Source organism: Schistocerca gregaria, chromosome 5 (assembly GCF_023897955.1).
Source record: "Schistocerca gregaria isolate iqSchGreg1 chromosome 5, iqSchGreg1.2, whole genome shotgun sequence".
In the NCBI taxonomy this organism is placed as follows: domain Eukaryota; kingdom Metazoa; phylum Arthropoda; class Insecta; order Orthoptera; family Acrididae; genus Schistocerca; species Schistocerca gregaria.
In genome coordinates this window covers 56,935,576-57,007,664 of record NC_064924.1, presented here as the reverse complement: position 1 = coordinate 57,007,664, position 72,089 = coordinate 56,935,576, and positions in this window count along the sequence as shown.

Genomic DNA, 72,089 nt, shown 5'->3' with positions numbered 1-72,089 from the left:
ACGGAAATAGGATCCATATCAAATAGAAGGTCTTTATTGAAGATTAGTATATTTGACCTGGATGACTAGAATGAACTATAAAGCTAATGCACGTGCTTGATTGAGCTTCTTGGCGAAGTTCTGGTTATGAGTTGCAGAAAACACTGTAGTATGGGATAACGTGACGGCAATGGGGTACTCAATTTGCCTTCATGGACGTGATCCACATACAAACTGTAAAAACTGTGTGTGCACCACTGCCATCATAATTTGAGCCTGCTGACCACTGCCATTGAACTTAGGGAATGACAGCGGAATTATGTTTAAAGCTAGTTGTAGTTGTAGTTCTAGTTTGACGATGTCCACTATGGGCAAACAGTAGTTACTGTTATTCTGTACAAGGTTGGGTTATCCCGAATGAAACCTATATAAATTCTAGATAAACGGTGCATCTGAGGCTGTTGATTATTAAAATTAATATTGATACAGTTGCCGACAGGGCAGCGAAATGTTGAAGATATTGCATAATTAATAAAAAACGGAAGAACGTCTATTTATTTTAGTTTCTCAGACTTATTTCATATATGTCAGTAGGCTTACAGCCACAGCTAAATATTTGCTTATTGCAGAATATATGTGTTATAGAAAAAAACGTATTTATTTTACAAGTTACTAAAAAACAACAAGAGTCGAACTCAGTTTTTGTAGATTTTGAGAAACACTTCGAAGACATTTTAAGACAAAAATTGAGAAATACAATGAAGTATAGGAGATATCCTTCACATTGCATGTACCATGCAAATCAGAACATGAATGAAAACACACACTCTGTGTCGGATCTGCACTGTTACGCCAAAGAAACTGATATAGGCATAAGTATTCAAATACAGATATATGTAAACAAGCGGAATACGGCACTGCGGTCGGCAATGCCTATATAAAACAACAAGTGTCTGGCGCAGTTGTTAGGTCAGTTACTGTTGCTACAACGGCAGATTATCGAGATCTGAGTCAGTTTGAACATGGTGTTATAGTCGGCGCACGGGCGACGGAACACAGCATTTCCGAGGTAGAGATGAAGTGGGGATTTTCTCGCACGACTATTTCAGGAATATACCGTGAATATCAGTAATCAGAATAACATCAAATCTCCGACATCGCTGCGACCGGAGAAAGATCCTGCAAGAGCGGGACCAACGACGACTGAAGAGAATCGTTCAACGTGACACAAGTGAAACCCTTCCGTCGATTGCTGCAGAGTTCAATGCTGGGTCATCAAGAAGCGTCAGCATGGGAACCATTCAACGAAACATCATCGATATGGGCTTTCCGAGCCGAAGGCCAGCTCGGTACCCTTGATGACTGCACGAGACTAAGCTTTACGCCTCTCCTGTGCCCGCCAACACCGACACTGGACTGTTGATGACTGGGAACGTGGTTGCTTGGTCGGACGAGTCTCGTTTAAAATTGTATCAAACTGATGGACGTATACTTGCAGGAGACCGTTGGAGCTGGTGGAGGCTCTGTAATGGTGTGGTGCGTGTGCAGTTGTTCTTGTTGAAGTGTCTAGTCGCCTCTAAATTAAATACTAATTCAGCATATTGTTTTTCAAACAAAAGGCTTAGCACTGCGACAGCTTAACGAATAGCCTCTAGTCCCCTAATGTTACATCAATGCGCGTTCGCAACTGCCCATGGTTGATTGGCTAATGGAGATGGGTTCCTTCAATTACTGCCTACACAACATTAATTTATTACCAATAATTTACTGAAAGCCAGTATTAAAACACTTCATAGAAAGGCTGCTTAAATCACTGTTAAATTTGATTAATCGGGTAATAAATTCTCAACCAATAAGAGTAGCAAACAACAACACTTACAAATAAAAATTTACAGAATAGTAATGGTAGAAATGTACCTTACAAACTTCAAAATTCACTTGCATTTAACACACTGATATAAAAACATACCCCAAACTCACAGCATATGTCTCAAATTCCAGTGTTTATAACCCGCTGAACTACAGCACAGAACTGACAATTTCAAATCTGTCCAATGCGTATTTCTGATAACAGAAAATTATATTCGCAAATTAGGAATATAATAACTTTATAACAACGCCCATCCAGTATTGGCCACACTTTTACAAAATAGTAAATTTCGTTGAAAAGTGACAGTTGGGTCCACGCTCTTGTTTATCTGCCGTGGCAAAACACCCACAAACTTCATCGGCCACAGCTCGTCGTAAATTGTGTCCATACAATTGCAGAGTCCAAGGCTTCCAGAGCAGCGTTGAATTCCCAAGCATCTCCGTTTCACCGTCAGTTCATTACCACAGACTGCCAAAATTATTAATTCACAATTCGGACCATACGGACCCCAACACTCTGTCGTTCTGTCCTCCTCGCTCGGTACTCTCCAGCCCTCCTCTCCTCGTCGCCAGAGGGCCACCTGCCGCCAACTCGGGGCCCCAGAATCTCCGGCGAGGCCAATATCGACCTTAACACTAGCGGCCGGAACAGAATCGTGCCGAAAATCGGCAGTCTCCAGTTTTCATATTCATTGTTTTGGGACCCTACAAAAATAAGGTTCCGTATTACATTAAATATAATCAGTGTTTGAATTATTTAAAAGAAATGTATTTTGGACTCTGGTCGTAAAGTCTATCATTATGTCTGCATGTATCTCATTGCCGTGCAAAGGAAAATTGTATCGGAACGAGGGAACGACAAGTTAAAGCTCTGTGGTGTCGCTTTTAGAATGGGAAGGGGCAAGTGGGAGGGAAATGCAATAGCCATTCTTACCTTAGAACAGCAACGAATCAAGTCAGACTTTGTGGTTATTGTACAGAAGTAAAAGGAAAGGAGTAAATATATTTTAATGTGGAATCATGAATATAAATATTAACCTAGAAGGTTAGCATTACACCTAGAAATCTTTCCAACGAGACTTGTTTTCGGCTAAGGCGTCAGTTATCACAAATAATCCTCCTCACAGCTTTACTCTCAATTTACAATACAGGTAATGCGATAAACCATGTTTTCAAAGCAGTAGCCCAGATTGAATTTTTAATTCTTGTTACAATGGAAAACGACCTTCACACTGAAGAATTAGGCACTGCCATTGGCAGGAGCGTATGATTCGTATAGTTCATTTTCCTGCAGGAATTACAAAATGTTCACTGGAGTTACTAGAATAAAAGTCACCATGCACAATAATAACTGAGAACCAAAACATTGTTAACCTGCAACTTGTACACGAATCGATGAGAAACAATATTATAAGCAATTACTACCAACAACATTGGGGACTGATGATTGAAAGCTTTTCCACCCTTGAAGTTTTAAAAATGGGGGCTAGACTTATTTCTGGTTTACAAGACTGCTGTTTTTTAAACTATTAAAACTAATGTTTATATTCTCTGTTTTTACTTCTTTATTCGTTTGTTTTGCAGGTGTCTATGTTTTTTCTTCAAAAAGTAAACACTTATTAATGGTTCTTTGAGATTGGAGTATATTGGTCTTTCCTTATTTATACTAATTATTATTTTTCTTATTGAATTTGATTATGACTATTTTTTCCTGTTACTTTTTCAGTTTTTTCTGTTTGTGAGGGGGCCTTAGGTCTTTCAATTTTGGTTTCAGTAATTCAATCTCTTGTCAATGACTTTTAAATTCTTTTGGATTGTCTTTATCTTAAAATATTTGTTAATGACTGTTTTTTGATCCTTATTTGTTTATTAAATACTAGCCTATGGTTGGTTCATTCTTTAGTGTTACTGTCAAGTTTTTTATGATATGTGTATATTTACATGCTGATTTAAGTATAATTAGATATAATTTTGATATTCTTTATTTTCCTTTTAGTTTGATTCTGTTGAGTTTTTGGATTTGTACATTAATAATTACTGCTGGGGGTTCAGTTTATTCAACTTCATGTCATTTTAATTTTTTTGTTTTTAAAGTTTTTATTTTAATAATCCTGCTTCATTGTTGATTTGCTAGATTAAGTCTTCTTTCTTTTTGTATGTTTTTGAGGCTAGATTTGTTCCTACTTTACTTTTAATTTTAGGCTGAGGGTGCCAACCTGAGCATTTACAGGCTGGTGCTTACTTAATTTTTTATACTTTAGTTGCTAGATTACCCTTATTGTTAGTTTTATTTAAGGTTTATGATATTGCTAACACTTTATATTTTCCTTTGTTGTTTGTTTTAGTTCTTATTATTTTACGTTTTATGTTTTTTAGTTAAGATGTCTCAGTTTTCGGTTCATTTGTGGCTTCCTAAGGCCCATTAAGAAGCTGGTGTTTTGTTGAAGTTACGAGGTTATGGGATTGAACTCAGCAATGAAAAAAGTATGCACTAACCTTCTCACTTCCCTTACATAACTTGAAAGTAAATCTAGATTAAAATCTGGCCATAATTAGAAGTACAATTTGTTTGATTTAGTTCTGAATGAAAGAGAATAGGCTCATAATAACTGTAGTTTATAATTTACTAGCATAACGCCTGCTGATACGGTCACATGGACTATATGGTCTGCATAATTTTTTTGTACTTCTGTAATCGAATTTTTATGTTGTTCACAAATATTTTGTACATTTTATAACCTTTTCACGATAATTGATGCGTACAAGCATGGTCTTTTCCGAATGTAGTTCTGATGATAAAGCGATTCTGGTGGCTGGAATTCAAGATTTTTGTTAATCATGCATTTGCGTTCTTGAGGTCAATTTTCCATAGCAGATCTCATCTCCTAACCCATACTCGTATTTTTTTACAAGTAACTGAGAAGTGAAACATCGATTTTCATTGATTTAATTTTAAATTTAATGAAACTAAATATTTCTTGAAAATTTTTATCCCCTATTTCATCACCTAGGGGCTGATTTTCCAAAAAGATTGAAATATGTTTTTTTTTATTTCGAAAAGAAAAATCAAATACAAATTTTCATAGATTTAACTTTGAAAATTCTTTCACAATGAAATAATTTTATAAAACTTTTAATCCCCTATTTCACTCCCTTAGGGGACTGAGCTTCAAAACGACAGAAATATGTATTTTTTTTTAATTTCCAACTTACGAGTCAAATACAATTTTTATAGATGTAGCTTTAAAAATGGTTTAGTAGTTCTTAAATAATAATTGATTTTCAAACACTTTCATACACTATTTTATCCCCTGAGAAGTTGAATTTCCAGGAAAGCTAAAACACATTTTTTTAAAATTGCCAACTGAGTAACCAAATACCAATTTTAGTATTTTTAGGTTCAAAAGTGCCTTAAAAGCGATATTTTAAAAAAAAAATTTTATCCTCTGTTGCGCCCTCCTACAAGTGGAATTAGAACAATTCTTAAACGATGCATACAGCATAAATTGCACACCATCCCCAAATAGTTTCTATCTAGCGGTTTATTCTGAGTGATGATGAGTCAGTGAATCAGTCTGCCCCTAACGCACCCTCTTAGGAGTTGAATTTCCAAAAACAGTGAAATGGCTGTTTTTTCATTTCTAGCCTAGAAGCCAAATACCAGTTTTCATAGATTTAGCTTTAAGAATTCTTTCACAATGAAGTAGCTTATGTAACAGTCATCCCCTGTTTCACCCCCTTAGGGAGCGAATTTCCAAAATCAGTGAAATGCATATTTTTTTATTTCTAACAGTGAAGTAGAATACAAATTTTGGTAGCCTTAGCTTCAAAAATATTTGCATAATGAAATATTTCCATTAAAACCTTTGTCCATTGTTTACCCCATAGGGGTTGAATTTACAGAAACAGTGAAACACATGTTTTTTATTCGTAACTGAGAAAGCAAATTCAAATTTTCAAAGATTTAGCTTTAAAAAGGCTTTTATTATGAAATGTTTCATAAAAATTTCATTCCATACTTCACCGCCTTAAGGGTTGAATTTCCAGGAATATTGAAAAACATATTTTTTATCTGTAGAACCCGTGGTCTAGGGGTAGCGTTTTTGATTCATAATCAAAACGTCTTCGATCCCGCGTTCGACCCCCGCCACTGCCTAAATTTTGATAAATAATCGGCATTGGCTGCCGAAGACTTCCGGCGTAAGAAGTCAGCCATTCTGCCAACGACCTTGTCAAAGAGGGCGGAGGTTCAGGGCACTCTCTTGTCCTGGGGGTGGGAAATTGCCCCTAATGGTGGAAGAATCAGCAAAGATCAACGACATGAGGAAGCAGAAGGCAATGGAAACCACTGGATTAAAGACACGTAACGTGTATCCATAGGACATGTGGCCTGTAGTTGAAGAAGTGTCATGATGATCTCTCCATTGGCAAAAGATTCCGGAATAGTCCCCCATTCGGATCTCTGGGAGGTGACTGCCAACGGGGAGGTTACCATGAGAAAAAGATTGAATTATCAACGAAAGGATAATGTTCTACGAGTTGGGGCGTGGAATGTCAGAAGCTTGAACGTGGTAGGGACACTAGAAAATCTGAAAAGGGAAATGCAAAGGCTCAATCTAGATATAGTAGGGGTCAGTGAAGTGCAGTGGAAGGAAGACAAGGATTTCTGGTCAGATGAGTATCGGGTAATATCAACAGTAGCAGAAAATTGTATAACAAGTGTAGGATTCGTTACGAATAGGAAGGTAGGGCAGAGGGTGTGTTACTGTGAACACTTCAGTGACCGGGTTGTTCTAATCAGAATCGACAGCAGACCAACACCGACAACGACAGTTCAGGTATACATGCCGACGTCGTAAGCTGAAGATGAACAGATAGAGAAAGTGTATGAGGATATTGAAAGGGTAATGCAACATGTAAAGGGGGACGAAAATCTAATAGTCATGGGTGACTGGAATGCAGTTGTATGGGAAGGAGTAGAAGAAAAGGTTACAGGAGAATATGGGCTTGGGACAAGGAATGAAAGAGGAGAAAGACTAATTGAGTTCTGTAACAAGTTTCAGCTAGTAATAGCGAATACCCTGTTCAAGAATCACAATAGGAGGAGGTATACCTGGAAAAGGCCGGGAGATACGGGAAGATTTCAATTAGATTACATCATGGTCAGAAAGAGATTCCGAAATCAGATACTGGATTGTAAGGCGTACCCAGGTGCAGATGTAGACTCACATCACAATATAGTAGTGATGAAGAGTAAGCTGAAGTTCAAGACATTAGTCAGGAAGAATCAATACGCTAAGAAGTGGAATACGGAAGTTCTAAGGAATGACGAGATACATTTGAAGTTCTCTAACGCTACAGATACAGCAATAAGGAATAACGCAGTAGGCAACACAGTTGAAGAGGAATGGACGTCACAGAAGTTAGGAAGGAAAACATAGGTACAAAGAAGGTAGCTGAGAAGAAACTATGGGTAACAGAAGAAATACTTCAGTTGATTGATGAAAGGAGGAAGTACAAACATGTTCCGGGAAAATCAAGAATACAGAAATACAAGTCGCTGAGGAATGAAATAAATAGGAAGTGCAGGGAAGCTAAGACGAAATGGCTGCAGCAAAAATGTGGTGCCATCGAATACGATATGATTGTCGGAAGGACAGACTCAGCATACAGGAAAGTCAAAACAACCTTTGGTACATTAAAAGCAACGGTGGTAACATTAAGAGTGCAACGGGAATTCCACTGTTAAATGCAGAGGAGAGAGCAGATAGGTGGAAAGAATACATTGAAAGCCTCTATGAGGGTGAAGATTTGTCTGATGTGATAGAAGAAGAAACAGGAGTCGATTTAGAAGAGATAGGGGATCCAGTATTAGAATTTAAACGAGCTTTGGAGGACTTACGGTCAAATAAGGCAGAAGGGAAAGATAACATTCCATCAGAATTTCTAAAATCATTAGGGGAAGTGACAACAAAACGACTATTCACGTTGGTGTGTAGAATATATGAGTCTGGCGACATACCATCTGACTTTCGGAAAATCATCATCCGCACAATTCCGAAGACGGCAAGAGCTGACAAATGCGAGAATTATCGCGCAATCAGCTTAACAGCTCATGCATCGAAGCTGCTTACAAGAATAATATACAGAAGAATGGAAAAGAAAATTGAGAATACGCTAGGTGACATTCAGTTTGGCTTTAGGAAAAGTAAAGACACGAGAGAGGCAATTCTGACGTTACGGCTAATAATGGAAGCAAGGCTAAAGAAAAATCAAGATACGTTCATAGGATTTGTCGACCTGGAAAAAGCGTTCGAAAATATAAAATGGTGCAAGCTGTTCAAGATTCTAAAAAAAGTAGGGGTAAGCTATAGGGAGAGACGGGTCATATAAAATATGTACAACAACCAAGAGGGAATAATAAGAGTGGACGATCAAGAACGAAGTGCTCGTATTAAGAAGGGAGTAAGACAAGACTGTAGCCTTTCGCCCCTACTCTTCAATCTGTACATCGAGGAAGCAATGATGGAAATAAAAGAAAGGTTCAGGAGCGGAATTAAAATACAAGGTGAAAGGATATCAATGATACGATTCGCTGATGACATTGCTATTCTGAGTGAAAGTGAAGAAGAATTAAATGATCTTCTGAATGGAATGAACAGTCTAATGAGTACACAGTATGGTTTGAGAGTAAATCGGCGAAAGACGAATGTGATGAGAAGTAGTAGAAATGAGAACAGCGTGAAACTTAACATCAGGATTGATGGTCACAAAGTCAATGAAGTTAAGGAATTCTGCTACCTAGGCAGTAAAATAACCAATGACGGACGGAGCAAGGAGGACATCAAAAGCAGACTCGCTATGGCAAAAAAGACATTTCTGGCCAAGAGAAGTCTACTACTATCAAATACCGGCCTTAATTTGAGGAAGAAATTTCTGAGGATGTACGTCTGGAGTACAGCAGTGTATGGTAGTGAAACATGGGCTGTGGGAAAACCGGAACAGAAGAGAATCGAAGCATTTGAGATGTGGTGCTATAGTCGAATGTTGAAAATTATGTGGACTGATAAGGTAAGGAATGAGGAGGTTCTACGCAGAATCGGAGAGGAAAGGAATATGTGGAAAACACTGATAAGGAGAAGGGACAGGATGATAGGACATCTGCTAAGACATGAGGTAATGACTTCCATGGCACTAGAGGGAGCTGTAGAGGGCAAAAACTGTAAAGGAAGACAGAGATTGGAATACGTCAAGCAAATAATTGAAGACGTAGGTTGCAAGTGCTACTTTGAGATGAAGAGGTTAGCACAGGAAAGGAATTCGTGGCGAGCCGCATCAAACCAGTCAGTAGACTGACGAAAAAAAAAGTGAAAAGTCAGATATCAATTTTGTTGATGTAGCTTTAAAAATATCTCAGTAGTTCTCTAATAATGATTTATTTTTGTGAAGAAACTTCCACCCACTATGTCATACTCATAGAGGTTATATTTCCAGAAATACTGAGACACTAGATTTTTTAATAGTGAAATATTTTCAAAATACCTTTCGTCCCCTATTTGAAACCATTAGGTGAGAAATTTCGAAAAATCCGCTCTGAAATGACGCCTATAGTATAAGATCAACAACCTCTCCAAATGCCAAGTTTCTGTTCTTAGGTGTTTGGGCTGGGCGATGATGAACTGAGTCACTCAGTGACGACATTGTTTTGTGTCAAATGAATTTTCGAGAAAGCTCTTACAGTCTGTTTGAATTTTACTCAGAGTCCTTCTTTAGCTCAGCTTGTAATAACATGAATGCGAAAGGGGAAACTTGGAAAGTTTCTTCGAAGACGCCTGTCGACAGCGCCGCCGCTGCTACTTGGATCATTAGGGAACTCACAACAGGCTTAACGTACCTATGGTCGCCCGCTCAAGGGGCACCGCTCTCTCTGGTTCTCAAGTGCTCAAATTTCAAATATCGCTAATTAGTTGTAGTAAAAGAGAATGAGATTTATGGGGATGAGTTGTGTCAATACGAGAGTGTGGTTAGCAGGCAGAAATGGCTGGGTGCAGTGACATCCTCCTGTAATCCAGTTTCCTGGAGGTCGGTTGTACAGGTTTTCAGTTTATAATGTAGGGATGGCGATTATCAATGAAACAACCAATTTTCGGTTATAGCAGCTCTTTCCATCTCCAGTTGAACCACTTAAAAATTACCGGTTTCGGAAATAACCGTTCTTTGTTTCTTTATTGTTATTATTTCCAGTAATAAACGTAGGCATTGAACAAAGATTGAAATGTTCTAAGACTCCCTCAGCTATCAGCATTATACGCTCCAAGGCACGTAAAACCAAAATATCAAATACAATAGGTAAATAAAAGAAGACTTCTCCAAAAGGTAATGGGAATTGAATACTTCAAAAAATCAACAGTATTCTTCTACTGACTCTAATTTTTTTTTGAAATTCTGCTCAAAAATGATTTTGCAGTAGAGCATCATTCCACTGTAAGGGCGCTACGAATAGTCAATACTAAAGAGAGAAAACTGAGGTTTGAGAGCTCTGTTTTGGATGTTAAGTCGTCCATTTCCAAATTTTTAAGTTTGTAACTTTTTGCTGTTGCCATAATTTTCTTTCTCTTTCATTGTTTCACTGAAGTGGCAAACAAATAATAAGCTTATATGTAAAATATGTAGAGTTCTTTTTCTTTAACAGTCCCAAATGGACAACCATGTAGTGAGCTACATTCATTTACTTTTCAACACGAATTTGAATATAACTGACAAAATTAAAAATGCTCTTTTAAAAAGTTCAAATGTACAATTTAGACAGTACACAAAATGTATCGATTATCATGAAAAATTAAATGACCAGTTAAAATTTCAATATTGAATTAATCCATATGCCAATATTTATTGTCCAGTCTGCTCATAAATCATCGTTCTATAATTTTGTAATCTGTAAGTCGACTCCCTTCATCAGAAACAATATGATTCAAAGACGAAAGCAATCTTTCAGAAGACACGGAGCTTCCTACCAATGAATCATATTTTTGGGTTTCAAATGAAAAGCTAAACACACACCTTATACTCTGCTCCCAAAAAACGAAATGGTTGCTGCTTCTGGGTAACATAGGATGCTGAAACTAAAGCTCTGTCTCGTTCGGAAACAAATTTTCAGACTCCACTACGCGACTCTTGGCCACCGCCTGATCATGCGATGACCAAAGAAGGCTGCAATTGTTCTGACCTCGTCTCTTTTAAGTGAAAATGAAAGGTTACTGATTTCGTCCAGGTAGTTATTTTTCTTTCGTCTCAAATTTGTAATGCTGGCGATAAGGATGTTCATGTTCATTTGTTTTAAATCAGTGAATCTGATACTGTAGAACTGCACACCAAAGAGTTCTATAATACGGCTGCTCTTCTGTCTTCAAGATTGCTCAGACGCTTTTGAGATACGACATTGGCTGCATTATAGACTACTGGCCATTAAAATAGCTACACCACGAAGATGATGTGCTATAGACGCGAAATTTACCTGACAGGAAATAGATGCTGTGATATGTAGCTTTTCAGAGCATTCACACAAGGTTGGTGCCGGTGGCGACACATACAACGTGCTGACATGAGGAAAGTTTCCAACAGATTTCTTATACAAAAACAGCAGTTGACCGACGTTGGCTGGTGAAACGTTGTTGTGATGCCTCGTGTACGGAGGAGAAATGCGTACCATCACGTTTGCGACTTTGATTAAGATCGGATTGTAGCCTATCGCGATTGCGGTGTATGGTATCGCGACATTGCTGCTCGCGTTGGTCGAGATCCAATGACTGATAGCAGAATATGGAATCAGTGGATCCAGGAGGGTAATACGGAACGCCGTGCTGAATCCCAACAGCCTCGTATCACTAGCAGTCGAGATGGCAGACATCTTAACCGCATGGCTGTAACGGATCGTGCAGTCACGTCTCGAGTCAACAGATAGGGACGCTTGCAAGACAACAACCATCTGCACGAACAGTTTGGCGACGTTTGCAGCAGCATGGACTGTCAGCTCGGAGACCATGGCTGCGGTTACCCTTGACGCTGCATCATAGATAGGAACGCCTGCGATGGTGTACTCAACGACGAACCTGGTGCACGAATGGCAAAACGTCATTCTTTTGGACGAATCCAGGTTCTGTTTACAGCATCATGATGGTCGCATCCGTGTTTGGCGACATCGCGGTGAACGCACATTGGAAGCGTGTATTCGTCATCGCCATACTGGCGTATCACCTGGCGTGATGGTATGGGGTGCTATTGGTTACACGTTTCGGTCACCTCTTGTTCTCATTGACGGCACTTCGAACAGTGGACGTTACATTTCAGATGTGTTACGATCCGTGGCTCTACCCTTCATTCGATCCCTGCAAAACCCCATTTCAGCAGGACAATGCACGACCGCATGTTGCAGATCCTGTACGGGCCTTTCTGGTTACAGAAAATGTTCGACTGCTTCCCGTGGCCAGCACATTCTCCAGATCTCTCACCAATTGAAAACGTCTGGTCGATGGTGGCCGAGCAACTGGCTCCTCAAAATACGCTAGTCACCACTCTTGATGAACTGTGTTGTCGTGTTGAAGCTGCATTGGCAGCTGTACCTGTACACGCGATCCAAGCTCTGTTTGACTCAATGCCCAGGCGAATCAAGGCCGTTATTACGGACAGAGGTGGTTGTTGTGGGCACTGATTTGTTAGGATCTATGCATCCAAATTGCGTGAAAATGTAATCACATGTCAGTTCTAGTATAATATATTTGTCCAATGAATACCCGTTTATCATCTGCATTTCTTCTTGTTGTAGCAATTTTAATGGCCAGTAGTGTATTTAGGATAGAGATTTCTTAATGCATTTTCGACAATGGTGACTGGGGAAATAACAAGATTCCCGGTAATGTACTCGGTTCCAGAAATCTCCTTTGTAGCCTCATCGAGAGGCATTAATATGTCTAATACATCTTGCAACAATTAAATACCTGCAGCAGAAATCATCGTTCGTGCACTTATACAATTAATGATGACAGTTTTATAAATCTTTTTAATATAAGGCAGGTGATATTCCATCTTGTTTGTGCTGAATGAACCAGTAGCACTACGTTTGCCCTCTGCTGTTCTTTTCCATTCTTGTTCCACACTTAGCTATCGATAAATACACTTCTAGTTCCCTGTAAATGTGACGATTGCTTTTATTTTACTTATTAGGCTTTATAAAATTTCGTTATTAACGCTTTCTAGCTCATCTGCTACTATTAAGCATAAAAGATGGGCAAAACTATAAAGTAATGCCTTACCGATCCTTCTGTCATGTGTTTGTTGCTTGTTGCGTACTATCGATGTTTTTATTTTAATTTCACTGATCGTCTTTTTTTCATTTTCTGTAATATCCGCGTTTCAAAGCAATGGAAGTTTCACAAAAAAAAAACATTTCTAGATGAAGAGAATTATCGCACTGGGCATCGAGAATAATAAGGAAGACATTTGAACTTCTCAATCTCTCTTAAGTGAAAAGCAGTGTGGTCAAGAATCTTTTCCAGCGGGCATCTAGACCATCTACTGCTTGTGCTTCACCGAAGATCCACAAGGATGCGAGGCCATTCCGCCTCATCGTATCCACTATTGATTCGCCGCCAAACAAGCTGGTGAAGTAGAGGGTGTCTCATCATAGACCCCCGGGTGGGGTCCGCGGTTCGCGCGTCGCCTTTGTGGGCTGAAGCCGCTGCGACTGCCGGTTGTCGCTATGAGTCCCTACACTCTGAGACTGAGGCTACTGGTGTTTTCTTTTGAGTTTTTTTGTCGAGTTCCATCGTTTCTACATCTACATCTAGATGAATAGTCTGAAAATCACATTTAAGTGCCTGGCAGGGGGTTCATAGAACCACCTTCACAATTCTCTACTATTCCAATCTCGTATAGCGCGCGGAAACAACGAACACCTGTATCTTTCCGTACGAGCTTTGATTTCCCTTATTTTATCGTGGTGATAGTCTCTCCATATGTAGGTCGGTGTGAACAAAATGTTTTCGCATTCGGAGGAGAAAGTTGCTGACCGGAATTTCGTGAGAAGATTCTGTTGCAACAAAAAACACTTTTCTTTTAATGATGTCCAGCCCACATCCTGTATCATTTCAGTGACACTCTCTCGCATATTTCGCAATAATACAAAACGCACTGCCCTTCTTTGAACTTTTTCGATGTACTCAGTCTGTTCTATCTGGTAAGGATCCCACACCACGCAGCAGTATTCTACAAGAGGACGGACAAGCGTAGTGTAGGCAGTCTCCTTAGTAGATCTGTTACATATTCTACGTGTCCTGCCAATAAAACGCAGTCTTTGATTTGCCTTCCCCACAACATTTTCTATGTGTTACTTCAAGTTTAAGTTGTTCGTAATTGTAATAATACCTAGGTATTTAGTTGTATTTACGGCTTTTAGATTAGACTGATTTATCGTGTAACCGAAGTTTAACGGACTCCTTATAGCACTCATGTGGATGACCTCACACTTTTCATTATTTAGGGTGAGCTGCCAATTTTCGCACCATTCAGATATTTTTTATAAATCGTTTTGCAATTTGTTTTGATCTCCTGATGACTTTATTAGTCGATAAACGACAGCGTCATATGCAAACAACCAAAGACGGCTGCAAATCGTTTATATAGATAAGGAACAGCAAAGGGCCTATGACACTACCTTGGGGAACTCCAGAAATCACTTCTGTTTTACTCGATGACTTTCCGTCAGTTACTACGTACTGTGTTGTCTCTGACAGGAAATCAGAATTCGAGTCACATAACTGAGACGATATTCCATAAGCACGCAATTTCACTACAAGCCACTTGTGTGGTACAGTATCAAAAGCCTTCTGGAAATCCAGAAATACGGAATCGATCTGAAATTCATTGTCAATAGACCTCAACACTTCATGTGAATAAAGAGCTAGTAGTGTTTCACAGGAACGATGTTTTGTAAACCCATGTTGACTGCGTGTCAATAGGCCGTTTTCTTCGAGGTAATTCATAATTTTTGAACACAGTATATGTTCCAGAATCCTGATGCATATCTATGTTAACGATATGGGCCTGTAATTAAGTGGATTACTTGTACTTCACAGATTGTTGCTAGACGTCATTATTGCGCCGACTTCGGGTGCTTCGTTTCGAGTCAGCCGTCGAGTTTAAAGTCGGCATGCTATCCACGAAATATCAAATAATGTTTTATGTGTTGAACTGCGCAAAAAAATCGTATGTGGAAAGTCGGCTTGAATTCATACGAAAATTTCCTGGTGTGTGTGTTCCCAATGATTCGACGATACACAGATTAGTGAAGAAATTTCAAGAGACTCGATCTGTGTTCGACAAACGAAGGCCTAGACAATCTAGCGTTTTAGCCGAAAATAAATTTGACGAGGTAGAGCAGGCCTTGGAAAGAAGTACGAGAAAATCTCTGTGCCGTTTGGCACTTCAGATTGGTGTGTCAAGAGCATCTGCTCACATACCTATGCACAAACTGAAATTGAAACCATGCAAAATGATGGTAGTGCATCAGCTGAGGACCTGAGATAATATTGTTTGACATTGCCTTTGCAACTGGCTTTTACAGTCTGTGCACGAAGGGTAAGTTGATCCTGAGACGATTTTTTTATGACGACGCATGGTTGCATTTGTCAGGATACCTAAAGTCTAAGAACAATCGACGCTGGAGCTCCGAAAATCTTCATGACTATGCGTGATGTTAAAAAAGGAGTATGATGTGAAATTAGTGCAAGACGAATTATTAGGAATCTTTTCCCACGAAACTATACATTTCTGACAGGTATGTGAACAATTGCATCCTTTTTCTCGAGAACTGACACCTAATGAAAGGATGTACTGTTATTTGATGCAGGGTAAAGCAAGACCGTACATCACCAATGCTTCAATACGAAGTATTTTTGATGATAGGATAGATCTAAATCCGCATGATTTTTATCTTTGGGGCACATTAAAAGACAAGGTGTATGCGACGAATCCCCACACGCTGGAAGAGTTGGAAGATAGGGTTCGGCTAGTCATTTCTCAGATTTCGGCAGCCTGAATTCGTCGAGTGTTTGCTGACGTATTCAGGAGATGTCTGGCTGCTCTTACCACAGAGGAGCACCCACGGTAACTGGATGTAAGCTTAAGTCAATCAGATGGCAACGTTGTTTATGCTTTACTCAGTGGAAGCCGACTACCCGCAGATTATAGAATTTTTTTGTTTATTTATAGACACAATCACATGTTTATGACACAGTCATAACCGGTTTGGGCCATACAATGATGACAACACATGAAGCTGTGTTCAGTGTATTCCGCCTTTAGCATCTGAAGATGGTCATTGTATGGCCGAAACCGGTTATGACTGTGCCGTAAACATGAGATTGTATCTATAAATAACCAAAAAAATCACGCACTCCACGTATGGGACACTGCGTACACCGTATGAAAAACTCAGCAGATTTTATCAGCCGAATTAAATGTCTTCGATTTAGTGAGGGTGACATTATGGTCAGTTACGACGTAGAGGCGCTGTTTACGAATGTGCGTACCAGAGACTCTTTGGACCTTGTATAGCAGTTTGTAAGTAGGCTGTTTAGGTTTCCTTATTGGTAACGCCACATAGCGCTCGGTATGAAAAAATCACTGGCTGTGCCGTGTGCAGTCTGTGTTTAGTCTGCATTGTTGTCTGCCATTGTAGTGTTGGGCAGCGGCAGCTGGATGCTAACAGCGCGTAGCGTTGCGCAGTTGGAGGTGAGCCGCCAGCAGTGGTGGACGTGGGGAGAGAGATGGCGGAGTTTTGAAATTTGTAAGAATTGGTGTCATGAACTGCTATATATATTATGACTAGTGAGGTAAAGACATTGTTTGTTCTCTTTTAAAGTCTTTCATTTGCTAACTATGCCTATCAGTAGTTAGTGCCTTCAGTAGTTTGAATCTTTTATTTAGCTGGCAGTAGTGGCGCTCGCTGTATTGCAGTAGCTTGAGTAACGAAGATTTTTGTGAGGTAAGTGATTTGTGAAACGTATAGGTTATTGTTAGTCAGGGCCATTCTTTCGTAGGAATTTTTGAAAGTCAGATTGCGTTGCGCTAAAAATATTGTGTGTCAGTTTAAGCACAGTCTTGTATAAATTGTTCAAAGGGGACGTTTCAAGTTCTTTGTAAGTGAGGTAGTCGATCTATTTATACACACTCTTACATAGTCTTATTTTCCGTACAACGGCCAGTATTACGATCAATGGAGAGAAGTCTTCCGAAGTAAGAGTGATTTCACGTGTGCCGCAGGGGAGTGTCGTAGGACCGTTGCTGTTCGCAATATACATAAATTACCTTGTGGATAACATCGGAAGTTCACTGAGGCTTTTGGCGGATGATGCTGTGGTGTATCGAGAGATTGTAACAATGGAAAATTGTACTGAAATGCACGAGGATCTGCAACGAATTGACGCATGCTGCAGGGAATGGCAATTGAATCTCAATGTAGACAAGTGTAATATGCTGCGAATACATAGAAAGAAAGATTCTTTATCATTTAGCTACAATATAGCACGTCAGCAACTGGAAGCAGTTAATTCCATAAATTATCTGGGAATACGCATTAGGAGTGATTTAAAATGGAATGATCATATAAAGTTGATCGTCGGTAAAGCAGATGCCAGACTGAGATTCATTGGAAGAATCCTTAAGAAATGCAATCCGAAAACAAAGGAAGTAGGTTACAGTACACTTGTCCGCCCACTGCTTGAATATTGCTCACTAGTGTGGGATCCGTACTAGATAGGTTTGATAGAAGAGATAGAGAAGATCCAACAGAGAGTAGCGCGCTTCGTTACAGGATAATTTAGTAATCGCGAAAGCGTTACGGAGATGATAGATAAACACCAGTGGAAGACTCTGAAGGAGAGACACTTAGTAGCTCGGTACGGGCTTTTGTTGAAGTTTCGGGAACATACCTTCACCGAGGAGTCAAGCAGTATATTGCTCCCTCCTACGTATATCTCGCGAAGAGATCGTGAGGATAAAATCAGAGAATTAGAACCCACACAGAGGCATACATCTTTCTTTCCACGAACAACACAAGACTGGAACAGAAGGGAGAACCGATAGAGGTACTCAAAGTACCTTCCGCGGAGTATGGACGTAGATGTAGAAACGGGTGGTGTTCCAATGGGTAGTCCGTTAGCTCCATCCAGCTGTTGCAAATTTCTTTGTATAGAATTTTCAATATATTGCCTTAGACACGACACCATTAAAGCATAGTCACTTATTTCGATTACGTTGACGACACGTTCTTCATTTGGCCACATGTATGCGAGAAAAGTAACGATTTCTTGGAACACTTCGACAGCACAGACAGTAACATCCCGTTGAGCATGAATGTCGAAATACATTGCCCTTCCCCGAGGTCCTCGTTCGCCGCAAACGAGATAGAAGGCCCTCCTACTCCGATCTGTACTTCCTCGCCCTCAGCCATCATCAACCGTCACAGAAGCACGCTGGGTTTACAAACATTGATGCATGGTGCAAGAATGACATCAGACGTAGACAACCTGCCCCTATAGCCGACCCACATACGAAGAGTCTTCAGGAACAACGACTATAATATCTATGAAATAAATGAAGGGAGTTCAAGAAAGAATGTCAGTAAGACCACCGCTGAGGAGCAGGATAAGGAGGTTGCTTTTAGCCGTTCTGCGGCTGCGTGTCGGGAAAGATAAGCTCACTGCGAATAAAAGTTCAAATCGATCTTCAATTACTGGACCAGTTAAAGACGCAGGAGTCTCAGACCACTTGGGGTCTACCAGATACCTTGCGATTGTGGGCATTCTTGTCGGATAAACAGTACGCTCTGTGGAACAACGCAAGAAGGAGCATGAGAGGTTTTATCGCCTACGCAGCCCTGACAAATCTGCTTTAACTAAGCATGCTTTCGAAAACGGACACCGCATAAAATCTGATGGAATACCCGTCGTGCCTCCTACTAACAGCTTATGGGATTATGTACAAAAAGAAGCCATAGGGACTGCCGCGGTGGCCGAACGGTTCTAGGCGCTTCAGTCCTGAACCGCGCGACTGCTACGGTCGCAGGTTCAAATCCTTCCTCGGGCATGGTTGTGTGTGATGTCCTTAGGTTAGTTAGGTTTAAATAGTTCTAAGTTCTACGGGACCGATGACCTCAGACGTTAAAGTCCCATAGTGCTCAGAGCCATTTAAACCATTTGAACTGGCCATTAAAATTCCTACACCAAGAAGATATGCAGATGATAAACGGGTATTCACTGGACAAATACATTATACTAGAACTGACATGTGATTACATTTTCACGCAATTTAGGTGCATAGATCCTGAGAAATCAGTACCCAGAACAACCACCTCTGGCCCTAATAACGGCCTTGATACGCCTGGGCATTGACTCAGAGCTTGGATGGGGTGTACAGGTACAGCTGCCCATGCAGCTTCAACACGATACCACAGTTCATCAAGAGTAGTGACGGGCGTATTGTGACGAGCCAGTTGCCCGGCCACCATTGACCAGACGTTTTCAGTTGGTGAGAGATCTGGAGAATGTGCTGACCAGCGCAGCAGTCGAACATTTTCTGTATCCAGAAAGGCTCGTACAGGACCTGCAACATGCGGTCGTGCATTATCCTGCTGAAATGTAGGCTTTCGCAGGAATCGAATGAAGGGTAGAACCACGGGTCGTAACACATCTGAAATGTAATGTCCACTGTTCAAAGTGCAGTCAGTGGGAACAAGAGGCGACCGAGACGGGTAACCAGTGGCACCCCATACCATCACGCCGGGTGATACGCCAGTATGGCGATCACGAATACACACTACCAATGTGCGTTCACCGCGATATCCCCAAACACCGATGCCACCATCATGATGTTGTAAACGGAACCTGGATTCATCCGAAAAAACTGCGTTTTGCTATTCGTGCACCCAGGTTCGTCGTTGAGTACACCATAGCAGGCGCACCTGTCTGTGATGCAGCGTCGAGGGTAACCGGAGCCATGGTCTCCGAGCTGATAGTCCAAGCTGCTGCATACGTCGTCGAATTGTTCGTGCAGATGGTTGTTGTCTTGTAAATGTCCCCATCTGTTGCTTCAGGGTTCGAGACGTGGCTGCACGATCCGTTACAGCCATGCGGATAAGATGCATGTCATCTAGACTGCTAGTGATACACGGCCGTTGGGATCCAGCTCGGTGTTCCGAATTACGCTCCTGAACCTACCGATTCCACATTCTGGTAACAGTCATTCGATCTCGACCAACGCGAGCAGCAATGTCGCGATACGGTAAACTGCAATCGCGGTAGGCTATAATCCGACCTTTATCAAAGTCGGAAACGTGATGGTACGTATTTCTCCTCCTTACACGATGCATCACAACAACGTTTCACTAGGCAACGCCGGTCAACTGCTGTTTGTGTATGAGAAATAGGTTGGAAACTTTCCTCATGTCAGCACGTAGTATGTGTCGCTACCGGCGCCAATCTTGTGTGAATGCTCTGAAAAGCTAATAATTTGCATATCACAGCATCTTTTTCCTGTTGGTTAAATTTCGCGTCTGTAGCACGTTGTCTTCATGGTGTAGCAGTTTTAATGGCCAGCAGTGTAGTTCTAAGTTGTAGGGGACTGATGACCTCAGATGTTAAGTCCCTAGTATTCAGAGCCATTTGGACCATTTGAAGCCATTGGAATAAAAGTCACCGATAATGTAATAAATAGAGACGTTGGCCTACATCTCAACACGGCGTGGGATCCAGCGGTCGCCTGGTTGAAGCGAGCACATTGAAATCCGAGTCAACGTATGCCCTTATATGGCGATGCCGCGAAGAGCAATGACGTCACAGCCGGCAGCTATTGTATATAACGGCCGTACCAGCATCCCAGTGGCTGTCTTACCTCTTGACAACGGGCAATGTGTGCTTGGCTGAAAGCATGCGTAATTTTAATCACTTGACGCGGCTGGTAACCCGAGAAATTTTTATTCACTGTTACCGCCGCAACACTTTGCATTCTTACACAGACTTTATTCGTGTCTAAAAAATAGAAAAATCATAAATTTTAACACATGAAAAATATTGGTTTCACTTTTAACTAGTCAGTTTTTGCCATCCCTATAACCCTACGTCGGCTGGGCGTTTGCGTCGAGACTGCGGTCAACACGACAGCCCTGGATGGGTCCGGTGACGTCCAAGGCAGCTGTGGAGCGGCGCAGCTGACCAGTGCGAAACTCAGCAGCCAGGAGTGCCCAAGGCGAGCAGCGGCGAGGCAGCACCTGGCCGATGCGACCGCACTTGCTACTCTTTTGTTTTGCATCCACGAGTATCGTCATCCTCACTCTGAAGGATTAAGCGTCACATTTGTTCCTTCTTCATGGCTCAGCCTTCTTCATGCCATCTCTTCTACTTCTTCCTAAGATGTATTTTTGCATGTGATACATATTTCATGGTTTCTCGTCATAACCCCAGCACGTTCCTTTCATATGATCCTTCCATTTACCAATATGTTGATCTACAACATCTCTAACATTCTGTCTGGTGTCTGTTTGTTCTAAGTCGTGTCTCCCTACCACTTTCGCGCAACGACGCTCGGAGCGTGTTTTTTTAGGGAACTGAGTAGTTTGAACCTGGGACCTGTTGCTGGTAAGGAGACGCCACACCAAACATGACATGTAGAGTTCAGAAGAGTTCAGTGAGACTAGGATGATATAATCAAATACTTAATTATTTCAGCTTCCTCTCCACTGCACTCCCTGTTAAAGAATCTTAATACTAACTATGGTGGGAGGGGTTCAAGGCTTTCCTGTTTTTAGTTAGCTGGTAAAATAACGTCGAAAAATCAGTTAAGTTTACCTTTGGAATTTTTATTCTATTCACAAAACATTGTTTATAAATTGCGCTATTGATAAAAGGAAATATTTTAATACAGGATGATAAAAAGCAACTGCGTTCAACAAAAATGTTAACGAATATTCCCTGAATGGGTTTTCAAGTTCTATAATGGATTGAAGGATGACCTATGCCACATCAGATCTATAATCTAGGTTTCAATTAAGTTTCATAAAAGAGAAAACTATGGTGTACAGTGACCCTCAATTATTTTTAATTACTTATCTAACTTCTCGTAAATTACAGTTGCTGATGTGGCTTCTCAATAACTGTATAACAGAAAAATCATCGCGTTTCAGATTTTTACTTCAAGTAGCAAATGTGAATACCACGAAGTTTAATTGACGATCGGGACTAGTATTACGTAAAACAGATCAGACTTCTGCAGTACTGAGTGAAGCCTTATGCGCTATTATTCGGCATCGTGTGCGTTCATTACCTTGTCGTTGTTTAGGCAGCGTCATGGGCGGCGGGCGGCGCAGCTTCACACACCTCGCCGTCTCGGTAGCAACTCTCTCGAACTTCTCCTTACTACAATTTGCCGAAGTTGGTTTAAGAAAAATGTATCTGGCTGTGTTTTCAACTGACCAATCAGCGTCGCAATGTAAACCTTAAGCTCCGCCTACAAAAATTCTGTCTATCCAATGAGAAACGTTATACTTTTTGTGGTGAGGCAGTGTTTTTTAATGGTTGCTACTTAACAGAGACGCTTATAGTCTCACGCTAAAACTTGCAGCTGGTGTGGCCCTTTTAGTGTTATCGTAAAATCTAAACTGTTCTTCTGGAGGCCTCTATCTTTTACCATGGGCTCGGAGGTGGACCTCCCTGCGATCGACTGGGGATGTGGGTGTCCTCCCGTATCGTAGGGCCTTCTAGCCTACACGCCTCTGCTCTCGTCTTCTGTTCTCGTTTCTCCCCTCGGAACTGCGTCTGTTTCACAGTGGGAAGGTATGACATGCATTTAGGCGTTCTTTTGTTAGTCTGTGGTATTCCATTTGCTCACTCGTTGATCGTATTACTTTGGTTAATTTAATGTCAGGATTTATTTGGAGCTATGTGACATACTGCCGGATTTGCTATCATGTCAGGGTTTTCATGGAAGGTGTTGGATTGCCTGAACCTTACACATCATTTATTGGTTCAATTTTTAACTCCTATCTAATATCATCTTTTTTATTGTACCTCTTTTTGTACATCATTTAACAGCTGCTAGGAGTCTCGTTTCAGTTAGATGCTTCCATATTATTTCAATATCACTTGGCAAGTCAAGATTTCACTGCTGCACAGTGGAGTATTTGTACATAAATCCTGGCCAAAATGGCAAAAATTCAAGTTTGCCCAAAGATTGTAGCAAGTATATTTTATAGTACTCACCAAATGTTGGGTTCATAACTCAATTTTCAGGCGCCTGAAACATGTCTGCTAGCCTATAGCAACATTTGAAGAAGAGTTTTTTCGGCTTGGAGATGTTTTTCTTGATCGAGATATTAACTTGATCCTAACTTTTTGTAGCTTGTTGTGCTGTTTGAGGGTTTCCCGGCGCTGCATCCGCTTGATAGCTTCACGGGAATTACGCCGGACAATATTGTAGAAACCGCACAATATTTCAGCGAGACAACTGCCCGCCATCTTCAGGTGCTACTGTCGCGTCGCTGAGAAGCTCGCCAATTTATATGCTGCACCTGAAGATGGCGGGCAGTTGTCTCGCTGAAATATTGTGCGGTTTCTACAATATTATCCGGCGTAATTCCCGTGAAGCTATCAACCTTTTTGTAGCTTCACTAAATGACTGTTTTGAATTGAAGCAGATCTAAATGTTAAAGGGCTGTAACAGCGTGTATTTAAAATATGGGTTAATCTAATTACTTAAAATTGTAACACAGTCATGACATAGAAAATTTTACTGAGCATTGTTTTAAATCGTTTGTAATTTTCTTTAGTAGGTTTGAACCTGTGTCGGGGTTTGTCGGACCTATTCTAAAATACAGTCGTGACTGGTACAGTACTGAGAGCCAGTTGCAAAGATAAAATATTCCCCATATTTTCCGTATCTAAACACCAAATTTTTAAAACAATATACTATTTTTATTCATGTTACTAAAAAATTCAAGTATGTTTCGATTATATACGATCTTAGAACTAAATATGTAATCTGCATGATCCCTTTGATCCTGTAGAACTCGACTTATTCACGCTTAGTGACCTTTTCAATCAATAATCAGTACATCAGTGATATCCAGTACGTAATCAGTATATATCTCCTTCCCCATTAGAACAGTATGCCGTTAAAGTAACTTTGTAGATTATATTTTTTCAAAGAAATAAACTCATACTTCCATATTCATACCAGGAGTCTCACGCATAATTCGTCCACTGAAAATTTATAGCAACTACTCTAAGCATGATGATAGAACACTGTTACTTAAATACTTACAGGTATTCTTCACACCTTCTCTTCCACAATATCACGATCTTATGAATAATTAAAATCATCACCGGGATCACTAGACGAATGAACTCAAAAGGCAAGCCAACCTGAAGTACACTTACTAATATATATACCTCAACATATGTACGTATAATAAAGTACATGAAATACGATTGAACATGTAACTAGAATTTCTGAATTAGTTTAAGACAAGATTTGAAAAATATCTCTGTGAGATATTGTGGCAAACCAACTACTTATTAGAGCAATCAGCTACCTGGCGAGGCGTTTGGCTACCGTAATAGAAGCAGTCCTCTCATCATAGCGCCATCAAAATCTGTATTGCGAACTATGCTTATCAAATGAATCTACGTTGAAATTCTCAAACCAAAAGACACAAAAATGTGGATGTCACGTGGTACAAGCTGACTGACAGGCAGACAAACTAACAAATGGATACCGAGTCAACCCAAGTGCCTCTCTAAGGTTGGTAATGAAGCAGTTTAAGGGTATTCACACTTACAATTAAGTTAAAAGTGAACACGACTGCTTTAGACATTTAAAATAATGGAAAATGATTTTGGCTAGAATTTCGGAACAAATACTCTGCCGTGTGTCGTAGACGTATTTTGATAGAATTTTATTTTACTTTCCTTCCTCAAATTATGTTTTTAAAGTTTTGTCTACAGTGTCACATACGTATTGGAACTTTCTATCTACGCCTCGATCTTCTAGATAACTTATTCGTTACCAAGATACTTCAAACGTTTTGCTTGATCTGTAAGTCAATTTTTGATCATTTATGTTCGACTCCTGTGAATGACACCTCTTTTGTCTTAGTGGTAGAGATCTTCATATTATATTATATTCTTGGCACAAGACACTCAGCTTGCGGACAGCCATATGCAGTTTAACTTCACCATCTCATAGAATTAGCTGATGAACAGCAAATAAACAAGTTTTTGTGTATGATATATTTAATCCAGGGTAAATTGAATATGTCCACTTTATACAAAAGGTATAGTTCACACTTTTCTCTTGGCTAACTCCATGATTTACTTGGACGCCGAACGTGGTGGTCTAGCGGTTCTAGGCGCTTTGGTCCGGAACCGCGCGACTGCTACGATCGTAGGTTCGAATCCTGCCTCGGGCATGGATGTGTATGATGTCTTTAGATTAGTTAGGTTTACGTAGTTCTACTGATGACCTCAGATGTTAAGTCCCATAGTGCTCACAGAGATTTGAACAATTTTTTTATTTACTTGTGTTTTATTAGATATTTTTAAACCAGTTATCCTTTTTATTGTTGCTTCTCTATGTAAGACTTCCATCGTGAGAAAGATGTGGCTAGGATATCCTCATTCTTCCATTTCGCTTCAGAGAAATTGTCCATCTGTTGAGTCCATCATCTCCATATGATACACTAGCTTAGTTGCCGCTACTTCACTCATATTGACTATATGGTCTGCACAGATTTTCTTTTGCTTTCCTTTAATCGAATTTTTTACTGCCGACCAAAAAGCAATTCTGGCAACTAGAGTCAGAGACCTTTTTCTAATCGCGCCTTTTGAGTTTATAACATCCCAGCTTCCTCAACCAAATTATAACATCCCAGCTTCCTCAACCAAATTATAACATTTCAGCTCCTCAACACCAAATTAATAAGTTGCATTAGGAGGTGTCTGCTTCGTGCAAAAGGTCTTGAGTTCATATTGGCGACAACAAGTAATTCTTCATTACAGACGTTTATTTACAAACAGAACTGACAGACTTCACAGACTCAACAACTGACTCTCCGAGCTAACCGCACTGCATATCCCAACTTCCGAACTGGCAACTGACAACTCCTAGGTGTATTAATATCTTTCCAAACAATGAGATTCTTTGACAATGTTTTGTTTACAATACGATAGCAATTCACGACTTAAAACTAAATTAGACATTACAGAATTTTAGTACAGATTAAAGTAAGTAAAATGATCAGTACATATAAATTCTTACAAGCATAATTTCCAAATAGATTTTATAACATTTTTCTACCAGCTTCTGGATAACCTTCACCAGATTTGTACCGATGTTTCCAGAAATATCTTGACATTTGATTCTGGATATTTCTTGAGTGATTTAGAACAACTATCTATATGTAAAATGATTTAAATCGTGTTTCAAAACGCAAACAAATCTTTTTAGCAATATTTCTTGATACAAATCGTCTTTCGAAATTAGATTATGAAACAGTTTTCACAAGTTTTCGTATTTTTGCGATCATAATATAGAATTTCTCCATAGAAAGTTCCAGAAGTGTGCATTAAACGATCATTCACAGACTTTCTCTTTAGCTGACGAGTTTTTAAAAGTATCTTGTCCATATTATACGAAATAATCTTGCTCAAAAATGATAATTTATACAATTAATCAGAACTACAGCAAACAGTGAGTCTTTCTTTTACAAAATAAAATATAATTACAAAATTGAATGAAAATAGGTTACTAACACTAATATATATTTACATTAATTCTCTTTTTGTTCTTTCTGTGCAAAATGTCCTAATATTGACACAGTACAATATTTAAACATCACCAAAGTCTCCCTTTACATTTTGCATATCTGTATCGACATCCCCTAAAAGTCTACAGTATCGAATACTTCAATATGTCCCAATATGTCCTGTAAAGTTACACAACCCCCCCATCAGCACTTCCACGTGAAACACGGAAGGGTTGATGTCCTTACATTACAAAACAGAAAAGTTTTACACATATCTTTGGTGTCTTCTTTCTTGAAGACCGGTGATCTTCTTTCTTGAAGGTCGGTATACCTCAATGCCACACACTGTATTTCAGTCTCATCTTCACAGTCTGTATGGTTTCCATATACACAGGCTGCAATAGCACAGTCCGCTATGAATATACAGCATACAGTGGTCAAACCCAGTTAAACATTAGCAAAAGCACTTAATAGTCGGTGGACCGGTTTTTAAGGACACAGAAATTTGAATTCTCTAAAGTCTAATTACTCAAAAATTTATTCTAAATAATTTCTTAAAGCTAAGAGAGGATAGACTGACAGATGGAGAAAATTGATTATAAAGGATCACAGAATAAGTGTAAGATGCAATGCCAGAATACGAAAATGAAATATGACAATTGCATAGCTATGGGACCTAGTGCTCGCCAAACACTTAGCACACAAAGAATGTATGCTCCCCTGAGGAATCAGATAAATACAACATAACAAAGTATACAAAAATATCCTGGTAAGATTACATATAAAAGTCTATAAACATCTATTATCTAAAATACTTTTTTACATCTTTTTATACAATTTCAGTTCGGTCACGTTTCGTAGGCCAAACAGTCTGCCAGAATTTGGGTAGACTAGGCAGTAAGCATTCGCATGAGGATTGTCCTGAATCTTGAAAGGTCCAATGTATATGTCAAAAAACTTTTTTAATTCACCACTGATGGCTTTAGACTTCTCTTGTGTTTTAACAAGGACCAAGTCTTAAATTTTAAATTGAGTAGGCTTCAATCTTTTGTCATGTCTACATTTCCTCTTATCACCTTGAGATTTCATGGTCTTTCTCACTATTTCCTCTCTCTCTTGAGTACTTAATGGTTTGCAGACTGGAAAATCAATGAAATCACTAATTGGATGTGGTGGTTTGCTATTATACTGTATTTCATAAGGCGAAAACCCTGTTGAGGAATGCTGTAGGCTGTTCACAACATCTTCGAATTTCTCAACATAGTCAATCCAACTAGCATGATCAGTATTGCAGTAGGTTCTAAAGAATCGCCCAATTTCCCTCATGTATATCTCTCCAAAGGGTTTCCTGACGGATGATAAGCTGAAATAAGAATGTGACTTATATTTTCATCTTCAACAAAAGCTTTCCATACTCCAGAAGTAAATTGAGTCCCATTGTCTGATAAGATTTTCTGAGGTTTTCCAACCCTGTCAAAATAGTCTCCTCTGATTTTTGAAATAATGCTCTTACTGTTTGCCTTGCGAAGAGGGTATAACTTAATGAATTTGGAAAAAACATCAACCATAACAAAAATGTAGCAATAGCCTCCTCTGGTCTTCGGTAATGGTCCATATAAGTCGACAGCGACTAACTCGTGTTGTTCTTTTTTTTGTAAGATGTTTTGCATCAATCCTCGACAAGTTTGGTTGGATACTTTTACTCTTTGGCACCTGTCACAACCCGTCAAAATTTTTCTAACCCTCCTGGCTATGTTGTTAAAGTACACATTTTCTTGGATTTTCTGGATACACTTTTGAATCCCACAATGACCAAAACTTTCATGAATGTACTTGATGAGTACATTGATGTACTGTTCAGGCCAACATAATTTCCATACATCGCTATCTACACTGTTTCTCTTGAATAGAATCCCCTTGTAGATTTTGTAATAATCTCCCACTTTTTCATGTCCCTTTTTCCCTAAATAACTTTTGACCAGTTTACAGTTCCCATCGTGGTTCTGATTCCGTCGGATGTCATTACAAATGTCTCTGATTTCTTGTTCATTATCCACCCCTCTTAAATACATAATTTTGAATTCTTTTTCACATTCCCCACTGTCATCTTCAAAGTCACCCCCCCACAGTAATCTAGATAAAGCATCAGCAACTACATTATCGGGTCCTCTAAGATATTTTATTGAGTAATTAAATTGTTGTAACAAGAGTGCCCACCTGGTAATCCTTCCATGATGCAACCTACATTCTTGAATATAAATTAATGACTTATGGTCTGTGTAGACAACTACCTGGTTTCCCAATAAATAATTTCTGAATTTAGAAAATGCCCAGTAAATGGCCAAAAGCTCTTTCTCGGTAACAGTGTATTGCCTCTCATGTTTTTTCAAGGTTCGACTAGCAAAAGCAATAGACCTGTGTTCTATTTTCCCATTTATATTTACTTCTTGGAAAAGGTGAGCACGTAAGCCATAATCACTACTATCTGCCATAATGTAAAAAGGTAAACTTAAATCAGGACGGTACAAAATTTGACTGTTACATAACTGTATTTTTATTTCTTCAAAAGCTGCTTCACATTCCTGATCCCAAACCCACATTGCGTTTTTCTTCAGCAATCTGTTAAGACTTGGAGCATTTAGAGCTTGGGTACTAATGAACTTTCTGTAGTAACCGCACATCCCGAAAAATGACTTTAGTTGTTTCTTGGTTTTTGGAATTGGGAATTTTGCAATTGCCTCGAGTTTTTCAGGATCTGGCAAAATACCTTCCTCAGAAATACTGTGCCCCAGAAACTTCAATTTTTTCATACATAACTTACATTTAGATAATTTAAGTGACATTCCCCCTTTCCTTAATCTATTGCAAACCTCCCTGAAAGTATTAACATGTTCTTCCCAAGTTTCTCCAGTGATCAAAATGTCATCTACATACACAGTTAATTTTGATAAAAGATCTTTTCCCAAAACAAAGTCAAGTGCTCTAATGAATTCGCCTACTGAGACATTCAGCCCAAATGGTACCACACAATACTGGTAACATCTTCCCCCATACAAAAAGGCAGTATACTTTCTGGAATCATTTTCTAATTCTACTTGGTGAAATCCTGATGTGAGATCTAAACTGGTCATGTATTTCATTCTTTCAAATTTATGAAGTAATTCGTCTATATTCTCGGGATGATCGGTCTCTCTTTCCAGATAATTATTTAGGTGTCTTGAATCTAGGACAAGCCTGACACTGCCATCACGTTTTGCAACCACTACCAAAGGATTATTGTATTGGCTCTTACTTCTCTCAATGATGCCCCACTCTTCCATCTTTTGAAGTTCCTTTTCTACATCTTTTCTCTTTGCAATGGGTACACTATAAGGTTTTATAAAGAATGGCTCATGTGGTTTTAATCTGAGTTTACATTGATAATTCTTTACTCTGCCAGGTCTATCATCAAAAACATCACAGTAATTCCACAATAATCTTTCTAACTCTACCTTCTGTTCTTGGTTCAAATTATCTGATTCCCGTAATTTTTCTTGAGCTATATCCCCATATTCTCCATCATCATAATCCTCAGTAATTTCCTCTACACAATAACCACTGTCTTTAGAAAATGTAACGTCCCTAATTTCAGTTCCCTTGTCAGCACAGTTTTGAACCGACATGTCAGTACTGGAACATACTCTCGTCTTAGGATCAATAAAGGTAAACAAACTCTTTTCCCAATCAAATGCTGCATTAGCTTTTAATATCCAGTCCATACCCAACAGTACATTCTCATTTAGGTCACTTATTACAAGACATCCTTGAGTGAACTGTACATCATTTATACTGAAGGACAACAGCACCTGTCTATTAACAATTTTGCTCAGTTTGCCGGTAATGCCTCTAATTTTTATTCCAACAACTGGAAATTCAACAAAGTCAGGATCATGCTTAATTATATCTCATAATTTGCTTGAAACGGCACTAATTGGACTCCCTGTGTCAATCAAACAATACCCTTCCCAACCTGCAGCTTTAATTTTTATGTATGGACTACCAATAGTGGTGTTTTCCCTTTCTTCCTGTTCTTCATACAAAAGATCTTCTGCTTTCTCATCATACCTCTGTTCCATATTTAGGTTTTCTTTATTAGGCAATACTTTCTTCAAACTTCTAGGTCTACTGGAATTTACTGGAATGTCTGGATTACTATTTACCTCACACACATCCTGACTAGTACCCCGTTTGATGATTTCATTAGGCTTAAAAGCAGAAACTGGTTCACAAATTTCCCTTAATTTGATCTTAACATCATTGTCATCACTGTAATCTTAAATTTGTCCCAAACAGATTTCAAAATAATCTCAGATGCATCAGCACAATCAACCCCCCTGTCTCCTGATGTATTACTAAGCTGAACTGGCACAATCTGATTCTCATGTGGAATGTAGTTAGAGTTCCTGGCACAACTATTCTCAACACTATTGCTTATAACATCCTCCTTAACTTCAACATAAACTATTCCATCCAATTCACCATCAAAATCTTCTAGTACATATTCACCATTAGCCTTAACATCAACATTATCATCATCATTGCCTGAACTTACACTACAAACACTACTAGTATCACCAACATTACTCACAACACCATCTTCACCAACCACATCCACATGAATATCACACTTTCCAGAAACTTCAGTACGAACATCATTATGACAACTTACATCTAAAACATCACCACACATAAGTTTGTACAATCCAAAATTATCAAAGTTATCCTTACCTTTCATTTCAGCATTAGGTGCTGCTTCTTGATTATATAAATTTGCAATTATATCATCTTCTAAGCCTGCTTCATCAAAGGTAGCCTGGTTCCTATTACAGTTGTTTCTAGTATTTTCTCTGATGACATTCCAAAATTTCCTGTCAAATTTAATTTTTTCATTACCTCTATCTACAGATCGATCATAAGCATACTGTCTATACTGGTTAGGTCTCTGATTATAGTGCTGTCTGTTCCGGGTGAAATTAGCCTGATTTTGAAAATTCCTTGCCCCAAACTGACAGACTCCCAGTGGAGCATTTAGTCGTTTAAAGGCCTATGTCTGTCGTTTCCCTGCCTCGGGTTACCTTCTCTCATGTCATTACCCCAGGACCTGTTTCGATTTTCTCATTCTCTGTTTGAATTAAAGTGCTGATCATTCCTACCAAAATTTCTCCTGTCATTGCTATTATAATTGTACCTGTTGTTGTTAAAGTTTCTTCGTTCACTATTATTGTTATTATTTCCACGGTTCGGTTCCCACCCTCTGTGTGATGAACCTACAAAGTCGTTAAATCTGTTGTTTTGTTCAAAGGCTCTATCAAGTTTGTCCACATATTTCAAGAATTGTTCTATGGACTCATCTGGACCATATACTAAACCCCACTGTACTCTTTTCGGAAGTCTCCGTTTTAGTGCATCAATTTGAGTTAGCTCATCAAATGGCTTATCCAGATGCACTAATTTTTCCAACTGTTTCTCACAATAGGCTTTCATTGACCCATCAGATTCTCTGTAACTAGGACCATTCAAGAATTCACTTTTGACTCGAGCTTGCTCAGTTTCAGACCAAAATTTGGTTAGAAAACATTTTTCGAAATCTTCAAAGGACATTTCCGCGGAACAATTCTGATTGGCCCACGAAAGCGCCTAACCATCAAGTAATTTCTTTACAAATTTTATCTTAACACTATCTGTCATTATGGACGTGAACTGCTCCTTGCAGAATTGCATGAAGTTTTTTGGGTGTATATTCTTGTCACCGGGATAAGTTTTAATGGGAAAATTTCCCCATACCCCATTACAACTATTACTAAAACCTTTTTGCAACATAGTTTCTTGTATTTCTACAAATTTTCTGTCTACAGTTTTTTCGACATTACCTACTCTACTACAAATTTCTGTGACCTTTTTGTCAGAATCAGATTTGAAAGATTCAATTCCGCTTTCAAAAAATCGTTTTGTCTGGTCAAATTCATTTCTCAATTGAGAATTTTCCTCATTTACAAAATCAACAACGTTTTTAAGTTTTGACTGGTTATTTGAAATTTCGTTACTTAAATCAGTTTCAAGGACAGAAATTTTGCTATCAACCGTGTCCACACGACAACTAAGTTCTTTTTGGTTTGACTCAAAAGTAATTCGCCATTCTTCGAGAACCTGATTAGTGTGAGCAATCTGTTCTGTATTTGAATTTATTTCTAATTTTAAATCACACACAGCCTTCGAAATCGACCTGTCCATCTGTTGTTGTGTCTGTTCAATTTGTTGACGTAATTTGGCACGAGAATCGTCCATCTTCGAGTTTAACTCTGAAAACATTTGTTTTAACATTTCCAACATTCCTACACTGTCAGAAGCACTTTCCATAATAGGTGTACTTGCTACACCGCTGTCAGTACTGAAATCTGCATCTTTTTCCATTATTTTAGAAAGCAGGTACTTATCTTAGTGTCCGTCGGCGGTCGTTGGTGTCCGTGTTTTGCGAAATTTCTTCAATTCTAGGATGGTTTCGCTCGGTTGATTCACTCCTCTTCTTGTGACCCCAGAATCGACGTATTTACTTCTGAAGAATGACTGGTCCGTCGTATATCCTCTTCTTGTGGTCCCAAAACAGACCTATTTTCTTCTTGTGATCCCAGAAGAGACGTATTTTATTTCGAAGAATCACTGGGTGGTCGTCATATCCTCTGCTTCCTCCACCAAATTATAACATCCCAGATTCCTCAACCAAATTATAACATCCCAGCTTCCTCAACCAAATTATAACATTTCAACTCCTCAACACCAAATTAAAACGTTGCATTAGGAGGTGTCTGCTTCGTGCAAAAGGTCTTGAGTTCATATTGACGACAACAAGTAATTCTTCATTACAGACGTTTATTTACAAACAGAACTGACAGACTTCACAGACTCAACAACTGACTCTCCGAGCTAACCGCACTGCATATCCCAACTTCCGAACTGGCAACTGACAACTCCTAGGTGTATTAATATCTTTCCAAACAATGAGAGTCTTTGACAATGTTTTGTTTACAATACGATAGCAATTCACGACTTAAAACTGAATTAGACATTACAGAATTTTAGTACAGATTAAAGTAAGTAAAATGATCAGTACATATAAATTCTTACAAGCATAATTTCCAAATAGATTTTATAACATTTTTCTACCAGCTTCTAGATAACCTTCACCAGATTTGTACCGATGTTTCCAGAAATATCTTGACATTTGATTCTGGATATTTCTTGAGTGATTTAGAACAACTATCTATATGTAAAATGATTTAAATCGTGTTTCAAAACGCAAACAAATCTTTTTAGCAATATTTCTTGATACAAATCGTCTTTCGAAATTAGATTATGAAACAGTTTTCACAAGTTTTCGTATTTTTGCGATCATAATATAGAATTTCTCCATAGAAAGTTCCAGAAGTGTGCATTAAACGATCATTCACAGACTTTCTCTTTAGCTGGCGAGTTTTTAAAAGTATCTTGTCCATATTATACGAAATAATCTAGCTCAAAAATGATAATTTATACAATTAATCAGAACTACAGCAAACAGTGAGTCTTTCTTTTACAAAATGAAATATAATTACAAAATTGAATGAAAATAGGTTACTAACACTAATATATATTTACATTAATTCTCTTTTTGTTCTTTCTGTGCAAAATGTCCTAATATTGACACAGTACAATATTTAAACATCACCAAAGTCTCCCTTTACATTTTGCATATCTGTATCGACATCCCCTAAAAGTCTACAGTATCGAATACTTCAATATGTCGCAATAGGTCCTGTAATGTTACAAGTTCTTGTGGTGACAAGTACACAGAAACTCTCATTCTGTAACGCATATACTTATTTAGAAGTCAAACACAAATTTTCATAGATTTAGCTTTAAAAAAGTTTTAATATTACGAGTCCTGTTATTAAAATTATTGTCCCCTTTTTCACCCCCTTAAAGATTTCATTTCCAAAAACACTCATGAAACAAGAAGTTTTCTTCCTAACCAAGAAGCCAAATATTTATTTTCTTGGAGATAGCTTAAAAAATTCTTTCATAATGAAATATTTTCATAAAAATTTTCATCCCCTGTTCATCCCCTGTTTCAACTTCCAAAAACAGTGAAACATGTATTTTTTAAATTTCTAACCGAGAAGTCAAATATCAATTTTCGTAGATGTAGTTTTAAAAACACTTTATGAGGACTATGGTAACGACTTATTTTCCAAAAAAGCTGTCACTTAGTATTTTTCGCTTTAGTGGTTGAATTTTTAAAAATGCTAAAGCATGTACTTTAATTCCTGACAGAGAATTCAAACACTAGTTTTTGTGGTTCTAGCTTCAAAATTGCGAAAAATCCCCCCTTAAACGACACCAATTGCAAATTTCAAGTTTCTGTCCTTAGTGGTTTGTCGGAGCGCTGATGAGTCAGTGAGTGAGTGAGTCAGTCGGAACACTGCCTTTTATATTGTACAGATAGATGCTAAGTGAATTACATTATTTACTTTCTTCTTTTTACTCTATCACTTGTTTTATAATGAAAGTGTCGTCCGTCCAAGAGCTACCGTTTCTAAAATCATCCTGTTCCTCGAAGAGAATTATTTAATTTATTATGTGTACTTTCTTACAAATCATTATATTGCATATTTTATATGGCGTACCATCAGACTTAGATCTCTGTAATTTTCACGTTCATTTACATTTCATTTTTGAAGAGAGATTTAATAACGCAATTCCTCGATTCTTCTGAGATTACCCTCTGTCACCAGAACATGTTATGCACTACCTGACCAAAGGTATCCTAGCACCTAGTGGACGTTAATGCGAGGTGTGCCTAACCTTCTCCACCATGACGGTTTGAATTCTACTGGGGACTCTTGTAATGAGGTGTTTGAATGTCGTTAGAGGAACGGCAGTCCGTTCTTCGTCAAGAGCCGAAACCAGAGAACGTAGCGATGTTGGACGCTTGGGGTCTGAAGGAAAGTCAACGCTCTGACTCATCCCACAAGTGTTCCACTGGGTTCAGACTAGGAGTCTGGCAGGTCAGTCCATTTCAGCAGTGTTTCTGTCCACAAACCACTGCCTTGCAGATACTGCCTTATGACAGGTTGCGTTGGCATGCTGATATAAACAACGTCGTCTTCGAGCTGTTCCTTGCCGCACGCACTACACAATGCCTTAAACCGTGATGATGTCAGAGCCGCGTCACACTATCGATTACGCTAAGTTATGGTCGTGCCGTGATTCGGCGGCAGGGTGGGAGAGAAATGTTGTATGAAAATTCGTCAGTGTTGTAACTAAAATCATTTCGGATTATTGGGAGAATTTTAGGAAAGAATGGTTCACCTGTAAAGGAGACGGCATATAGGACACTGGTGCGACCTATTCTTGAGTGCTGCTCGAGTGTTTGGGATCCGTAACAGGTGGGATTGAAGGAAGATACCGAAGCAATCCAAAGGCTGGCTGATAGATATGTAACCGGTAGGTTAAAACAACACTTAACTGTTACGGAGATGCTTCGAGAGCTCAGATGCGAATCCCTGGAGGGGAAGGCGACGTCCTTTTCGAGAAATACTATTGAGAAACTTTAGAAAACCGGCATTTGAAGCTGACTGCCGAACGATTCTACTGCCGCCAACATGCATTGGACATAAGGTTCACCAAGATAAGATATGAGAGATTAGGGCTCATACGGAGGCATTTAGACAGCTGTTTTTCCCTCTCTCTGTTTGCGAGTGGAACAGGAAACGAAATGACAAATACTGGTACAGGGTACCCTCCGCCACGCACCATGCGGTGGCACGCGGATTATCTATGTAGATTAAGAAGTAAGACTATCATAGAATGAGGACACTGTGGAGTGAGTATTTAGATGCGCAGGAGATGATCTATGTCGCTAACACGCATTGCCTCTAAAACTGATGTGGCTATAGAACTGTATAAGATTTGCCCGTAAGAGCATTGTACATTCTGAATGTCATTGCATCGCTCGCGAAGGGAGTGAGACAATGTTGTAGCCAGCCGTTATGACCGAGCGGTTCTAGGCGCTTCAGTCCGGAACCGCGCTGCTGCTACGGTTGCAGGTTCGAATCCTGCCTCGGGCATGGATGTATGTGATGTCCTTAAATTAGTCAGATTTAAGTACTTCTAAGTTTAGGGGTCTGATGACCTCAGATGTTAAGTCCCATAGTGCTCAGAGCCATTTGAACCATTTTGAACAATGTTATATCCTATCCCCTCTGACATTCAATCTGTGCATTGGGCAGTCAGAAAAGAATACGAAGGACATATTTGAAAAGGTAATAATTCAGGGAGAAAAAACAAAAACGGATGTTTGCCAATGACCCTGTGATTCTGTCACGGACACGAAAGGACTTGGAAGATCAGGTGAACAGAACTGTAATGTCTTGAAAAGAGCTTGTGTGATGAATATCAACCAAAGTGAAACGTGATTAATGAAACGCAGTCGAATTAAATCAAGCGACTCAGATCGAATTATAAGGGGCAGTCGAATGAAAAAGAGACAATGGAAAAAAGTATGTACACTGTTTATTATTTCAAAAGTAATCGACGTAATTGTTAATAACACATTCATCCCATTGTGAGACAAGGCAGTCACTGTCTTCATGGAAAAGCGTTTGCGGTTGCCTACGGAACAATGACTGTACCAAACTGTGATCCTTGCCTTCCGAAGCATATCTTCGCCCACTTGTCAACAAGTTTCGACTACGCTGCAGAATTTTAAGTGGGAAGCCTTTCAACATCATCCATTACGTCCACAGCTCTCCCCAAGCGATTTCCGTATTTCTGGAGCCCTGAAGAAAGACACTCGTGGCTCTTCGAACGAAGAGATGCAAGCCTGGATACAATCGTGATTCCGTAGGCAACCGAAAATACTTTTCTAGGAAGGCATTGACCGTCTTGTCCAACAAATGGTTTAGCAGTTATGGCGACTGCTTTTGTAATAATGAACAGTTTAATTACTTTTCTCTATCTGTCTCATTTTCATTTGACTACTACTTAGACCGGGGGATTCAGCTCCTCTACCGCTGTCGTTTTATGGAACGCACGATGTAATACCTCTGGCCGTCACAAACCATGAGCGAGATTTTCATATTATCTCCCTCGCTACGCGCAGACTATTAGTGCTACAGGAAAGAGTGAGCAAGGCTTTATTGTAGGAAATTTAATGTAGTTAAATTCGCCGAACGCCAGGGTTTTCGAGTTATTCAAGAAGAACGTGCGAAATTGACCCTTAAACGCACCTCTGCCTACACTCATCCCTCGCCAGTCAGTATTTCTAGTTCGTTGTTCGTGGCACTCCCTCCTACCACTGTACAGAAGCTGTCAGCTACATGAACTGTTCCCGATATTCGAACTTTTTTGTTCACTATTGATAGGGCTATTACGCCACCGGCATAGTTGGTTACTTTGTTAACATTATTAAGTTATACGTGCTGTGAGAGTTTTTAAATTCTGCCTAGTCGGCGAATATGGGGTGTCTAGGAAATCTGCTTTCTCGGATCGGCAGACAACAATTAAACAAATCGTATTAATGAGTTTTATTATAAGAGGAACAGTTACATTACTTAAGTTCGTCGCAAGCAAAGGGCGACAGACAAACAAACAAGTTTCTTCAGTATATCAGTCCTAATACAAACAAAGTAGTAGAGTTGGTGCTTCTATCCAGGTCGCTGGCCTTGACGCTTCTTGTAGAACTGCTGTTCGCCTGGGCTGCGACCAGTCGCACGAGGCCCTTATGTCCTGTTCGCATAGAGGCCGCTGCTGTAACGTTGTCGTCCTGGATAGGGGTTGGTCAGCGTGCCATTGGCTGACGTCTTCTCACAGCCATCTCTTCTCTACCGTTCCCGACTGGCGTGCCGCCGCTTGTCTTTACGCCGTAACAAGAGCAGTGAAACACAAACTACTTCCGTAAATGTAACGCTAAAACTAATTACATTGACGTTTCTATCCAAACTTAATCCTTACAAGCACAGTAGTAGCCAGAAGGAATGACCTATACAACAATGTAGCTGTTTGTTTTATGCTTTTAAAATTCACAAAATTGTTACATATGACTTACACAAACGTCGATCTTACATTTTGTAAGTGCTCAAATAAGCCTTTGGTGCAACAAGTCCAGTTAATGGAGACCAAAAAAGGTCGAATGTGGAAAATAATCCGTGCTGTCATACATATTTGTATAGTGCTAGGAGGGAGTGCCATGAAGAACATATTAGAAATCATGGTACGTGGTGTGCTGAATGTGGGAGTGGGGGTGCCTTTGAAGTTCACTTCTGTACGCTCTTCTTGAATAACGTGAAAGCTACAAGCTATGGCGAGAACGTATCCCAGTACAATATTTACCTAAATTAAATTTTCTACAAAAAGGTCCTGTCAATTTTTTTTGTAGGTTAATAGTTTGTGCTTAGCGAGCGAGTGAATACGAAACTCTCGCAGCTTGGTTTGTGAAGGTCAGGTATAATATTGCGGGTTGCATAAAACGACAGCGGTAGGAGCAGCTCAATGACCCTGTATATTCCGATTATAAGACACTAAAAGTAATAGATGAGTTTTGTCATTTAGAGAGAAAAAACACTATCGATGGGCGAAGTAGAGAGGATACACAATGTAGACTGACAATAACAGGGAAAACATATCAGGAAAAGACACATTTGTACACTTCCAGTGTTCTCTGTTTATCCCAGTGGATTCCACATCATTATCGGAAAACTGTGATAAGAATGAAAGGCACGGCGACCTAATTAAGTTATTGAGGTGTAAACATAGTCAAGTAGGCGTCTCTAGTCAAGCTCGCTACATGAAGCGTTTTGCCGGTTTACTTGTTGGTACAAAATGTGTTCACTCTATTATGCGGACACTATATCGTGGAAAGTTATAGAGTGAAGGGTGGGGGGCTGAATGATGATTGCTTAAGACACTGATAGAGGCCGTGCCTAAACTAAGATGTTTACCACACTGCAAATCCCAGCAAACAGTTGCTGTATAGAGATTTCTGACTGATATGTGTGCTCCACTTTCCTTTTTATTGTGCATTACTCTTTTTTAAATTTGTTTATGTGAGATGACTGGTACACATCGCTTCATGATCCTGTGTCAGTTCAGTTTCATTTATTTTCATACTACATTCTTCTATTAGTCCATCTCATCCTTCCCCCACTGTCCACCTCTTTCTCCCCCTTCTCTCTCCATGTTATCACCACTATCCCTCTACGGGGTTGCTTGTTCTTACTCTCACGGTATTTCTTGTAGTAAGCAATACACGTTTTTCCTTTCATCATTTTGTGGGCGTTTTCAGCGAGAAAGAGTTTCGTAAATGTTTGAAATTATGTGTAAAGTTTGTTGCAAGTCACTAAGCGCTCTTATTTTCAAATACGGACTGAATGAAGTCTGGCTATTCGCGTGCCTTGGGCTACACTTATTTTGCATTTCCATTCCTCACCTTTGATAGGTAGGCGGTTCTTGTCCCGACAGTGATTATTTCCAGACGGTAAGTGATAGGTGTACTAAGTTAGTTTGAAATCGGTCCAGTGGTTAGGGAAGAGATGTGGAACAACATACATACGTATATACATACATACACAAACACACACACACACACACACACACACACACACACACACACACACACATATATATATATATATGTACGGATATAAAGATGGCAGTTGGTGCTGGCTGAAGGATTCTCGCGCAGGGAAGTGGAATCCGGGTTATCCCGTGTTTACTGTGGACACACTGCAGAAAAACTTACCTTAAGTCGAGTCGCATTGTGACGTGGTTCCCATGGATCTGTTCGACACATTCTGAAGTTGCAGTTTCCATGAGTTAACCCCTTACGCACCACCACATGGGTACTTTAGCTCCTAAGTGTCCACTTGAGATGTAGCAAATATCTATTAGCATGGACGTCATGAAGAATCCAGCCTTTCTATTCTCATCAAACGTGAGAAAAAAAGCACACCGTCTAAAGTGAATCATGAATGAATGGAACGTGTCAGGCTAATGTAGAAAGGTGTGCTAATGTGCATTCTAATGTATATTCTGACTTTTAAGACAGTCATCTATGAGCGCTACATATACGGACAAATCCATGTGCACAAGGTGCTTTTTGATTGTAAATGTTTTGTTTCTGACAAACATTTGGATATTGTGATACGTTTCATTAGTTAACATGCAACTTGACAGGAGGTTTCAATTCACGTTTCACACGTTTTTTAATGAAATTTTTGAAGACCAGAAGATGACAGCAAAGTTTGTTGAAACCGGTTGTCAATAATAAAGACATATTTATGCGGTCTTGGGTATTACAAAATTGTCAAGGCTCTCGTGGCCACTTTCTGACAAACTGCCTATTGGCTTCTGTCTCGGGTTCTTCGGCCGACGTTCATCTAATGATTTTTCTGACTTTTCGTCAGCACGAGTGGCTGGCATTGTCAAAGCTTCACCCTCCACCCTCCACTCGTGCTGGCGAAACGTCAGAAAAATCATTGGATGAACGTCGGACGAAGAACCCGAGACAGAAGCCAATAGGCAGTTGGTCTTGGGTATTGTTGGCAAGTAAAACAGATCGCCCGTTCTCATTTCTCAACATGAGGAAATTCAGTCGAAACATAAGAAATTTCGCACCATCTCATCAATGTTTCTGTTCCTTCAATCCTCTGCTTCGTCATCCCTACTAGACACTGTGTATGCTACGTCAAGCAATAGTAAAAGACAGTTTAAACTCTGTACCACCATAGTAAACTGTAAATTGTTTATGTGTATTTGAACGCCTTGTCTGGGAAACGATTGTGGCGTTCCCCTCTATATTCATGTTTCGAGGCACATTTACGTTCGTCACGCACCTCCAAAGAGAGTTTTCAGTGAATACAGAGAACTTTGTATTCTGTTCATTGGCTCCCTGGCATTCTCATACTTCGCCGGCCGCGGTGGAAGAGCGGTTCTAGGCCCTTCAGACCGGAACCGCGCTACTGCTACGGTCGCAGGTTCGAATCCTGCCTCGACCATGGATGTGTGTGATGTCCTTAGGTTAGTCAGGTTTAAGTAGTTCTACGTTCTGGGGGACTAATGACCTCAGATGTTAAGTCACATAGTGCTCAGAACCATTTGAACAATTTTTTCTGATATTTCACTTCTTGGCGGCCGTCCTGCGCTAGCTGTGCGGTCTGAAGGTGTCAATGTCGCTTTTCGCTATAGCGTGACGTGTTGGTAGCGTATTTGGGAGCCCGTACTCTGAGCGGCTCACATTTATCTGTTTGTTTATACGTCCTGGGTGCGGAATTTATTCGGTTATTTGTCTTGTTACTTTAGAAATGCGATCTTCCTAGCTACGTCAGTGACTCTTCTACGTAATTAACTTCAGCATTTTATGTTAATTTTCTGTAGTTATATTTTCCAAGAGTCACTTTGCAATGAGAGTCCATGGTAGTTTTGAATTTGAACAAATTTTTGGTAATTGTGATATAGACTTCCATTTACCAACTTCCTACAACTTCTCCCATGATCAAGCGATATTTATGTAAAAAATATTATCAGGAATACACTAAGGTGTTGTTTAAGTGAGATGGTGTTTCCGTTATACGGAGCGCCTAAATTGTTAATGGTATGTTGCATAACGAGTAAAGCTGTTTGTTTTGATGACGAGTGGGTAGCTCCAAGCAATTAATAATGCATATTAGTTTCGCTCATTTTGGAATGAGTGAAGAGATTAATCCTGGTCCATCACGGGCATCGAGTACGACTATCATGTCATCAAGAGCGATCGCTAATTCCCTATGACCATACATCAATTTGCATTTGCAGGAGCACAGATCTCGGACGCCATCACTACGAGAGGAAGGCGGAGTTAGCTCCCCAGCAACTATTGTATACGGCCGGACAGGTATTTTTTGTTTATTTTTCATTTTTTTTTTTTTTTTTTTTTTTACAGTCGCGGCCGACTGCCACGTTTTAGTGTTCGCATTCTAATAACTTTACGTAGATACATTTCATATAAAACTTCTAAGCACACTCCATTACGTAAAAGTTTGCATATACTTTCATTTATAGAAAAACATCAAGTGAAGTCCCTGTTTCTAGGTCGTATAAAGTGGAACCAAGAGGAATTACCTTTAATCTAAGCATTACTGCACTCTTGTTTTCAGTAACTTTCGAGTGTCGTTAAAAGGCTGTATCATTCATTTATAATATACTTCCTTCAGTATCGCGGTTGATAATAGAGCTGAGAGAATTAAACAGTATCAAAATTACATGTCTTCCTGTGTACTATCATTAGTAGAAAACCTTCCCATGTTTTGAACCGTTGACAAAATGAAGGGAGTGTTACGTAATCCGCTTCTCACCTTGTACGTAACATACCTTGTAATATTCCTGACCATATGGAAAATCATTACCACATCGCTATATTTTATATTCCATGGCGTCAATTGTTGAGTGGTGTGTGAGGTTAGAAATCCCCCCCCCCCCTCTCAACTCTCTCCCTCTCTCTTTCTCCCCCCCCCCTCTCAATCTCTCTCTCTCACACTCTCTCTCTCTCTCTCTCTCTCTCTCTGTGTGTGTGTGTGTGTGTATGCGTACTTTGCAGCTGCTTCATGTGTGCAGATAGGTTTAGTAGTTAGTTAGTTATTTGTTGATGTTGTGGTCTTCAGTTCTGAGACTGGTTTGATGCAGCTCTCCATGCTACTCTATCTTGTGCAAGCTTCTTCATTTCCCAGTACCTACTGCAACCTACATCCTTCTGAATCTGCTTAGCGTATTCATCTCTTGGTCTCCCTCTACGACTTTTACCCTTCACGCTGCCCTCTAATACTAAATTGGTGATCCTTGATGCCTGAGAACATGTCCTACCAACCGATCCCTTCTTCTGGTCAAGTTGTGCCACAACACTTCTCTTCTCTACAATCCTATTCAATACTTCCTCATTAGTTATGTGATCTACCCATCTAATCTTCAGCATTCTTCTGTAGCACCACATTTCAAAAGCTTCTATTCTCTTCTTGTCCAAACTAGTTATCGTCCATGTTTCACTTCCATACATGGCTACACTCCATACAAATACTTTCAGAAACGGCTTCCTGACATTTAAATCTATACTCGATGTTGACAAATTTTTCTTCTTCAGAAACGCTTTCCTTGCCATTGCCAGTCTACATTTTATATCCTCTCTACTTCGACCATCATCAGTTATTTTGCTCCCCAAATAGCAAAACTCCTTTACTACTTTAATTGTCTCATTTCCTAATCTAATTCCCTCAGCATCACCCGACTTAATTCGACTACATTTCATTATCCTCGTTTTGCTTTTGTTGATATTCATCTTATATCCTCCTTTCGAGACACTATCCATTCCGTTCAACTGCTCTTCCAAGTCCTTTCCTGTCTCGGACAGAATTACGATGTCATCGGCGAACCTCAACATTTTTATTTCTTCTCCATGGATTTTAATACCTACTCCGAATCTTTCTTTTGTCTCCTTCATTGCTTGCTCAATATACAGATTGAATAACATCGGGGAGAGACTGCAACCCTGTCTCACTCCCCTCCCAACCACTGCTTCCCTTTCATGCCCCTCGACTCTTATAACTGCCATCTGGTTTCTGTACAAATCGTAAATAGCCTTTCGCTCCCTGTATTTTACCCCTGCTACCTTCAGAATTTGAAAGAGAGTATTCCAGTCAACATTGTCAAAAGCTTTCTCTAAGTCTACAAATGCTAGAAACGTAGGTTTGCCTTTCATTAATCTAGCTTCTAAGATAAGTCGTAGGGTCAGTATTGTCTCTCGTGTTCCAATATTTCTACGGAATCCAAACTGATCTTCCCCGAGGTCGGCTTCTACTAGTTTTTCCATTCGTCTGTAAAGAATTTGCGTTAGTATTTTGCAGCTGTGACTTATTAAACTGATGGTTCGGTAATTTTCACATCTGTCAACACCTGCTTTCTTTGGGATGGAATTACTATATTCTTCTTGAAGTCTGAGGGTATTTCGCCTGTCTCATACATCTTGCTCACCAGATGGTAGAGTTTTGTCAGGACTGGCTCTCGCAAGGCCGTCAGTAGTTCCACTGGAATGTTGTCCACTCCGGGGGCCTTGTTTCGACTCAGGTCTTTCAGTGCTCTGTCAAACTCTTCACGCAGTATCGTATCTCCCATTTCATCTTCATCTACATCCTCTTCCATTTCCATAATATTGTCCTCAAGTACATTGCCCTTGTATAGACCCTCTATATACTCCTTTCAGCTTTCTGCCTTCCCTTCTTTGCTTAGAACTGGGTTTCCATCTGAGCTCTTGATATTCATACAAGTGGTTCTCTTATCTCCAAAGGTCTCTTTAATTTTCCTGTAGGCAGTATCTATCTTACCCCTAGTGAGATAAGCCTCTACATCCTTACATTTGTCCTCTAGCCATCCCTGCTTAGCCATTTTGCACTTCCTGTCGATCTCATTTTGGAGACGTCGGTATTCCTTTTTGCCTGCTTCATTTACTGCATTTTTATATTTTATCCTTTCATCAATTAAATTCAATATTTCTTCTGTTACCCAAGGATTTCTACTAGCCCTCGTCTTTTTACCTACTTGATCCTCTGCTGCCTTCACTACTTCATCCCTCAAGCTACCCATTCTTCTTCTACCGATTTCTTTCCCCCATTCCTGTCAATTGCTCTCTTATGCTCTCCCTGAAACTCTGTACAACCTCTGGTTCTTTTAGTTTATCAAGGTCCCATCTCCTTAAATTCCCACCTTTTTGCAGTTTCTTTAGTTTTAATCTACAGTTCACAACCAATAGATTGTGATCAGAGTCCACATCTGCCCCTGGAAATGTCTTACAATTTAAAACCTGGTTCCTAAATCTCTGTCTTACCACCATATAATCTATCTGAAACCTGTCAGTATTTATGTTAGTTATTTATCACCTGTATATTTGTTTGCTCTCTCCTGTAGCTCTTAGGGTATAGTAGTTCCCTTGGACTGAGGTGAGATTCTTCTTCTAATTCTCCTTCTTCTGTTCAATTATTACGGCATTGTCTGTTCCGCTTTCAGAAGTTTTACTTTCGTTTCCCTCCTGGGTTTTGAACATGTCTTTTGGTTCTTATACTTACCGCATAGCATAAGGCTGGAATCCTGTTGTTCTCCACCCTCCCTCCATTTTACTCCCATCTGGGCCTGTATTCTTACACTGTGGTGCTGATTGTGTGTACTAATACGTATGTACTATTTTCATTACTGTACTTGTCTTTCTTGCGCACGGTTTAGTTCTCCTTGGGAATCTCATTTCACAGTTGTGAGTTCTAGCAAATCTTTTCTTTGATGGTACCCTGTTTTCAAAATCATGCAGAAACGAAAGAACTGCCGCGGTTTTATAAAATTTAATACTTAATTCGGGACTCTTTTCATTCTTTAAGCTAGTTTTTGCACGCATAGCTTGGATTTGTTTATCATTTTTCTCGGCGTCTCTGTCGTTATCATTATTAGTTTCACGCCTAAATAATTGGAGCAGGAGGTTTGTTCCATGACAATGTTGTCAACGATTATTTTGTCTTATCAGTGGCCTACTGAACCTGATTTCCAATTGGATATTTTCCACATATTTTTTCACCACCCTGGTTATGGTTTTCGGCGGAACGTTGCAGTTAATCTTCAATTTCTTATGTAATTATGGCGTCTTAATCGTTTGGTATGATTTTACCTTTGATACGTAGATTCTGAGAGGTTTCGATGTTACACATCTGAAATCACAAATCGTAATACATAGGAAAAATTTAGTTTCTGAAGAGGAAATTGAAAGAAACTGAGGATTTAGCAGAAGTTTAATTACCTTTAAATGTGTGCCATAGATTATTAAAACTAGAGTGTGGGTAACTATTTTCGTTGGTTGGGATGACTTATTCATTGTAATTATGTGCTATAATGATTTTTTATGTACAGTATGATTGTTATGAAAGCAGGGAGTCTTCAGTACCAAAATTATAACACCACAGAAAGTTGTACGACGGGCGGAGCTAAAGTAATAAACTCAACTACCTCTACTGGGCCTTTGACTAAATGAATACAGTACCTGATTAAACAAATGGGAGAAAACGAAATGGAACTTCACAGGTGCAGAAGGTACGTGATGTTATTTCAGTGATTATAAAATCGAATCAGATGAACAAAAAACTTTGCAGCCCAATTAACAGTACGATGTTGCGCCCGGTCTGGCCTGGATGCACGCACTTGTTCAGGAGCGAAGGCTATCATAAAGCTGTTGTATTCTCTCCTGAGGCAAGCTTGTCATTGTTACCCTGGGGCATCCAAACTGATCTCACACACACTTTATTGAGGACAAATCTGGCAATCTTGCTGGCCCCGGGAATACCTCAGTATCTTGCAGGGAGTTAATAAAGATAGGTGCCATGTCTTTATTGTCCTGTATCGTCTCTTGTCATCTCCATTGTTTTTCTTATGCTTTGTGGGTGTTTAAAGTTCGTGGATGGCCCTAGTAGTCTGGTCCCTTCAGTCCCACAAACCAACCATAGGTGGCATGTGTGAAGCAGCATTGTCCTGTTGAAAAATGTCTTTGTCCAAAGACAGAGAACAAATGACGACGCAGGATAAGTGTGCAGCGTTGTGCCGTTAGCGATCCCTCAGTCACTACCAGCCGTTACCTGAAGCCATACTCGATGACTCCTCTCACCATGACGCCGGGGGTAACACGGCTGTGGCTCTCCAAAACATTGGAAGAATGAGACCTCCTCCCACTTACACACCATGTTCGCCGACGATGGTTATCAGGGGTAGTGCAGAACGGCGATTCATCGTGGAGCACAACGCGGCAGCATTCATCGGTGGTCCATTCTTTCCCATGACGGCGCCAGGCGTTTGTGTTATTGTGCTGATGGAAGTCGCAGAAGGGGCGGTAGTTCCATAGTCCGGCTGCTGCTTGATTCCGATCAGTGGTGTATGATGACACAGAATGTTGCAAAGAGTTCACCACTCGTTCTCGGTTGGCAGGTGCGGATGAGAAGGAGTTACAATGTTCTTGGTGCTCAATACGGCCATCCTCCCTCGTGCTGATCGGACGTGGTCGGCAGGATCCTTCACGACGAGTACTAGACTACATTCATTTTCTTCCATTCCAATTTCTCCGTAGTGAGGAGGTCCTCCCGGGTGTAAAACATGTCAGAAAAACAATACATGACAAATATTTACAACTGAAACAAATAAGCTGATGTACCTTCCACAGGTCCCAAGTGGAATGATCGTCATATTTTTTTTAATGAACACTATATGAAAAGATCATTTTACAACTATCATTTAGTAAGATCGCATTAATGTACCTAATTTAAAATTTAAAAAAATGTTTTTTATTAATAAGGTAATAAACATAATATAGAACTACTACAATACTTATTTACAATAAACACATTACTACACTGAAATGGAGTAGAAGTTAAATTGTACATTATATATGTATATAGACACACACACACACACACACACACACACACACACACACACACACAAATCAGTTGGTTCTACTAGAAGGAGTTGGCCACCAATAAATTCCCTTTAATTGAAATTCATTGGTTGTTAAGCTTGTTATGGCTGCTGGCAAGTTATTCAAAATGTGTGTTCCTCAATAATGCACAGCTTTTTGTACAAGAGTAAGTGACTTTAAACCCTTGCGAAGATCATTCTTATTTCCATTATTGATTCCATGAACTGAGCTGTTGGTTGGAAAAAGTGATATATTTGTAATGACAAATTTCATTGAGGAATAAATATATTGGGAAGCAATAGTTAGTATCCCTAGTTCCCTAAACAGGCCTCTGGAGGATATTATTGAGTTCACCCCACATACAACTATTATTGCACGTTTTTGTACCAGGAATTACCCCAAAAAATAGTACCATATGACATTATAGAGTGAAAGTAAGCCTAGTATGCCAGGTTTTACGTTTTTATATCCCCAATGTCTGACAGAATTCGCATTGCAAATAGAGATTTGTTTACACAGATTAGCAGTTCTGTGGTGTACTCCCCCCAGTTGACTCTATTATCAAGCTGTAATCCCATGAATTTAACTTTGCCCACTTCTTATATCTGTTTGTAATCATATGTTAGTCATATACTCGTGGGACACCCTTAACAAGTTCTGAACTGCATGTACTGTATTTTTTCAAAGTTTAATGGCAAAGAATTGGCTAGGAGCTAGTGATTAATGTCCACAAATATTTTATTAGCCTATCTTTCTAAGACTACACTTGATTTGCTACTTATTACAATGTTTGTATCATCGGCAAACAAACAGACTTGGCATCTGGTAATGTTACTGATGAAAGATCTTTGATATACAAGAGAAAAAGTAAGGGACCTAAGATGGAACCTTGTGGGACCCCACATGTAGTTAGTTCCCAGTTGGATGATGCCTGATAGCTTAATACATGTCTTCTCCTTATAACGCCCTTTGTTTCCTACCAGAGATATAAGATTTGAACGATTTCAGGATTTCCTGTTACACCATAATACTCTAATTTACTTAAAAGGATATTGTGAATTACACAGTCAAATGCCTTTGACAGATCACAAAATATACGAGTTGCCTGCAGTTTTTGTCCCATGAATTAAGTACATTTTCACTGTAAGTGTAGATAACCTTCACAATATTGACAGTGTTAGGACAGCAACCAGCCACAAATTTACTTTCATTTCCTTTATTCAAAGGGTACCGTTACCAGTTTCGAATCGCGATTCATCCTCAGACGGTTTACACGCTTTCTTTATGGGGTGTGTTTTTTACAGATTAATCGTCCTAAAATATAGATAATACATAATTATAAACACGCCACACACAGATGGTTGCGTTACAGATTTTCGCTGCATGTGACTTACGTGAAACGTCGGTTTGGAGTGTTGGTTTTCATAACATTCGTCGAACAGATGTAAATACATTCCCACTGCATTCTTATTGTTGCACACGTAAATTGTTCTCACGGAACACTTTAGATTTGCCACTGAGAAGATTTCTACCACGCACCACATGTTTTGATACATCAAAGAGCTTACAAACATATGAGTATCACAGATGCTATGATATATCGTAACATTTGACGATGATGTTGTGTCTACTTGATCTGCAGACAGGTGTACTAATATTGTTTGCTTTGGAGGATGGACAGTAATTTTTGGAAATTTTTCAGGAAAGGAGTGTTAGCTAACTCTTTTTGTTCGTTAACGATATAGTCTGGGGTGCTGTTTGTGTGAGTGTTTCTAATTCTTCTAATATATTCATAGTGGCTCCTTTATCTACGAGATGCAAAATTTTTAAGTTGTCCTCAATGTTTCCCACTGAATGGTTTTCTTCAGCAATATGGGCTGCAAATGCTGATTTGTTCAAGTTACCAAGTCTTAAAGCATCAATATGTTCGTTGTATCTAATTTCGAAATTTCTGGAGGTATTTACATCATGGATCACTTTTTGTTGTAATTTGTTATTTGTGGGAAAGCTGATTGCGATGTTTTTTTTTTTCTTTTTAAATAAGTTTGCTGTTTGGTATGAAAGTGGGCCTATGTATGGGAGAGTAGCATATTTAGGTTTGGCTTCAGTGGCACACTGATTTGGCTTGAAGTGACTGCTGTGAAGTGGATCTGTGGTTTTTGTCTGCACTTTGTATGCCAGGCCCCAAGCTCCCATACAGTGAATCTTTGGCTATTGTCACATACGAATGCTCCACAAATGAGGATAACGCACTGTCCGACACGTCGCCAATCGGAGATCCACAATGAGGCCACTTTCAAACTCTGTCAGGTATTGAAAACGCTGTCTCAGACGAGTTCGCTGCACGTCCTTCACAGTCATCGCTCGATGTCCGTTGCAGTTCCCGCAGCTTGTGCCTGGTGACAATAATAAATGCGAAGACCAGTAATGCACTGTGGAATCCGTTCCACATGTCACAGAAAACTGCCGTTCAAATAATTTACATATCCACTGATGATGCGCACGTGTACAAAATAAACTGCCGTCCAACCATATCCTTTGGGTACTTCACATTTTTTCTCTTTTTTTATTTTATTTTAAGACAGTGTTCTTCAGGTACGTAGTGTTTTACTGTTGAGGCATGCTCCGTTAAGATCGTCGATATACACCGAAAAGACAAAAGTCATGGGAATACGATGTGTACATATACATACACTCCTGGAAATTGAAATAAGAACACCGTGAATTCATTGTCCCAGGAAGGGGAAACTTTATTGACACATTCCTGGGGTCAGATACATCACATGATCACACTGACAGAACCACAGGCACATAGACGCAGGCCACAGAGCATGCACAATGTCGGCACTAGTACAGTGTATATCCACCTTTCGCAGCAATGCAGGCTGCTATTCTCTCATGGAGACGATCGTAGAGATGCTGGATGTAGTCCTGTGGAACGGCTTGCCATGCCATTTCCACCTGGCGCCTCAGTTGGACCAGCGTTCGTGCTGGACGTGCAGACCGCGTGAGACAACGCTTCATCCAGTCCCAAACATGCTCAATGGGGGACTGATCCGGAGATCTTGCTGGCCAGGGTAGTTGACTTACACCTTCTAGAGCACGTTGGATGGCACGGGATACATGCGGACGTGCATTGTCCTGTTGGAACAGCAAGTTCCCTTGCCGGTCTAGGAATGGTAGAACGATGGATTCGATGACGGTTTGGATGTACCGTGCACTATTCAGTGTCCCCTCGACGATCACCAGAGGTGTACGGCCAGTGTAGGAGATCGCTCCCCACACCATGATGCCGGGTGTTGGCCCTGTGCGCCTCGGTCGTATGCAGTCCTGATTGTGGCGCTCACCTGCACGGCTCCAAACACGCATACGACCATCATTGGCACCAAGGCAGAAGCGACTCTCATCGCTGAAGACGACACGTCACCATTCGTCCCTCCATGTACGCCTGTCGCGACACCACTGGAGGCGGGCTGCACGATGTTGGGGCGTGAGCGGAAGACGGCCTAACGGTGTGCGGGACCGTAGCCCAGCTTCATGGAGACGGTTTGCGAATGGTCCTCACCGATACCCCAGGAGCAACAGTGTCCCTAATTTGCTGGGAAGTGGCGGTGCGGTCCCCTACGGCACTGCAAAGGATCCTACGGTCTTGGCGGGCATCCGTGCGTCGCTGCGGTCAGGTCCCAGCTCGACGGGCACGTGCACCTTCCGCCGACCACTGGCGACAACATCGATGTACTGTGGAGACCTCATGCCCCACGTGTTGAGCAATTCGGCGGTACGTCCACCCGCCCTCCCGCATGCCCACTATACGCCCTCGCTCAAAGTCCGTCAACTGCACATACGGTTCACGTCCGCGCTGTCGCGGCATGCTACCAGTGTTAAAGACTGCGATGGAGCTCCGTATGCCACGGCAAACTGGCTGACACTGACGGCGGCGGTGCACAAATGCTGCGCAGCTAGCGCCAATTGACGGCCAACACCGCGGTTTCTGGTGTGTCCGCTGTGCCGTGCGTGTGATCATTGCTTGTACAGCCCTCTCGCAGTGTCCGGAGCAAGTATGGTGGGTCTGACACACCGGTGTCAAAGTGTTCTTTTTTCCATTTCCAGGAGTGTATATCGGTAGTATCACACACGCAAAATATAAAAGGGCAGTGCGTTGGCGGAGCTGTCATTTGTACTCTGGTGGTTCATAAGAATAGTTGTTCGACCTGATTAAGGCCGCACGACGGGAATTAACAAACGCGGAGTAGTAGCTGGACAGAGACGAATGGGATATTCCATTTGGGAAATCGTTTGGGAATTCAATATTCCGAGACCTATAGTGTCAAGAGTGTGCCGAGAATTTCAAGTTTCAGGTATTACCTCTCAGCACGGACACTTTAGTGGCGGACGGCCTTCACTTAACGATCGAGAGCAGTGGCGTTCGCGTAGAGTTGCCACTTCTAACAGACAACCAACACTGCGTGAAATAACAGCAGACGTCAATACGGGACGTATGACGGACGTATCCTTTAGAACAGTGGAGCGCAATTTGACGCTAGTGGGCTACGGCAGCATATGACCGGCATGAGTGCCTATACTAAAAGCACGACGTCGCATGCAGCGCCTCTGCTGGGCTCACGACCATATCGGTTGGACCCTGCTGGAAAACCGTGGCCTGTTCAGATGAGTCCCGGTTTCAGTTGGTAAGAGCTGATGCTAAGGTTCGAGTGTGGCGCATACCCGGCGAAGCCATGAACTCAAGTTGTCATCAAGCCACTATGCAAGTTGGTGATGGTTAGTAATGGTGTGGGCTGTGTTTCTACGGCATCGACTGGATCCACTGGTCCAAATGAACCTTTCATTGACTGGAAATTATGTTCGTGTACTTGAAGACCATTGGAGCCATTCTCGGACGTCAAGTTCACAAACAAAATTGGGCCACATCTGTTCGCGATTTGTTTCAAGACTATTCTGGATGCTTCGAGCGGATGATTTGGCTACCCAAATTGCGCGACATGGAAACCATTGAACATTTATAGGACAGAATCGTGAGGTCAGTTCGGGCAAAAAATCCTGCACCGAAATTTTTTTTGCAATTATGGACGGCTATGGAGGCAACATGGCTAAGTATTTCTGCAGGGTAGTTCCATGGACTTGTGTCGTCCATGGTACGTCCATTTGCTGCACCACACCGGGAAAAAGGAGGTCCGACACGATATTAGGAGCTATCCCATGACTTCCGTCTCCTTAGTGTAGAGAGGCTAAATACGACACAGTTGTTGCGAAAGACTGAGAATCCATCATGAAATCACCCATCTTCCAAGATGTGAAGACTTAGTATCAACCGTCTGCTCCTTTTGTGCTAACGTGACTTTTCGAAGTTCATTTCAAGCTTCTTGCGTTCATAAAGATTATGACAACGTCTGCTGCATCAGACTTCTCCAAAGCCACACCGAAAGACAATCCTCTTACCGTGCCTTAATGCAGCTTGTTCCTTGACAGCATTATAATGCCCCACCACGTTTCGTCTGAGAGTAGTGGTGCAGTAGCAGAGCATTAGACTAGCACTCTAAGAGACAGGTCATGAATTTTGTAGGTTTCTCGCCATTTTCCTAGTCATGAAAGGTGGAACACTTTCTCCTTGGAGGCTTCAGGCTGCACTATACGCAATCCCTCTACTGAATTTATTTGCTTCGTCTTTGTTACGTCTTTGTCGGTGCGCGTTAAACGACAGCGCAAAACACGATCACAAATTTCTGTTTCTGTGTGGTATATAGTGCCACGTTACTTTAGGCATTTTCATTGTATTTTCTTAGATCAACATGTTTTATGGGAAACAATATATGGTTACGGCTTTATCCAGTATTCTATTTAAAGTCTGTGCTATACTTTGAAGAATTGAATTTCCGTTTGATTCTCCCTGAGAGGCAGTACCTATAGATCTTACAAGCAGTGCCTCCTTCCCTGGTATGTAGGCATGTAAACGTACAGCACAATTTTAATATATATTAAATGTAGGAAAATTGCTGTTAGCGAAGCAAAATACAGGGTGATTTTTTACACCGTGTACAAACCCTAGAGATTGATCGATGAGCGAATAGGCAACAAAAAAGTTCTAATGAACTTATTTTCCGGAAATGCATGGTTCCCATACTAAAGACCATTTATTCAATCATACTTTCTTACAGAGACTACGGTCTAATACGCACTGTACCATGCAACCGAATTTATACTCACACACAAAGAGGGTGGTACTGTTCCTCATACGTAATGCCCTAGCGTCCTCTCCAGCCATAGTAACTCACAGTGTTCTGTTTGATTCACTTCGTTTGCTGACTCATCTTCTAGTGGATGTGATACAGCGTTGTACACAATGTTTCCGCATTCGGATCGAGGGCTTGCCGACATGGTGTTTACTTACGGAGAGGCAAATGGCAACGGGCGGCGGGCAGCAAGATTGTACGAGGAGTCCTATCCCCGCAGACAACAATCACAGCATTTAATGTTTGCAGCAGTGTTTCGCCGTGTGTCTGAAATTTGGAAATTTATAGTAAGGTTCTATGGGACCAAACTGCTGAGGTCATCGGTATCTAGGCTTACACCCTAATTAAACTAACTTAAACTAGCTTACGCTAAGGACAACACACACACACCCATGCCCGAGGGATGAATCGATCCTCAGACGGGTGAGCCGCGCGAACCGTGACAAGGTGCCTCAGACCGCAAGGCTGTCCCGCACGCCGCCGTTTGACACAGGATCGTTTCAGGAAGGAGGAAATTATGAAGGACGTACCCGAAATGTTCGGGTACCAGACTTGGAAGAAAATGTGATTAACACTGTGGAGGGCGATCGCCCTGTCAGTACCAGGCAGTTGGCCCGTCCATGACAACTGTTGCTACCCTTATCACTTACAGCGTGTGCAGGTCTTATAGCCACAGACTTTCCACACTGGGAGCAGTTTTCTCACTGGAGTCTTCACCAGCCAGCCATCCTACTTACACGTGTGGCCGCCTTTACGCGGAGTGGTATATACAACTTGTCATCTGCAAACAGCAAAACGTAATTTATTTTCTGTTTGTTATGCATTTACGAACGGAAATAAGACTGTATCCCGTTTTCTTTCATGTAACTTACAGTTTTGAAGTTGTGGTATGTTTTCCTGTGTTGTTGGCGAAGTAAATAGGCTTACAGCTGTGCCTGTGATCGCGTGGCAATCCCGTTTTTCCGATTATATATTGTGTAGCAGAACAGATACCAAAACAAGTGGACAATAACATCATGTAAGGTATGTTACTTATGATTACACCCACTTTTCGCGAATTAAGTCATAAATGCAACTTTTACTTAATGTTGTAAACGACACAAATGTTAATATGTTAACAACAAATTTACAGTTAAAAATAAAACCAGAACCCACTGACGATAGCACAAAAGTGCTGAAACATGTATGGGTGAAACAAAAGAAAAAAGGTGTCCTGAATAAGGCGGAACTTCTCATCCCATTTTCTTAGCAAGCACAGAGACAATAAGAAGAACTGCCCCACAAGATGATTACAATGGACATGTTATCCTTGGCCCTTTGCTCTTCTATGCATGAAATATCTTTCCTTTGTCATTCGCTTATCTTATCTGCTTGGGATTCGGACCTAAGAGGACGTTCTTGTGTAAACTCATGTTGCTGTACCAGCTGATAATGTAAGTTGTACTTAAAACCCGAAAAAATATAATGGTTATTTTGTCAAATGGGTGTATGTGGTCAATCATCGTAAATCTGATACCTTTATTGTCTTAAGTAGATATGGGCCTTAACAAAGAATTTTCATTGTTAGTCGCCATCTCTAGAAAATCTTTAACATTTTTCTTTTAGCTCATCTACGAGACGTGCCGTCAGTTAGGACAATTAACTTTATTTCAGTTCCAACGAGACCGGAGGCAGCTACTAATAATTTAACAATTTTACTTACAGATTTTCTATATATGACGAGATAACATCCCAGGCAGGAAAGGTCTGGTCACAGGAATCCAGTTCCATTATAGGATTTCATTTGTAGATGCTACTCTTGTTATCTTACATTGGGGAATCGAGACGAACCCACGATGTATCGACGATTGCGTAACTATTCTGAGAACAGAGCTAGTTTACTGAGTGTTTATACACGTCGGGCTAAATTAAACAACGTATTACACTGTTAATAATATTCTTACATTCGTTATTTCTCTTTTATGCTGAGCCATTGCATTAATGTGTGTTACTTTTTTGAATAAGTCACGGCTCATATTTTATTTTATTACATTACAAGAAGACGATACGTAGGTACACCACTACGACCCGGTGACGAAACTTCGGTTTATGGAATATCGACACAAACATTCGCCTCAGAAAAAGAAGTTCAGGACGCAGCACCCAGCTGGAAAAATCATGGCCACAGTGTTCTGGGACGCAGATGGTGTTATAGATGTTGATTTCTTTGACCGTGGAACAACAATAAATTCAGAGCGTTACATCACAACGCTGCGAACTCTGGAACGATGGCTAACAAGGATCCGTAAGGAAAAGGGAAATGTTTTCCTGCAGCATGACAGTGCCAAAGCACACACTTCACGTGCCACCACAGCAGAACTTCAGAGACTGTATCTTACCACTGTACGGCATCCTCCATACAGTATAGATTTAGCACCGTCTGATTTCCATTTGCTCCCGATAATGAAAGACGATCTGCGGGGACATCATTATGCTTCTGATGAAGACGTTGAGAGAACTGTGAGACTGTGGTTGCGGAAACAGAGTGTCGACTTCTTCCGTGCCGGCTTCAGAAAACTTCTTCATCTTTGGCAGAAATGTATCCAATTGGCTGGAGATTATGTGGAAAAGTGAATATTGGTAATCAAAGATCACATTCTAAGGATTATTTCTGCACTTGATTTATTAAAATATTCCCATCGAAACCCAATAAACGATGGTGGAGGCATTACTTTTCATTCAAGTCTCTTAGAAACTTCGCCGGTAACGGATGAGCAAAATACTTGCCTGCTACACGCGGTAGAAGGCGCTGCTGCCTTTCCTCGCAACGTACCATTCCCAGCGCCTCGACGTGTGTTGCCTGGACGTACATACAAGTCGTTCAACTTCTCCGTTCGACTGACGATGAATCAGAGCACTCATAAGGTGAGTGATACCATTGGCTGTACAAACCTGTTCAAAATCCTGAGCCGTAAACTGTGGTCCGCAACTTAAGACATACCTTCCAAGAATATGACAAACCCTAAATAGCACTAGTTAATGGGCACTGCAAATAATGGCATCCGTCCATCCTTGAGGGATGATGGTGTAACATGCTTGGTTCAGAGTCTGCAGCGTCTGCTGTGGCTGAAAAGTCCCACTCAAGAGTGGCAGTCCCTACTGCAGTTTGGACATGTGAAATTTGTGGGACTTCGAACAGAAGCCGCTCTGTCTTTTCGCTTTGTCCTCTTCCTGATTTGTTCCTGTGTGCGTGCGTCCTCTGAGAGCTTGACGCCGTTGCGCACAGTTACTCGCCACTTGACACGGTCATCTGCAGTGCTTTCCCAGCGACTTGGATTGATTCTGGTCTCGGTCAGGTCTCTCTTGCAGACATCCTCGAAACGAAGATGCGGTCGTCCCAATGGCCTCACACCCTCCTGACGTTCGCCGTACAGCAGTTGTTTCGGTATCCACTCAGGATCCATGCGCCTGACATGTCCCAACCATGTTAGACGCCGATGACTCAGGAATGCAAAGGTGCTGGTTGTGCTTGCACGATGAAAGACTTCGGTGTTATGTACTCTATCTCTCCAAGAGGTCTGAAGGATCTTCCGGAGACAGCGGAGATGGAAGATCATGAGTCGAGATTCATGCCTAGAAGGAGTTGTCCATGTCTCACAGCTGTAGAGAAGGGTGCTTATGACACAAGCGTTGTAGATTTTAATTTAGTTTTTGTGGTAAGCAGTCCGTTGTACCATACTCTGCTTTTCAATCTAGCCATGACAGATGATGCCTTTGCGATTCTGTTACTAATTTCTCATCTACTTGTAGAGGATTGCCATCAATGCTGATGGATGGAAGTTTGGTAGTGCTCTGCACCATGATCTTGGTCTTTTGAACGCTGATGAGCACTGCAAATAAATATTCGCTAAAAGAGCCTACAACAATACGCCAAAGAGTGTTCCAAAAGGGACCAGTAAAGACGTTGTGGCGTCATCGCAGCCCTCTCCGTTTTCCGTAGGACCGACTGAGGAAGAGAGTGGGAGCCTTTCCGGTGGTTTCCCGACAGACGTTCCCCTCGCAGGACGGATGTCTTGGCGTGGCCGGGGGGGGGGGGGGGGGGGGGGCGGGGAGGGGAGAGGGGGGAGGGGAGAGCGGCCATACCAGTTGCGGCTCCCGGCTCTTCACGCTACCCGATCTTCTGCCTGTCCCCACACCCCGTCCGCCCCCCTCCCCATTGTCGTAAAATAGCTTCCTACACGACAACGGTGAGGCATTTTTGTCGGTGGGGGGGAGAGTGTACGGTCTTAAAGTACCGGTTGCACACCGATCAGCGCAACACCGCGAAACGGCATCAAGAAGGCGCTGACCCGCGCGCCGATGGAAAGAGCAAGAGCGGGCAACGCCACACCTCTAGGAAAACAGAGTTCGGCGCCCCTTGTCAACGCTGATTTAACCAGCCGACCATCGCTGCTAGAACATCAATGCTGACTAATAGGAAGACGTTACTTAGACTGCGTTAAGCGAGCAGCAATAGAGAGTAAAGTATTTGCAGGAAGGATATGAATCAAGTTATGTTTCTTCCCTTAAAAGAAATAAAGTTTTCGATTAATTAGAAAGTTTTTTGTACAGATGATTTTGGATTCATGCCACCGGCCATTGCGACTTCTCTCCTTCTTTGTTTGTGTCGGTGCTGACTCCCACAGTAGCCGACACAACAGGCTTGCGTTAGGCTGAGTGCTTGATTTTCGTTGTACCGAGACAGCTAAAAATAGCAGCTTCCCCTCTTTGTCTGTCACGGTGGTCAACTGGATGTTGGGTACATGCTGCTCATATGTTCACGGTGTAATGCACACGTGCATTCCATTATGCGAATTATTACGCGCATTTATGAACCTTTGAGGGATCTAAATGCTCGGGAATTCTCTGTAGCAGCCAGGATACATGTCCATGTGACAATTTTGCGACAGCAAGGAGCATTAACGATACCATCATAAGAGGCAATGTTCTGCAACCTGATTAGGGACAAGATCCGACTTCGGAAGTAGGATGTTACAATCTGAGGAAGTGCTCCGAGACAAACTTCCGTCACACTGTCCGCAAACGTGGCGTCAGATCCGCCTGGCAATAGCGATCTGAACGCCCATTAGCTGAGAGTTTTGAGATCTATATGCGTAGGAGAGGAATGGAGTATCACTATTGGCTGAGGGAGAAAGGTGGGGGTCTCTCTTCTGCGTCGGGAAGACGGTGCGAATTAGCAGCAAGGTGCCACTGAAAACGCACGGTCCAGTAACCGGAGGCGGCTCCAAAAGGACGGTCGCGAGTAGGCAGTGGCAGCAGCAGAATGCACCACTGACCACAAATATAGGAGTGATAAACAAGATATAAAGCTAAAGTGAACGGTGTCAATTATCAGTGAACGACACGTGTCGTGGGCAGTATCTATGAAGAGTACTGAAAGTGATAAAGGTGTTGTAAAGTGTTGAGTGTAACGGCGCAGCCAAGAGCTGTCATATTGGAAAGTCTGTGACGAGTGCTTTAAAGTCTTCTTCATTAAAACGATTATATTACAAAACGTCGTTAACCTTTAAAAAAATGGCATCCTTATGCACCCCATTTCAGCAGGAGCACAAACCTACATTGAACCTGGCGCCCCAGTCGGTGTGGCCGAGCGGTTCTAGGCTCTTCAGTCTGGCACCATGCGACCGCAACGGCCGCAAGTTCGAGCCCTGCCTCGGGCATGGATGTGTGTGATGTCCTTCTCTTAGATAGGTTTAAGAAGTTCTAAGTTCTGGGGGACTGATGACCCATAGTGCTCAGAGCCATTTGAACCAATTTAAAACCTGGCGCCTGAACGCTACTACTGCGACGAGGGACAACCGAGGCAGCAAGACACCAGGTTAGTGATAAAGAAACCAGAGAAGGAAGGCAGAGTCGCTTCCTTCTCGCTAGAGTGCCACAGATAAGAAGGAGAGCACTGTAATGGCATTGCTGAAGAGTTCCTACGCAGTGTGGTCAGACCATAAACGTTTCATCAATGCAACGTAAAATGAAGATGGACGAAGGGGAGCCAAATATAATGCACGTTCTGCAAATACACTCGTACACATGACAGAAACTGTTTGTTACTAGGACCACTTGGATTCCGACATTAATCGTCCGAAAGAACGGCTATGGGAGACGGGACGAACTCAGCATTCTCCAAGAAAAGGAAACGTGAAAATGTTGAACAGTCACGTGATCAGCCTCCAATTCCATTCCTTCCCTTCTGCGAATACATCCAGCAAAATAGACAGAGTCCTGGAAAGACGAGGTATCAGATCTATTTTGCGACCTCCAAATAATCTAAAGGAGAAGTACGACCTGTTAAGGACAGTCACGGCCTCAGTATCCCTGGGATTTACAACATTCTTTGTGAGTGCGATAGCAGTTACATCGGTCAGCCCATCCGCACCGTTTCTGATCGCCGTGCAGAACATCAACGACGTACTAGAAATTGAGAACTGGAGAAACTTGCCTTTGCTGAGCACAGCCTCACAAACAAATGTTTTGTTCTATGCTCCTAGATACTGCAATTCTGTAATTAAAGAGGCCACATAAATAAGAATGGAGGGGAAAATCTTCAACTGTGACAGTGGATAGAATCTTAGCGGTACATGAAAGCGAGCTCTCGATGCAGAGAAGAGGCAGGGATATTCGTAGCAATGCTTACGCTACGACGTAAGAGGTGGCGCCTACAGCGCAGACTTTGATACTATCTGTTACAGCTTGACGTAATTACTGACCAATCAGAAGCCGTCTTTGGGCTGTATAGGGCCACCACAGCAGTCAGTTGCTCCTGACAACGGCGATGGGGGTAATCGTCGAAAGCTCGAGGTTGTACTCTGAACTGACACGGCGGGAAGTGCGAGAATGTTTTACAGTGTCATCTCGTTATCCGCTCTCTGTCGGTTTGTATCTATTTACGATCACTGTTCTTATACAATTTTACATGCTCACGAATTGTAGACCATTCCTTGTAGACACGTTGGACAATCCGCATAGATACACAAACAGTTGGGCAACTTTTTCACGGTATGATTACGTGCAAAGACGATAGACCCCTTCTGCCAATCTGTCACGTCTCCATGTCGACTTCTGAGGAGGTAGCGCACAAATTAGAGATGCACTGACAGTCTTATCTGAATAGTATCAAAATAAATCCCTTAAACCGAGTCCTTCGAAGATTCAAGTTAGTGCTTACCACTTTCCGCTTTCTCGGCAAGCAAAGGGAAAACTCATTGTTTTCTGGAATAATACTACTTTGAACCACACAGGTAAACTACCCTATCTCACAAGAAACCCCTTTCGTACAAAGTCGCAAGTTCAGTCTTCCGTATGGGGCGTGTGAAAGTGCCGTGTTAACAATTATGACAGTAAAAATATAAGAGGCTAATGATCCACCAGGTGCATCAGGAGGGCGACAGACAATTAGTGTCCAGAAGGAGCAGAGGTCAACCTTCTGTCGCATGTGTGTATTACATGGACATCATCGACATTGAAGAAATGTTCAAAACAGGCCATTAACTTGCACCATGAACATCGAATGAAAAGTGGCGCCCTCCAGTGATCACAAAGTTGCGCACCAACAAGATCGAATGCGAACGACTTGTGAGTTACAAACTGTGCAGGACGTTCAGATAGGTACTCAACCTTAAAGGATGCATATAGAATCATATTGGTCTAAGGGGTGACGAGAACTGATCCATATGTGCTGGCGTGTAACCGAATGTGAAACAGTCCGCCGTGGAGCTTATCGTGAAACTGGCTATCCTTTAAGGCGTAGCTGCAGATCATGCCATAATATGTCTTATATGCACAAAAAGAGAAACATTCAGAGTCTGAAATTACTCAGTGGTTCTGGTGGTATGTTGGTCTGAGGCGTCTTGTCACGGTTCGCTAACCCCCACTCCCGTTGGAGTTACGAGTCGTCCCTCGGGGGCTTGGGAGGGTGTGTTGTCCTTAGCGTAAGTTAGTTTAAGTGAGATTAATTAGTGTGTAAGCTTAGGGACCCATGACCTTAGCAGTTTGGTCCCATAAGACCTTACCACAAATTCCCCAATTCCAAAATTGCAATGTAACATACTTTTCAGGAGGGATAGTTTGCTCTAGTGCACTATGATTTTTGTGCACAGACAAGGAATCAAGCTCAAGCAAGCTACTTTGACCAGTTACTGGCCAAAAGCTGTGCCCATATGATAGTTCTAGTTCTCTTGCGCACATTTCCCTACTCTTGCTTTCTGTAACGTAAATATTCCCTACTGCTTTTGCAAGATCACGCGGACGAGAATGAATCGTAGGTAGAGCACCTCCAACTTCTTGCAGCACAATAAATAACTTTCCAGTGAATTTACCATCCAGATTAACAGTGGCCATGATTGTATACGAGCGCTTTAAGACAATAATGTCAGTTGATCCTGATACGACTCTATCGGTACCTCTAATTATCAGGGTTCTTTTCATATGCATTTCCTCTTCAGATCCAGATTCGTTGCAAACAAATTCCTTACTGAATGATAGAATAAGTTTATTTATCCAGCGCTTCCCTTGAAATCACTGTAATTTATGTCATGCAGAATTTGATGCGCATGATGTAGTATGTCACTATCATGCCCATACTGTAAATTGAGGCGAGCATCCTTGGAACGCACAAACACCAGTTTTTGTACCGAGTTCACCATGTCCTCCCTTGAATATCTGTAGTTTTTTTATGCACTACACAGTCATATTGCCGCACTTTTTTTTCTATACCTTTTCATAAATGTTTTTTTACTATGCTGCGGAAGATCTTCCATGTACGTAATTATGTTTCGCACCCGCTGCTTGGGCATCGATTGTCCTCTATTATGTTTCACAGGAGGACGGATATGTTGCTGTCCGACAAGGATGATGAACTACATGGCTCGACACCGGTTTCAATATCACTTTCACTTGTTAAGTACATACCGCCATCATTGTACTCCTCATATACATGGACCGCACAGTCGGGCCTATACGGCACTACACATTTCACTAACTCCTCCTGCAGAACGCTAATATTTCAACCTTTACTTCTCTCTCATTCAGCCGAATTCCTTGGGTTCCTTAGCGAAGAAATGCTAACTTAGGCAACTTTTGTCGTACGTATGATGGAATATTTACTTTGTGTATCGTTGCCATTGGTGTGGCGCTTTGTATCAACACCACTAGAACTGTAGAACGTGAGTTACTCCTCGACTAAGCAAATCAGCTACGCTCTGTAGCCTCATGCTGTGCTCTACATCTACATCTACGTCTACATGGTTACTCTGCAATTCACACTCAAGTGCCTGGCAGAGGGTTCATCGAACCACCTTCACGCTGCTACTCTACCATTCCACAATCGAATGGCGCGTGGGAAAAAGGAACACCTAAATCTTTCCGTCCGAGCTCTGATTTCTCTTATTTTATTCTGATGATCGTTTCTCCCTACGTAGGTCGGTGTCAAAAAAATATTTTCGCATTCGGAAGCGAAAGTTGGTGATTGAAATTTCGTAAATAGATCCCGCCGCAAAGAAGATCGCCTTTGTTTCAACGACTTTAGCCCCAACTCGCGTATCGTATCAGCGACACTCTCACCTGTATTACGCTGCCCTTCTTTGCACTTTTTCGATGTCCTCCGTCAGTCCCACCTGGTAAGTATCCCACAAAATGATTCAAATGGCTCTAAGCACTATGGGACTTAACGTCTGAGGTCATCAGTCTCGTAGACTTAGAACTACTTAAACCTAACTAACCTCAGGACTTTGATTTTATCCATATTGGATGAGAGGTCGTGGTTGTGAATGTCAATGTTAAAAAATGTATCAGCTCAACCACTTGTTTATAGTGTAAAAAACTAAGATTGACGCGTTTCGGGAAGTCAAGCTTCCATCATCAGAATAATAAAAAGTAAAAGAACCTGTTAAAACTCGCTAAAATGGAACATGCACCAAGCACAATGAAATTGATAATAAAATTAAAACTTCGTGCTACTTCCCTTGTTGCAGCCGTGTCTTCCAAGGTGCATCTTCACATAGTCGTCACAATATAAAAAACTCTAAAATGGTGTCGCCTATGGTGTTCAACATCTAACCACATGGCTGTCTCCTCTATCGTCGTAAACCGCTCGTGCGTCTTTGTTGATACCACACACCACGTAGCCGAACATGACAGTGAAACGCGAGTGAGGTCACGCGCAAGTAAACAAGGAAGTCACAGAGATGTCTATACAAACAGATAACACATACATATTCCAAGGACCTCATGAAATGATGGTATCCTGCCAATTGCTAAAAATGTAGTTACTAAAAGAAACCAGTGAAATGTTTGAAAAAAAGTTATTTGTATCACTAGTTAGTTGTTCATTCAGTGTGTTCTGATTATCCACGCTATGTATCGCAATTTCCAGCTGTTCTAGTAGATCCAGCTTTTTGCCTTTGTCATGTCTATGTAAAATAACGAGATCCTGATCTATTCCCAACATGGGATGACCCGTTTCCCAAATATGCGTGGCTACAGCTGACTTTTCGAAATCATTAAGCAGGAAATCATCGCTATGTTATTTGTAACGTACTTTAAGGACCTACCAGTTTGGCTTACATAGCTTGCCTTGCACGTGTTACACTGAATTTTATAGACCCCAGCGCTCTCATATTTATCGCTTTCCTGCTGTAAATTATTTCTTAGATTAAACCGCAGCGTATTATTGGTCTGAAAAGCGGTATCAACTTTAAAAGGTTTTAAAATGTTAGCCACTTTTTGTGAAATATCAGCGAAGTATGTTATTGTAACTGTCGTAATATTATTTGAGTTATTCTTCCTTGCATTCGCTGTTTCTGTCGCATTAGTTTATTGACAACGTTTTGGTGATATCCGTTAGTTCTGGCTAGTTGTTTCACGATGTTCAGCTCAGACATTCTGTCTTCTTCACTCATAGGGACTCCAAAGGCTCTATCTATCAAAGATCTAAAAGCAGAGATAGAACCTCTAAAGGCTCTAAAGGCTCTGTCTCTGCTTTTAGATCTGTGATAGATAGAGCCTTTAGAGTCCCTATAAATGTTTCACCTTCCCCACAATATTATCTTCGTGGTCTTTCCAATTTAAGTTCGTCGTAATTGTAATTCCTAGTTATTTAGTGGAATCGACAGCCCTTATATTTGTGCGATTTATCGTATGTCCAAAATTTATCGGATTTCTTTTAGTACCCATGTGAATGACCTCGCACTTTTCTTTGTTTAATGCCAATTGCCATCTTTCGCACCATACAGAAAGTCTCTCTAGATCATTTTGTAATTGGAATTGATTGTCTGATGATTTTACTCGTAGACGGTAAATTACAACGTCATCTGCAAACAATCGAAGGGGGCTGCTCAGATTACCACCTAGATCATTTATATAAACCAGGAACAGCAGAGGGCCTATGCCACTACCTTTCGGAACGCCAGATATCACTTCTGTTCTACTCGATGATTTACCGTCTATCACTACGAACTGTGACCTCTCTGAGAGGAAATCAGGAATGCAGTCACGCAACTGAGACGATACTCCATATGCACGCAATTTGATTAATAGTCGCTTGTGAGGAACGGTATCAAAAGGCTTCTGGAAATCTATTAATATGGAATCGACCTGAGATCTCTTGTCAACAGCACTCATTACTTCATGGGAATAGAGAGCTAACTGCGTTGCACAAGAAAGATATTTTATGAATCCGTGTTGGTTATTCAAGGTGATTCATAATGTTCGAGTACGGTATATGCTCCACAATCATATTGCAATTGCATACCTCCAGTCCCGGGCTCCTGTTACTAATAACAGCCGATATAGTGGATGCATGGTAGACAATATGTGCACCGTCGAATGCATCATTGGCCTTTTGCGACCTCAGACTGAAGGGTTTCCTTGTGAGTGTGACATTGGATAGATCTCTTACATATAGACAACAGTATGAAAAGATCCTTCAGTTGGTAATATTTTGTGGAAATTCATAAACAGCAGCAAGAGAAGCAAAACCTACAATCCTGAGGATCACCGAACAAGGCAAGTGCTATGCTTCTGTACAGCAGAATACGCCAGCCTGGCATGAAATAGAGCAACCAACGCGAAAAAAGTCGACATAAGCCTTAATCGAGCAAGCCGAATAACAGCAGGGCTTATGAAACTTCGTACCAAAGCTTTACAGAGCGGCTGATGTTTCGTGTCCCAGATCCCAAATAACATCTCACGAATTCACGGAGAGGCTAAGATAAACCACCTATGATGGCACTGAGTGCGAGCCTGGACGACCTATATCCCGTAAAAAGGTTCTTAAGCACGGCCATTGAAGATCCACCACCTGAATATCCACAAGCTCAGATTGTGCCTCGTGGCTCCACAACAAACTGGGAAAGGTGGGAGACCCTGAATCGCATAAGAATAGGGGTGGTCCCAGTGGAAACATACGTTATGAGGTGTGCCCGTGGTGACATGGAGGATGGCATGTACGACTGTGATGCTGTACAGGACGTGGAATATCTCCTAGCCTGTCCAAGCTGTCCTTACAGGTGCAGCCTCGACTGCTTGTTGCTGGACAATAAAGAACTTGTAGACATGGCCCAGTAGTGGGCTGAAAGACTTTGATTGGTCTCCGCACACTAAAAAGTAAAGTAAGTTCTGTCGTGGCCTATGCCGGCAGTGGAGGGGGACATGACTGCTTGGTACTGGTTGTACACGACCCAAAGAGCTCCGAAGCGAACAGTGTGCACTTTTAATGGGGACACTAATATTATGTGCGATAGGTTTTTAACTTGAAGAGCGCGCCATTGGCCCAGATGAAATGGTGAAATACTTTATGGCCTATTGTGTACTTTAATTTTGTTTCCGTTTATCAGAAGTACGTTAACTTACCAGAATGTAAAAACAAGTTAATATGCTGAACTTCCCACTTCGTTAAGCGTTACATTGTTTGCTTGTAATTATACTGAGTTGTTTTGCATGTTGATATTCTGGTTGTTACTGGTTTATAGAGAGGATAGAGAGGATATAAAATGTAGACTGGCAATGGCAAGGAAAGCGTTTATGAAGAAGAGAATTTTTTTAACGTCGAGTATAGATTTAAGTGTCAAGAAGTCATTTCTGAAAGTATTTGTATGGAGTGTAGCCATGTATGGAAGTGAATCATGGACGATAAATAGTTTGGACAAGAAGAGAATACAAGCTTTCGAAATGTGGTGTTACAGAAGAATGCTGAAGATTAGATGGGTAGATCACATAACTAATGAGGAAGTATTGAATCGGATTGGGGAGAAGAGAAGTTTGTGGCACAACTTGACCAGAAGAAGGGATCGGTTGGTAGGACATGTTCTGAGGCATCAAGGGATCACCAATTTAGTATTGGAGGGCAGCGTGGAGGGTAAAAATCGTAGAGGGAGACCAAGAGATGACTACACTAAGCAGATTCAGAAGGACGTAGATTGCAGCGTAGGTATTGGGAGATGAAGAAGCTTGCACAGGATAGGGTAGCATGGAGAGGTGCATCAAACCAGTCTCGGACTGAAGACCACCACAACAACAACTGGTTTATTTACCGATTGTCATATCTATTTGTAACTCACTGTTGCTATGTGAGTTTGCATATTTTCGTTTTGTCATTTGGATATAGTGAGTGGAGCTGTGGATGTTAGAAATTGGAATAACGGCTACTGTACCGTGCGACTGATCAATGGAACACGCAACCAACTAACTAACTAACTAACTGAATGCCAATTGGGGAAATAGGAATATTTTCGACATTTTCTTCTGTTTCAGTTCAGTAGAGGGGTGGCTGTAGCGGAGGCAGCCAGAAACATTTGAACCGTGTGTGAAGATGATGCTACTGGGCAGAGCACGGCTAGGAGGCTCGTTTTGATATTAGTGACTCCTCGTTCGGGAAGAATTTCTGGGCTTGGTGAAGACCGGTTAAACACATTAATTCACAATGATACATATCAGTGCACTCGATAACTGGCAGCCGTGATCATCTGTGATCATTCCACCACAGTGTGACATTTGCAGGCAACGAGAAGGTTCAAAAAATGGTCAAAGCCAAAATCACAAAGAATCAGCGGCGGCTATATGTGCACCCCGGTTTGCACGTCTTAAATTAGCTTGTGAATAACGCCGACCTTTACTATGCTGTATCGTTATTGGCGACGAGAGATGGTGTCTTTATGATAACATAAGATGAAGCCCAAAAAAAAGCAGAAAGACCTCGTACACAGACCTGCACGCGTCCACAAAAGGCAATGTAATGCACCTGGAGAAACAGAGGTGGTGTGGTGTACTACGAATTCCTTCCATGAGGTGTAACCATCACTGCTGACACTTATTGTCAACAATTGAGACGTCTTGCAGACGCAGTCCAACAACAACGACCAGGAAGACTGCTTGAAGAGATTCTACTCTACAGTAACGCCCACTTGACAAGATAGGGATTATTTCGCACCCACCTTATTTACCTGAACGTGCCAGTCGGATTTTCACCTTTTGCGCTCTCTATCGTACAACCTCCAAGGAACGTCCCTTCCGGAACGAAAATGTGCTCGAAAGATAGCTCGACGAGTTCTTAGTTTAAAACTATGTGATTTCTACAGTCGCGAAATCGGAAAGTTGCCCCAGAGTTGGCAGACTGTTGTAAATAGTGAAGGAGAATATTTTACTGATGACTGAAGTGTCTGTCATGTATATCTGTTGTGTTCATTAAACATATGCTCGTACTTCTGCTCCAACCCAATCTTTAAGAGAGATGTTGATATATTCACTGCTTTTATACTGAAAATGAATTAAGCGCTACGTGATACAAAAACGGGAGAAACCCCACAAGGTTAAGATATCAATGGATTAGCTGTAACAACCTCGAAAATGGTTTGGGCCATCTGTTAATGTAAGCCGGTCGATGTGGCCGAGCGGTTGTAGGCGCTTCATTCCGGAACCGGTCACAGGTTCGAATCCTGCCTCGGGCATGGATGTGTGTGATGTCCTTAGGTTAGTTAGGTCTTAGTAGTTCTATGCCTAGGGGACTGATGACCTCAGCTGTTAAGTTCCATAGTGCTCAGAACCATTTGAACCATTCTGTTCATGTAAACTCAGGCATACGTGTACAGTGGTGTCCAACATTAAAGCAACAAACCACTGTTTTCCATTCCCTCGTCTAATTCACGATATAATCATACAAACTGTCAGCCAGAGGTCAGTAAAATCGTGGTCTACATGTCCGTCAACGGACAACCATGCCAACGATGACACCAGGGCAGCTATGAAAGAGGAAGTGTTTTGCGGGTAGTTCCGCACCCACAGTCACAGTGTACATAGTCACAAACGGTGTAGTATGGGACCGACAAGATGCTTACCAGATTCTCTGCGGTGGAGAGCCATAGAAATAAAGGAACCAGGACTGTCGCAAATTGATTTGGCCCTATGACTTAATGTGAATCGTTCTGTTGTTTATAGGATATGGCGACGGTTTATAGGGGCCGAAACTGTGTTCCGAAGACCAGGGCAGGACCGACCACCTGTTACTTCAGAAGATAGGACCATTATTTGGCTGTAAGGACACAGTACCGCCTTAGTACTGCACGGCAAATGGCACGTGAGCTCTCAGCGCCCACTAGACGTGTTTTACCGAAGCAAACGGTGTGCGGAAGGCTTCGGCAGAATGGCCTTTATATTGTCAGAGACATGCTGTATGTCTACCTCTGATGCGGCTTCACAGAGGGGAACGTCTAGAGTGATCAACGTGCCATCTGGAAGGTCGAACAGTGGCCCAATGTTGTTTTCACAGATGAGTCACGATTTGGTTTGGAGAGTGATTCTCGATGGATTTGCAGCTAGAGGCAACGCGGAACACGATTTCGGGACCCGAACACTGTGGAAAGATCGAGGAAGATCCCTAATGGATGGTGGTAATGTTTATCACTCGAACCCCTCTTCATGACATTGTACCGATGAATCAGCAAGGTTTAGCTGCTGTCATGTGTCGTGACGAGACTTTGGGACCTTATTGTGGCTGTTACGTGGTGCTGTGGGCGCAGACGTCGTACTGATAGACGATAATGCTCGACGTCATAGAACCCAGTAAGTTGTCCTCTATGGTGAGTGTTCATCGGAGGCGAGGGTGTCATCTGGAGTGCCCCAGGGAAGTGTGGTAGGTCTGCTGTTGTTTTCTATCTACATAAATGATCTTTTGGATAGGGTGGATAGCAATGTGCAGCTGTTTGCTGATGATGCTTTGGTGTACGGGAAGGTGTCGTCGTTGAGTGATTATAGGAGGAAACAAGATGACTTGGACGGGATTTGTGATTTGTGTAAAGAATGGCAGCTAACTTTAAATATAGATAAATGTAAATTAATCCAGATGAATAAGAAAAAGAATCCCGTAATGTTTGAATACTCCATTAGTAGTGCAGTGGTTGGCACAGTCACGTCGATTAAATATTTTGGCGTAACATTGCAGAGCGATATGAAGTGCAACAAGCATGTAATGGCAGTTGTGAGGAAGGCGGATAGTCGTCTTCGGTTCATTGGTAGAATTTTGGGAAGATGTGGCTCATCTGTAAAGGATACCGCTTATAAAACACTAATACGACCTATTCTTGAGTACTGCTCTAGCGTTTGGGATCCCTATCAGGTCGGATTGAGGGAGGACATAGAAGCAATTCAGAGGCGGGCTGCTAGATTTGTTACTGGTAGGTTTGATCATCACTCGAGTGTTACGGAAATGCTTAAGGAACTCGGGTGCGAGCCTCTAGAGGAAAGGAGGCGTTCTTTTCGTGACTCGCTACTGAGGAAATTTAGAGAACCAGCATTTGAGGCTGACTGCAGTACAATTTGACTGCCGCCAACTTATATTTCGCGGAAAGACCACAAAGACAAGATAAGACAGATCAGGGCTCGTACAGAGGCATATAGGCAGTTATTTTTCCATTGTTCTTGTTTTGGAGTGTAATAGGGAGAGGAGATGCTAGTTGTGGTACGAGGTACTCTCCGCCACGCGCCGTATAGTGGATTCGGAGTATGTATGTAGATGTAGATGTAGCACGGATGGTTGATGTTTTCTTCGAAACGGAAGCTATTGCACGCATGGCGTGGTCTGCTCGCTCTCCCGATTGCAGTCCCCTGGAGCATGTCTGGGATGCACTAGGGAGACGGGGTGCATCACTTCAGCATACTCCAACCACTCTCCAAGATTTGTGAGCTGCTCTGCAGGAAGAATGGGCGTTGCTGCCTCAACGTGAGACTGATTACATCAATCACAGCATGTCCCGTCGTTGTCAGGCATGTACTGCTGCCAGAACTGGTCACACCCCATAGTGAGCACATTAAGCAGTTGTAGGTATGTGTGAGCAAATTCGTTAAGTTGCAAAAAACGAATAACATTTCTGTCTACCGTTATGCATGTTGCAGTCGTTTGCATTATATATTCTTTACATTGTTCACACTTTACTGTCATCTGTTTAGACTGTTTTGAGGCAAAATAAATTCGACCTTGTAAAATTTCCTTTTGTTGCTTTAATTTTGGACGCCAGTGTGCACGTGGTTCGGAGGAAAACGAGGAAGATGGACTCACTGCTGTCTCTACCCTTTGCAGATGGAAACG